Raw genomic sequence first — 72,089 nt, 5'->3', positions numbered from 1 at the left:
CAATTTGTTTTATAAACTAGTTTTTTTAAAGATGCATTTCCATATTATTCGCGTTGATGTAGAGAGGACGTGAAGGCAGATGTAGTTGTGTAGGTGAAATACTGTTCTTCACTCCACCTTTTCTAGTTTTATATAGCAAACAAAAAGGAAATGAAAAAAGGATTATGAATTATTAGAACTATTATTAATTTTAACTTGTGTTTTTTGCAGAATTGTAGGGATAAGTTTATTAAAGATTCTGGTGACTGAATTGAAGAAATCAACTGTGCCCTGTACTTTAGCAGCAAGCTTGTCTCAACACTCTAATGCATTCTAGATGTACAGTTGGTCTCTTTTTGTCGAGAGCTTACCTATTTTGTACATGGTAAATGTGATAGCAAAGAACTAAAATAATTGGAACAGAAGAATCATACAAAAATGTTGAAAAATATCAAGTAAATTCATACAGAACCACTTTCCTTTAAATGTTCCATCAGCTCCTACATTCCTCTTTGCCTAACAACTTACAACTAATAATCTACCTACAAATACAAAACCATCAACACCTAAAAAAACTGCACAAACAAGTAAAATCTATCATTTTAAATTTCTGAACCTTGTATCATCACGAAAAATCCCCACATTACACTCTTAATCCCAAATTTTCAAATTAGATAAACCTTTAATTCAAATAATGAATCATAAAATCAACATGAAATACTTTGATTGAACCAGACTTCTAGAAAATTTAAAGAACAAACAGTTCAAATTAATATCAAATAAACTTTTTAGAAACTATAAAGAGAGATGAGAAGAGATAAATATGTTATCAATTAGATTATATTCTACTCAATGCAAAGTTACAATTTATAGAAATTAAAATAACAAACTAAGCCTAAGACCTAGAGATAATGCCATGATCAGCTAACATAAAAATTGCCTACATACCCCCACTACTAACAACGTACTCTTAATTAGTTAAGCATCCTATGCTTTAATAATGACTAAGTAAACATAACAACTACTCCTTATGATTAGCCACTACTATTTTGAATCAGTCAACTAACATTCCCCCTTGATTCAAAATTACACACAATTGACAAACTTTAAATTTGCTGCTAACTTCATCGACTTGCAACAACGGACTTCGACTTGAAATAGACACACTTTTTAAATCATCTCAACACCAACACAACCTCACACTCGACTTTAGAAGAGCATGCAATCTTCTCTTCAAAATTCACAACATCTTGCTAGACGTTTAAATGTGTGATGCACATCTCATCACCTACACATGATTTGTTGATGCACATTATCACCAACACACTCGGAGCACTTCTCTCCGCACAACCAACGGGATGTTGTAAGTGACAATATCAGCCATAACAAAGTAATCGAGAAAATCAACAAACAAAAACATACCCCAGGGCAGTTTTTTTTTTACCAGTCGAAGGCAAACTCAGCAACTTCTAAATGCTACCCATTTACTCTTTCCCACTTCCAGGTAATAAGGCCCATACGGCCTCGGGTCCGGTTGATCACAATCAATCATATTCAATAATATTAAACAATCAATCATTCAATTTGAATAGAAATAAATACAATCAAATTGACGAACAACGTATGAATTGCATCAAACAATCAACCAATTTGACGAAGGAAGACTAAATCAATCAATTCAACCTAATAATCATACAATTCGAATTTTTTGTATATGGTAACCATGAAAAAGATAATAATTCACAACACAAAATACAAAATTAACACAAAATACCTTAAAAAAACATATAAATTCACAAATACAATTAAAAAAACCTAAAAAATGAAAAAATCGCTAAAAAAATACATAATTACCTGACCTTTAACCTTGAGACTGATGTAAGTAGATTTATCATAAGCAGCAACAACAAATGAAAAAGATGATGATGAAGACTCAAATTAGGGTACGAAAAATGAGCAACACCCTTGAGAAGATTCTGAGGCTTGAGAGCCCTTAAGAAGCTGAAAGAAAAAAAGCCCTGAACCTAAGTCGGAGGAAGAGGCAGAGGACATGGATTGGCTCCATTTCGATGGATTTCAGATCTGGTCAATCAAGAATGAGGGAAGAGAAGAACAAGAGGAGAGAGATCATGAAGTGCGGAGGAGAGAGACCGAGTGTGTATGTAGTAAAAGGAAAACACAGGGAAAAAAGAACCAGCCATGTGCCTAAATTAATTGGAGGGCAAAGTAGTCCGTCTACTGTAGATAAGAAAAACAAAGGCAAGTTTCAAGGGTAAAAGCACTGTTCATGCACATGCAAGATATTTGGAGGGTAAATCAGGGAACACATTATTCATAAGAAAAAGCAAGGTAAAATTTAGGGGTAAGGTAGATAGCGCACTATTCATAAGGAGTTACTCATTTTTAGGTTGAGGGATAAGCCTTGCTTATTAATTTCATGATTCCTTGATACTTGAAAATAAAACATACTTCCATGATTCATGCATAAATATTCTTGTGCACATACGTACCTTGAATATTGCATAAACTCGGCCACACTTGCTAGAAATCACCAAGCTCGAAGCTTCCTACAATTAGAAACACATAACTATAATTAATCCACTATTCTCACAAATTTCCAGCAACTATAATACTCTTTAAACCTTACTAATCAACCGAATTTATGACATAAAAGCCATAAAACCTTTTCTTTAAATGGGTACTCTAAGTCCTTTCAAAAAGACTTAGTTTTTATGACTTAAATAAAATTACAGCATACTTATTTAATATAAAACATCACTTTTAGACTAGGAAATCATATTTAAATCATTAAAACCTTTTTCCCTTTTCTGGGTAATCAAACCCTAACTCGATATTTAAAAATTAGTGTGCATAATTAAATTACAACATTAAATTGAGTGCTTTAAAGTCATTAAAAACATTAATGGGGTTTGATAATAAGAAACTAGTCCGAATCCCACAAGAACGAGATGCTACCATTAATGGGGTTTGGGATAGTGATGACGAGGATGTCTACCTCAAGGACGTCGAAGAAACTCCACTTTCGACAATATATCCAGTAGGAGACATTTGGGATGAACAGGATTCACCCATAGATGTCCTCAGAAGATCCGGGAGAATGCAACCTCCCATTACTACACAACCTATTCCCACTACTCAGCAAGTTCCCATACCAATCATAGAAAACAATGATGTTGTCAAACACTTAAAAAAGACTAAGGTCGAAATGAACGTATGGAAACTTCTAGCTACATCCTAAGAACATAGAGTTGCAGTCATGGATGCCTTAGCTAAAGTAGGGATAGAATCGGACACCACTCCTGAGGGGTTGGCTAACTTCCTCACGAGTGATCTCCCAAGTCCTACTAATTTGATCACTTTTTCCGACAAAGACCTACCGCCGGAAGGTGACAAGCACCACAAAGCTCTCAACCTCACAGTAATTTGCAAGAGAATGAACGTCCCTATGACTCTTGTAGATAATGGATCGGCAATTAACGTTTGCCCACTTAGAACTGCGAGGATGTTAGGGATAAGAGATGAAGATTTATCTCCATCAACACAAGGGATAAGAGCCTACGATAACTCACGTCGCCAAGCATTAGGCACAATTACTATGAACATAACGGTAGGAGTAATTGAACATGCAACCACATTCCAAGTGGTAGATATTAAGGCCTCGTTCAACTTACTGTTGGGACGCTCTTAGCTTCATGACCCAAAGGCCATCCCTTCATCTCTTCACCAACAAGTGAAAGCCATAGTTGGAGGAGTACTAATTACAATCGATGCTTCACCCATGAGGATCAAAACAGTAGAAAATCCACTAATTAATGTGGAGCACGATGAGAATGACGAAGATTTGTGGGGCTTTAATGAAGAGGTCTCCTTAATCGAGGAAGATGAAAGGACCCCTCTTCACTATGACCTCCACTCCAACATGATAACCAATGCTATCCTGAGAAAACAAGGACACTTCCCTGGAATGACTCTAGGAAAGAAGAAAGGAATAGAAAAACAGATGGGATTACCTGGCCTCCCTAAATTAGATACTTTCGGAATGGGTTTCGAACCGACTCTCGAAGATCTAAAGCGAGCCCGGGAAAGGTCAAAAGCACGTAGAAATGCTCGCGCACAAAAGAATGTAATCCCAATAGATCAATACCCTCTTACTTTAAATGGACAGTTCATAAGAGAGGGAGAAGATTATCCATGTTATGAATTTCTAGAACACTTTGTTGTAAACGGCATAAGACAACCTGGATTCGAAATATTTCTGGATTGTTGCTTTCTAGATGAAATCCCAACTCCTATCCATAAAGAAAAAGCACCCCCATGCTTTGACTTTAATGTCATGGGACTTCTCTTTGAGCAAGAAAAGAATGAGCCAAGATATATAGAGGATAACTCTTCACTCATTCAAACTGTCCTACAAAGCGAGAACTTTGATCCTTCCAAGCTCATCACTCTAGCAGAGAATTTTGTTTGAGGATAGCGCAAGATAGTGAAGGTGACTGCTGCAAACGGAAAGAAGATCTCAATAACCACAAGACAAGGGCCAATGTTCGAAGAATCGTCTGAGTTAGAGTCTGAGTCAGAGTCTTCCCCTATCGAGTCCTCTAAATCTCTAGTTTTAGCACCTCCCTCTAATTCTTCTATTTCAGCATCTACTCCTAGGATAGTTAGCAATCAAATCCCAACGGACATTTCTTTATTCGATGTAATGATCTCTGAGTTTAATAATATGTCTTCTTCCCCTTATTCCTCGTGTCTTTCTTTAACTAAAGATGACGAGTATTGCTTAACTAACGATGAAAATGACAAAGAAATTATTAAAGCAATGGAAACACTTGAAAATAAGACACCAATAATTGAGGACACTGAAACGGTTGATATCTCAAAAGATCCGACCATTAAAAGAGAAGTTAAAATCGGATTCACGCTAAACAAAGATGAAAGAACCGGTTTAATTAATCTACTTAAAGAATTCATCGATGTATTCGCCTGGTCATATGAAGATATGCCAGGAATTAATAGAGAAATAGCTCAGCACACTATACCACTAATCCCAGGAATGAAACCTGTAAAACAAAAGTTGCGTCAAATGAAACCCGACGTAGCTCTTAAAATAAAAGAAGTACAAAAACAAATAACTACAGGTTTTATCAGGATATCCAAATACCCCGAATGGGTTGCAAATGTAGTCCCAGTTCCAAAAAAGGATGGTAGGGTTCGAATGTGTGTCGACTATCGAGATCTAAATAAGGCAAGTCCAAAGGACGACTTCCCTTTACCACACATCGATATTTTGGTAGATAATACAGCGAATCACGCACTTCGCTCATTCATGGATGGATACGTAGGGTACAATCAGATTCTCATGGCCGAAGAAGACATGGAGAAAACAACATTCATAACACCTTAGGGTACTTACTGTTACACGGTAATGCCATTCGGGTTGAAAAATGCGGGTGCCACTTACCAACGAGCAGCAACTGCCCTACTCCATGACATGATGCACAAAGAAGTCGAAGTATATGTGGACGACACGATTGTGAAATCTAAAGACCGTCCAGGACATCAAGTGGCCTTAAGAAAATTCTTCGACAGGCTAAGAAAATACAACATGAGGTTGAATCCATCCAAGTGAGCTTTTGGAGTAACCTTAGGCAAACTCTTGGGATATGTCATAAGCTCTAGAGGAATAGAGATAGACCCAACTAAGATCAAAGCAATCATGTCAATGCTACCGCCCAAAACCTAGAAGAAAATTCGAGGATTTATTGGCCGGTTGGAATTTATAAGTAGGTTCATATCTAAGCTAACAACAATATGTGAACCGATATTCAAGAAGCTTAAGAAACGAGTGTCAAAAAGCCTTTGAGAAGATCAAAGCCTATCTCGCCAATCCTCCCGTATTAGCCCCAGCACTTCCAGGAATTCCTCTAAGGTTGTACTTAACAGTCACCAAAGAAACAAAGGGAGCTATGCTCGCACAAGAGGTAGAAGGGAAAGAAAATGCCATCTACTACCTAAGCAGAAAGATGCTCGAATATGAAGCACGCCATACACCACTTGAGAAATTATGCCTCGCATTGGTGTGGGCCACAACCAAGTTAAGACACTACATGCTTGTTCACACAGTCTTCGTAGTGTCACGAATGGATCATCTCAAGTACTTATTCGAGAAATCCACGCTTAACGGACGCATATCGAGGTGGATAGTCAACCTAGCCCAGTTTGATGTAAGATTCATGCCTCAAAAGGCTATTAAAGGATCTATAGTCTTGGACCTCTTAGCGGAATTTCCGATAGAAGATTCGACACCAATACACGACAATGAATTTCCAGATGAAGACTTGATGGTCACGGAAGATGATACTTGGACTTTATACTTCGATGGAGCCTCGAACCAAAAGGGTTGTGGCGTAGGAGTCCTATTAGTATCACCTAAAGAGGAGCATGTTCAAATTTCAATAAAGTTAGATTTTGACGTTACGAACAACGATGCAGAATATGAAGCATGCGTGGTAGGCCTCGAAACAGCTTTAGAATTGGGTGTAAAGAAACTTCGAATATTCGGAGATTCTTCCTTGATCATCAACCAAATCTCCAAAAGATGGAAAGTAAGGAGCGAAAGCTTAGCCCCTTACCAAACCTATCTGGAAACTCTCACCGATCAACTGGAAAAGATAGAATACACATATCTACCTAGAGAAGAAAACCAATTTTCCGATGCCTTGGAAAGACTAGCCTCAATGGTTAGGATTCCTAAGGAAATTGAGCAAATGCCTCTAACTATAGAGAAAAGACACAAACCAGCATATATTCAAGCTATAGAGGATGATGAAACAATCTAAGAAGAAGAAGAGGGAAAAGAAGAACCATGGTATACCGATATACTCAATTATGTCACCAAAGGAGAATACCCTCCTCATGCTGACAAAAGAGCAAAACGAGCTTTAAGACTTTTGGCTTCCCAATACGTACTCATAAATGATGAGTTACACAAAAGGGTACCTAAAGGTCGAGCCCTATTATGTGTAGGCAAGAAGGACGCTCAAAGAACTATGAGAATAGTCCACGAAGTAGTATGTGGAATGCACGTTAACGGAAAAATGCTAGTCCAAAAGATAATGCGAGAAGGATATTATTGGACTACCATGAATAGGGACTGTCATCAATATGTAAAAAGATGCCCTAAGTGCCAAATTTATGCAAACTTGCAACATATTTCTCCATCTCTTCTTTACACTTACACCTCACCATGGCCATTCTCAACATGGGGAATCGATATAATAGGAAAAATCACACCTCCTGGAACAGGAGGTCACGAGTACATCTTGGTATCAATCGATTACTTCACAAAGTGGGTTGAAGCACAATCATATGCTAAACTCACTACAAAACATGTAGCACTCTTTATCGAAAGGAACATAATTTGTCGATACGGAGTCCCACATGAGATGATAACTGACAATGGAACTCACTTTCAAGCCGAATGTGAAGAATTGTTACAAAAGTATGGTATTCAACATCACCATTCTTCCCCTTACAGACCTCAAGCAAATGGAATAGTTGAGGCAGCTAATAAAAATTTAAAAACTATCATCGAGAAAATGACAGAAAATTACAAGGATTGGCCTGACAAACTCCATTTTGCACTTTGGGGTTATCGCACGTCAACCGGAAACATGCCATTCGCCCTAGTCTATGGAATGGATGTCGAGCACCCTGTAGAGCTAGAAATACCTTCTCTACGCATTGAGTTAGAAAGTAAACTCGATGAAGTTGAATGGTCTAGAGCACGGTATGAAGAGTTAATTCTACTTGATGAAAAACGACTAGAAGCTCTACATCATACCCAATGCTACCAAACTCGTATGGCTAGACACTTCAACAAGAAGGTCAAGACAAGAAACATCAAGGTTGGAGACTTGGTACTAAAAGCACTAAGGAAAAATGTTTTGGATCCAAGAGGCAAATTCAGGCCCAATTGGTCCGGACCATACATTGTCAAAACAATCTTGTCAGGAGGTGCAGCTCAATTAACTGACATGGACGACAATGAATTCTCAAACATGACCAATCTTGACCAACTTAAGAAGTACTACCCATAATTACTTGAGTAGGACACTCAAGAGAGCTACGTTTGGCCTGATTCCTTAAGAAAGGATACGTAGGCAACCTTTAAAGGGTGCGGCCACTTTAATTATTAAGAATTTCACGTCCCAGCATCGAAAAAAGCAAAAAAAAAAAACAAAAAAAAAAAAGACCTTGTCGCCAAACGACAAGCGTGTCGCCAGGCGACAGCTGGAAAAGTCTGGCGACAAACTCGTATGAGCAGCACCAATTTTTTGCGGACATCTAGATAACTTTGGTGCATTCTGGAAGTTTTTTCTACTTCCGTACTTGAAGAAATTTTTTCAGAAAAAATATTTTAAGTTGTTTTCATTGTTTTAAATAATTTAATGTAAAGTTAATTTAATTAAAAAGCTGAAATTGCATTAATAAATAAAGATTTACATTATTAATGGAATTTAAATAAAGCTTAAAAAAATTAAAATTAACTTAAATTGTCTAATAAATTAAAGGAAAAGCAATGCTCTAATCTTTCTTTTCTTTCTTAATCCTTTTCCAATTCTTGTCAGAACCTTCCTTGCTCTTCATCCATCACTTTTGCTAACAGACATCCATTAAAGGATCTACATTCGATTTTAGTATGGATAGTCTCTCCCATAGCTAAAACTCCATGCTTTTTCTCTACCCAAACGTTCTTTTCTGTAGGGTCCACCTTTCTTTTCCCTTTGTCTTTATTAGCACTCTTCTTCTTAGGCATCACAGGAGTCTTAAACTCAACTCTTTCACCTAGGCGTTCCTTAGCAAGAAATTTCTTGTCACCAAGGCGAGTCTTCACATTGGTCTTCTCTACTTTGGTTCGCTCCTTTTGAGATCTACCAGTCAACCATTGCTTCACATCATTGAACAAAGAAGGTGGAACCTTTTGGGTAATCACTTCCCATAAAGGCCTAGCACACCAATACTTGTCAAATCGTTCAACTTCTTGTGAAACGGGGAATTCATAAGGGCGACGAAGATCTCCCGTAGGAATGGTTTTCGCAATCCCATATTGCCTCTTTACTCTACAGGGATAATAAAAGGTCAATTTTGACAAACTAGGAAGACGGCAAAAGGGTTGGGTATTACAACCAATCATCTTTTCAAGCTTCCACCAGGGAACGACCCATTTAATGGAGAAGTCACAACAGGCAAAAACTTTGCCCCACTCACGGCGACCCATCTTCAAGGAGAAACGTTTCTTTCGTCGAAAAAAGAAATTGGGGGTATATTTGTCAATATTATCAGGAGGACTAATCAATTCTAGTCTCTCCATGAGCCACATCTTTAAAAATCAATGCACATAATCAGTATTGCTATACAAAAATATGTTTTTAATTTCTGTAATTAAGAATATTATTTTTCTACCTGTAATAAAATTGGAGAGCCTCGAAGAGGTGCTTCTGGATTCTTTTTCAATTCATCAAGACTAAGCATAGTCTCTCCAACGATTAATGGCATTGGATTTCTCCCAGATTCGATTTGTTCTAGCACAGATATTATAATTGCTTGTCCATCATTATTTTTACCATTAGTAAGAAAATATTGGCTAAGCATGCAAAAGAGGAAAGCTCTTCTCCTATAAACATGAAAAGATTCATAGCGTGGTCTATCAAAATAAAAACGTGCAAATTCTTTTAAATCAACATTATTACCATGCACTATGTTTTTTAGATCTTTACCCCTAAGTTCAAGGAAACACTCATAATCTTTGTAATAATACTCACTTACCCTAGGCATTACCACAAGATTTAATGAAGGAAAGCCTAGAATGGCACCAAACTCTTCTGGTAAAAGGCAAATTTCATCATAGCCTAATCTAAAGCAATAAGTATTAGGATCCCAATATTCTAAGGCGGTATGAATGAATTCTATATCAAGATCTACCCCCTTTATGCCATAAATATCCCCCATATGGAAAAAGTCAAGTTCTTTTCTCTCCTTAGCAGTTAAAGAACGACACCACTCACGAGTGAAATCACAATAACTCTTCTTAATTAAAGCCTTGATTAATTTTTGAGTTAATCTGTTCGAAGTATACAGAAATCATCAGATTTGGGGGCTATCTATAAACAATTTTATGCAGATTCCGAATACTGAAAGGATTTGGAAAAATAAGTCTTTCGCCAAACGACTAGTTTTGTCTCGTGGCGACAACGAATGTCGCCTGGCGACAAAGTTTGTCGCGTGGCGACAACGCGTCTGTGCCAGCGACAATTACGCGTTATACAAACCGCGTTATTCTGACTTCGATTCGACTTTGATTTTGCACATTACACCCCGTTATTCAATACCCCTATATACAATTCCAATCCATATTGCTTTTTTCTTTTGATTAAATTAGGATTAGGCTTATTTTTAGTCAAAAGAATTTTTTTTTTCATTTTTATTTGAGGGAGAAAGTCGGATACCCTCCATTGATAATAAAAATGACGGAAATTTTTGCGCAAAAATTAAGTCACAATTGCGCACGTTCACATGCACATAAAATGAAAAATAAAATGCAAAGATAAAACAGGCTTAATATAAAAAGTTTGTATATACAATATGTCTAGTATGTGAGTCATATAATACAACGGACAAAGTCCTATGAAGTCAAATAAATAAATAAGCACGGGTACAAACTATGGTGCCGGAGGCCATAGATGATCAGGTACGCCCATCATATCAAAGAATGCTGTAGTCCGGGGTGTATGCCCCTCACCATCTCCTGACCCACCAGTCGGCGGAAACCTCAGCTCAAGGCCAGTCCACCCAGGCTCACCAATCGACAACGGCTGAGGCTGCAAGGGCTGCTGCGACGACGAGCCAACCTCGTACGTCCCACCACCCATCGAAGGAGCCGATGTCACGCCTCCTTGGCCCGTCGACCCATCAAAGACATCCTCAGGCAAAGAAACCGAGTCCTTAATTGGAGCAGCCTCACACCGGCCACCTCGACCGCCATCAAAAGTGCGGCGACGCCTTGAGCCAGATCTAGTCGGCTCTCTCCTAGCCTCAGGTCTCGACTCAGTGCATGGTGAAGGAATAGGCTGTCCCTGCAAAGGTAAATCAAGTCAGATACTGAGTAAAGAATATAATAAAATGTGACAAAAGAAAGACAAGAGAGATACCTCCTCAACGTCGTTCCTCCGACAGGTAGCTTGGTTCCGTAACCTCACGAGCTGGCTGCGAAAGGCGTTTATACACCTCGCCATGGCTAACACCACCTCGCGAGAAAACTGTCAAAAGAATAAAGTTAGTGATAATACAGAACAAATACAAAAGAAAGAAAATAGATAAGCTCATCCGAGTTTGGTGACGAGGAATGGAGCGCTCCACAAAACGTTGATCCTCGAGGGCTGGAGGAATCATCTCCTCGATCGGTCCGAACATACCCTGGTAATGGATAGACATCCTCGGAAGGACGAACTCCCTAGGCCTAGCCTGGTAAAACAAAATTTAAATGATCAGAATTCACTTGAGAGCTACCTAAAGAAAAATAAAAAGTAAAGCATACCGCTGCCTCCTCAGACAAAACAGGGGCCGACGCTAGCAAAGGCAGCAAGTCATCCTCGTAACTCTGCTCCAAATGGACATGAGACCGCTAGGGAGTGCCAGGAGACGACCAACTCGCGGAGTCACGCATCAACGCCTCATGAAACATGTGTTGAGGCGGGCGAGTGGGGACGACGAAAACATCCGAGGAGTGCTGAATAGCTACTCTCTCGCCAAGATACACTGTAGCGTCATACGTCCCCTGAAAATAACGACGCTCGGTAGTATACAGCACGGCCACCGCAGGTAGAGCCAAATCAGCCCATGGTAGGTATACCACGTCAGGCTCCTACAAAACAACTATGTAAGATAAAAGCTCTCAAAAGAGTAATATCAAAAAACAATTGTTCACGAGAATCTACCGAGAGGATCAGATCTCGAATACGTGCAGTCTCGATCTAGCCGGTACGACCTCCCCAACTGGCGCCAACGGGGAGCTCGCGAGGTGAAGGTCTCGTCGGCGAAAGCGAGGGGAAGTACTCGTAGAACCAAATCTACACAGATGAGAGAAAGTCAGCAAATATTTGCACAAGTCTAGAGCTAATTTCAAAAGGATAGAAATATACCTCTACGACCCTCCAGAAACTTTAAAGTGCGACCTCTCCAGACAAGGCCCTGTGACGGCAGGAACGTCGCAGGCCCAGAAGAAAGTCAGCATAGGCCAAGCTGGCCCAATCATACGTCCTGACTAGCTAAAGGTCGCGAACAGCTCTTAGGTAGTAGAGGAGCACTCGACTACCCTTGTTAAGAGAAAAGGTCCCTGACAGCAAAATAAGAACAAAGATGCGCACCCGCTACTCGCGAGTGGTCGCATCATCCTCAAAAGCCGCAGCTAAGGTGGAACGGTGGATGCACCGGGAACTAAGCTGTCCCGGCTGAGCCTCACCACGGGCCCGAATTGCAATCGGACCCAATAACTCCAAAACCATCGGTGAGTAGACAGTAATATCACTGTCAAATGGCAGTGGAGAAGAACAAAACTTCAAACCTGTGATGAGACTGAAGTCAGCAGGAGTGACCGTCATCTCACCCCAAGGAAAGTGAAAGGTGTTGGTGGTGTCCCAAAAGAACTCCACCAAAGCTCGGACGACGAGGTTACTCCCATCATAGGAGTACATGGCCTGAGTAGCCCGAAAAAGGGGAGTCAACCCAAAGGACTCCCACAACTGTCGCAAGTCCTCATCTCTGCTGAAGTACGCCTTATGTAGCGTACCGATGACGTTGTTGCCAGAACCATAACTGCGAGTCCTCCCGCTGATGAGCCCGCGTCGTACCCGCTCAGAAATATGGTGCTCAGGAGAAAAGAAAAGAGTGTGCTCATCCCACTCTGGAAGAGGTCCAAGTCTAGTAGAGGGGTCCTCACCCTCGCCGACAGGCTCATCCTTTCGGCGTGTGTCCCACGACTGGGAACCAGAGTCGCGTTGCCTAACCATGCTATATTATGCAAATAATAACGATTAAGGTTCTATTGTATCTAAGGTTTGCCTATTGATCGTAAAGAAATGGAGTACGTAGTACTAAAACAGAAAACAAATTCAATATAAGCATAATTAGCATTTTCGAGCAACCAAACAATTTCTTGCAATACTATGAAAAATATTGTGACAAATTGTACAAGAAGAACTAGTAAAAACACAAAGAACGGATAACATTGTTCTTCATGGCCTCAAGAGGTCCAACAATGGTGAATCGTTCATTTCTTCACCAAATTGAGTCAAACAAGTCTCGAAACACTCCCAAGGCAATGTTTAAGCATAATCAAGAAAGTTCAAGGCATAAAATTCAACAAAAGAAGCAAATTAAGCAAGAACATATTCAGATTTTCGGAAAAGTCGCGAACAAAGAATGCATAATTCAACAAAAACCGAGTTGAGTTTGAGTAAAACTTACATGGATCGGGAAAATAAATGAAATAAGCTTTGATTTGCAACAAGTTTGAGAAAATTCGGTTGAGAATTGAGCGAGAACGAGAAGATCGAAGTTTTGAGCAAATGCGAAAAAACAGAACAGCAGCAGCGGAAAATGAAGAACAAAGGGAGGGTATTTAAAAAACCCGACCCTGTCGCCAAACGACAAGTTTATCGCGTGGCGATAAAGCCTGTCACTTGGCGACAAGCAGAAATAGCGGCGACAAGAAGTTCCGGCTAGCGCTAGAGCGGCGACAGAGTACAGGGCTCCGTAATATGGTTATGTGAACCTCGTGCAGCGGTTTGGGTTCCTTGGTACGCCAGTTAGTCCCTCTAAGCAACTTGACATGATGATTGGCTCAATTACGATTAAATCAACTGATCGACCTGGTAAAAAGATCGTCTCACTTCGCTTAAAGCGCCTGAACATTGGCTTACTACAAAGGCACCGACATAATGATTCATGAACAGCAAAGGCACCGACGTAATGGTTCACAAGCAAGCAAAAGTGCCGACGTACTGGCATAGCGGAAGCAAAGTTCAAGCGAACTTTAAAAGATTGACAAGCGTTGGTCTTTGATAATTTTCTTCGGAGTATTATCGCAACAAATGAAGGTGATTTCAAGCGGGGTTATCTTCGATCGTGTTCCCTAAGATGTGGAAAATGGTCACAAAGCGGAAGAGGATCGTTTCAAGAGAAGCAGTTTTCGATAGTGTTCCCTGGCTTGCGGAAGATTATCACATCGGAAATTGGAGGCAGTTACAAGCGTAGCGGTCTTCAGGCGGGATGGCGTTCTCTAGCTTGTGGAAGGTCGTCAAAACAAAATGCAACAAATCGGTTACCTTCAGAGACGTGTGCTCGACGGTGCAAGATACACGTTTCTTAACTCTTTTATCTGTTTAACTAACGCTAGTTTGCAGGTATCGGCGTTACAAGAATGATTTAAGATCGCAGAACGTTCTGAATCATTCTCCGTCCCTATCGATACTTTGACTTTCGTTTTCGAAACATGCGTTTCTCCAAACTCGGTCAAAGTGGGGGCTTCTATAGACACCCAAATGTGTCTCCCCAAAACTAAACCCAGTGATGAATACCTTTTGCGTCGAATGATAATCGAACGAGGTGAAAGTGTGAAAGGTCCGGTGTTGTGGTTGGTTATTATTAAAAATTCTTTCTTTCTGTTTTCGAAAAACAACTCTATTTTATGAAAATAGTCAATCCAGTTTAGTTTGGTCCACGACAAGGGTCCAATAATAGTGTAGTTGGATGGGGCTTGCAAAGAGTTTTCCAATGATATATTGTAAGCCCAATTCCGATGAATAATGAGGAAGTTATGGCCAAAATACTAAACTGGACCCGGTTGATCTTTACATGCGGCCCGATGATCTAGAGGAGGGTCCAATGTTAATTATTATTCCTAAAAGTTATTAGAGTTAATTATAGTCTTCTAGAATTCCGTGTTTGAAAGCGTGTAGGAATCCAGGCTGTCGCCAAACGACAGGCCTATCGCTACGCGACAAGCCTTGTCGTCACGCGACAGAGCTTGTTGCCAAGCGACAAGTTTGGTTTTGCGGCGACAGCGTGGAGTTTTATTCCTTATCAAATTCTACCTATTTCCGGACTGTTTTATTATAAATAGGGTCCTGAACCTCCGTTTTTATCCACAATCATCTACAATCATCAACGATCGATTCTCATTCTACAATCAGTTAATTCTCTCTAAATGCTTTCATCTCTCTAGCTTTTCACAAACAAAATTCCGCATACTCGAGTTCTAGACACACCTAGCCGAGTTCGAAGTTGCCTTCGCCCTAGACGTGAAAGGTTATAATTTCCAAGGGTTTGGTCCCAAATCTCTATTTCAATTATTTGATTTAATTGTTTTGTTTAATATTTTCCTTGAAATTACTAACGCGTGTATTTTGTTATTAGAAAGAGTTACGAGGCATCAAAGTATGTAGTCTTATTGCTCTATTCTTGTAGAAAGCATGTTTAAATTTGTTTAATTCCTAGTATCATGTTAGGATGTCATTATTGCTTTCTAGTATCATGTTTAGGGTGCCTTTTACTCTTTTCTAATATCATGTTAGTATCATGCTAGGGCTAAAGCTTTGATTTTTATTGTTTAGCGACATGCTAGGGTTTGTTATTAATCTTGTTAGTATCATGCCTAGGATCTTGCTATTATTATGCTTTAGCGTTGATATGATTATTTTAATTATAATTGTTATTATTATTATGATTGTTATTATGATTATTATGTTGCTTGATATTTATTATTATTGTTATTGCTAGATCACGCCTTTTATGCATGTTTAAAGGGAATTTGTACTTGTAATCACGCTTAATAAAATAATTAATAACCTTGTTTAGGGCTAATTTGATTATAATTCAAGTGATCGCCAATAATAGTTTTGCTTGTGCATTATATTCAATTAACATAGATAAACAGGTTTAGGGTTAATCTATTGATTGCATGTTAGTCAGAAAGCGCACATGAATACGAGAAAAATAAAGTAGAGGCCTATTTTTAGGGCATGTTCAATCTCTTTTTAGGTTGGATTTGTACTTTCATCCCCGAACCCTAGTTGGTTCAAGACCTTTTGGAGTTGACGATCTCCTGGATCGTTAAGGGGTGTAATCTTCACCATGTGAACGGTTTACAAGTTCCTAAAACTTGTTGGCGACTCTTTTGCTCTAGCTTCCTTCCCTTTGGACACCACCATGATTAAGTGTATGATCACAGTGGGGTTCAAGTTTGGGATAATGCTTGAAATATTCCCTACAATATTATTTAAATAATTAATTTTCTTTAAAATGAAATGAATCATTTTAATTTATAAAATAAATAATTTATACATACAAAAATATTATAAAAATACAAAGTATTACACAATCGGTGTATAAGTGATTATTATTTGATTGACAATAAATTTGGTAATTAGGATGTTAAGGTTTGATTGGTTTAGTTCGAGTCAAATCGAATCTTAAGTTACATTCAAGTAAGTCAATCTAGCCTCGTGTTCAATCGATTCCGGCGCGGTTTGGAGTGGTTTTACAGAAGACAGATTCCACTTCAAGACTTCGAATCAAATAATTATCAAGTTAGATATATAAACTTTAGATCAAATTATTTTAGGGTTAGAATTGGATTAATATTGGATCAGATCGAGTCGTGCTTATATAATTAAAATTTCCAAGATTCAACCAAAATTTATTAACATGTTGTTGAAGCAAAATTAAAAATTATACCATTAAAACAATCCTACTAATAATATTAAATTAATTTTTTTTGATGATTTTTAAATCACACTCAAATTAAATATTTATTATTGAACTTGTTTCACTTTCCTTGTTTCTAGGTACAAAAATTCATGTCTACACCTTATTATTATCTGTTAGTTTTAATTTCGGTTAACTACACGAATAGGATAATCTTAATTAGTTCATAAGTCACAAGTTCACAGCAAGTCAAGTCATTTACAGGTTCTATCAACTTACAAATTGATTTTGAATTTCAACCTAGTTGGGTGCTAATTCAAGTTCAAATTAGTACCAAGCTGGATCAAATAGATAATTATTAAAAATAGGGCGGTTGAAGATTTAAGTTCTGTTCATAGATGAGAAGATATTATATGAGATCAGATTTACCATAGTCCTTTTATAGCTTTAACGAACATTAGATTGTAACTTTTCTTACATTAGATTTTTTACTCTTTTTTACATCTTATTTAAAAAATTTTATAAGAAAAATTGATTCTAATAATCCCACCTTTGATCAGTTCGCAAATAATAATCCCACCTATTGATTATTATTTAATAATCCCACCTTTGGGGTACATCTTCTTTTACTGGTCCCTGACCTGTTGGTAACCAGTTAGATAGGTTAACATGACATGTGTCCTTTCGTGATTCGTCCAAATATATATTTTTAATATTTTAAAAAAAATTAAAAAATAATTCTTTTCCCTTTTCTCTTTCCTTTCTTTTTCCCCATCCCCTTCATTGATTTCGGTAACCTTCCTCAAAAATAAAAAAATCCAGCAACCCAAACCTAGCCACCTCCTTTACTAAATTCGGGTACCCCCACTCCCACGATTGGTTGTCCCTACCCACGAAAAACTCCACGCACGAAACCCTCTCCCCTCTAGGACTCACCCACTGCACAAAAAGCCCCGTTAATTTAAACGACCGGCCACCCCCATCTGTGAACTAGAGTGCCCTAACAACGAAATCCCCACCCGTGGCTGACAACCTTACCCACAAAACTCCCACCAAAGACTGGCCACCCCATCTGTGAAACCCTCAGCCCCCGAACCTTTTCCCCCACCATGAAACTAACATCCAACCTGACATTACCGCTTACAACTCGATGTCGACAAGGATATTAGAATAATGAGTGTGTACCAGCCATTATTATAGCTTAGGAAAAAAAGAGAAATTGAGGTGGGAAGGGAAGGAGAGGAGAGAGAATTAGGGCTGGCTTGCAATGAATGATGAGGGAGAATAGAGGAATTAAAAAAATTACCCATTCTTCAAGTTACGGGTCATTAGGGATTAATAGAAGAAGATGACCCCCAAAGCTGGGATTATTAAATAATAATCGATAGATGGGATTATTATTTGCAAACCGGCAAAAGGTGGGATTATTAAAATCAATTTTTCCAATTTTATATCCATTTTTGACATTTATATATTTTTTTGACATTTTTATATTAGATTTTGATATTTCCTTGTCAGATTTTGACATTGTGATATCAACTTTTTAAATTTTAATATCAGATTTTGATTCCATTTCAAATTTTGACTCTTTTACTTAAGATTTTGACGTTTTTGTTAGATTTTGGCATTCTAATATAAAATTTTGACATGTTTAATATCAGTTTTTTCTCTCCTCTTTTGTTTGCTTCACTTTTCCTTCCTACCTTGCTAAATCTCCAATTTCCTTCTGCTCAAACCCAACCATAACCCTAGATCTCTCTTAGCTTAGGGAAAATTACCATGAACAATTTCATCCCACCGACCTTACATCAATGTTAACATTGCGAGTTTAAAGATTACCCACAAAAGCACTTACAGGGCTCTTTAAAGAAGCAAGCAATTGCACGAAAACTAACTTAAACTTTAAGATGTAACACCCTAGCAGTTCCCTAATTTTTAAAATATCACCTTTACCTCTTAATTAACCTAATTATGGAAATAATTACAGCAAGACTGCCATCATGATAGCTATTAAGAAATTTTATCAAACACATAAAGCAAAAGTCAAAGCTAAACCTTTTCAAAAGTAAAAAAAAAAAAAAAAAGCCACAAGTCAAAGTAAGTTAAACATCAAACAAAATGAAATACAACTTGGAAAATAAGGCCCAATAAAACCAATTTAAAAACAACCATTCAAAAATCGTGGGTGAGTTTAGTGGTGGTGAGAATGGTTTGGAGAGAAAAATATAAAATTCCATTGTTATTGCAGAAGTTGAAGAAAAGATGATGAAAATCATATTTGTGTGATCGAACTCACAATGAGTAGTCCGACTTATGCAATACTTTTCTTTATAGTTTTTTAGGCCTACTCAATCATCAGATCAATAAATATCAAGTTGAGTTCAATTTGAGTTTGATAAGAATATGGATCAATTTCGGATCATTAACAACTTAAGTTGGTTTTTTAAATTGAGTCAATAATAGCTATAACTAATATTTAATTAAGTTGTTTAATTGACTTTATTATAAAAAAAAAAAAAAAAAAAAAAAAAAAAAAAAAAACTAAAATTGCAGATTTAGGGCTATTAAAAATTGTAAAAATATTAGTTATTTAAAGTAGTTTATCAATTATTGTTAAAAAAAAGTAGTGTATCAATCATTGTCAAAAAAAAAAAAAAAAAAAAAAAAATTCTTCATTATTTTCTCTCTTCTCTTTCTTCCTCCTTCCAAACCCTAAATTATTTTTGTTTTCTAGGGGCTGGCACCAAACTTGATGGTAAGCCCCTAATTCCTTGTTTTTTTTTTTTACTAGATTTTGTTTTATGCTCATAATAAATATCCATTCTCCCTCTATTATAGAGTTATTATACCCAACTTTTGGGTTATATTTACCCGTGTATTGTGTTTTATTTCTCTACTTTTGAGAGTTTTGGGCTATTATTTTTTAATTTTGCAAGAAAATTGATTTTTTTGTTGAGTATTTGTGCAATGTGCAGCAAAGTTCAGTTTTCATCTACAATCAATTGCATCAATTTTGTTCGATTTCAAAACTACAGTCGATCGAAAGACCCCCTCGTGGAAGAGTGTATTAAACAACGATATGAAAAGGGGTTCAACAATGTCAAATCTCATCTCCAAGAATCGTGGTTTTGTCCAATTAGAAAATTATTTGATCCAATTTATATTGTATTTGCTAGTTTTAATCTTTATTTTAGATGCCGTATGCGTTTTCTTCAATGAATTCTTTTGATGGGAGATTCGATGTAATGACCCTCTACTATTGCGTTTTCTAAGTTGTGCCCTATGAGGGTGCCACGTGGCAGCGCCTCATTAGTGGTTTGATTGTGTAGGTGGCCGGCTATTAGGGAGGTGCTTGGGGATCAAGTTTGGTCCCCTCCCTTCCTTATGGTCCTTACCTAACCCTTCTCCTAAATGTGCCACTTGTTGATTAATTAGTTGTTGGATATTTAATTTTATTTTTGATTTATAAATAAAGAAAGAATATTTATTTTGCCAACTCTCCCACATTGATGGGAGAGAGGATTTCACTCATGACTTTCCTTATAAATACCCAAGTTGGGGTATGGGAGAAATCACTTGAGTAAGGTGTTAGAAAAGGCATCTCCATTGAGAAAACCTTTAAACACATATAATTACTCGAGTATTTGGTCGGGCTTGGCTAACCTCTAAGTAATAGACCTAGTCGGGGTCGAGTTGCGGGTGGATACCTTAGGAGGTTTTCGCCCGTGCGAGCCTTAAAGCTTTCTTAAGTAAGAGCTCGGGGTACGAGCGAAGCACGCGTCGAAGGTAATTAAGTATTTCCTTAATTCTTGTTAATTATGTTAATTATGTCTTTTGATTATATTAATTGTGAGTGTGATCTTGGCTCGGGTTTTATTCCGCGATGAGTCGGACTCATTAAAACCCAACAGCGGTATCGGAGCCTTGCTCATTTAGTTTTTAATCATAATTTTCGAGGTGTTTTAATGGCTTTATTTTTCTGGTTTTACGTTGCTAATTAGATTAGTAGCTCGGTTTTATTAATTTTAAACCCATTTTAAAGCTCATTATGGCCCCGAACCCAGATTTTCGCCTAAAAATAGTGAATTTTGGGTGGAAAAGGTGTTCTGGAAATGTTTTATGCCCTTTTGGGGCTGTGTTTTAGGCCAAAATCTGACCAGAAATGCCTTTTTCGAGGGATTTTTGGTTTTGACGAAAATTTTTAAGTCTTTTTAACCTTGAATCTTAATGGCATATTTATGGTGATTATGTATATGGTTCTTTCCTTAATGTTTCTGCAATTTTGAACCTCTTTAAGCATGGTAACTTGGTGGTAATTAGTACTTGAAAGATTGGTTTATATTTTCACAAAATTGTAAATCCATTACAATTAAGTGTGAAATTTTTTTTCTTTGAGGCTTCTAAGTACTAAAGATTCAATCTTTAATTATTTTAAGTGATTGAAACTTTGAGTTACTAAATTCCATGAATTTTTGGTTGAACTTTTGATTTAATCATGTATTAAGTTGATTGGAATCATAAAGTTTGAATCTTGTGATAGAAATTTCATTTATCTTCATATTAGAAGATATAATTTTTCAAGGATTCACAAGTTAAAGTTGGAATCTTTATTTGAATATTTGTGTTCAAAATTCCAACTCCCCTTTATTTTGTCAAATCTCATGATTAATTTAAATTAATTAAATTAATAGTGAGTTATTACCCTTGTTCATTTTGTTGCACCAAGTTGAACTAAATTTATTAAAGAATGGTCTTGATGATTTTTTATTTAAGTTGGACTTGTAATAATTTTTTCATTTTTGGCTCATTTTATTAATTCTAAAATTAATTTGGAATTAATTATTTAGTCACGCAAAATTTGGGTAAAAACCCGAGGAATATGGCACGTAAATCGAGGTAAAAGCCTCTCTTAGCGAGCCGGGCTGCATAGCAGCCCGCATGTGGCTGCCAAGGGGCTGCCTCGAGGTGGTGCATCCCTTGCGTGGCTGCTGCTTGCGGCCAGCAGCACGGTGTGCTAGCCAGCAAGCAGCAGCAGCGTGGCGCGCAGCAGCCTCGAGCTGTGCGCGCCATGCGTGCTGCTGCGCGTGGCTCGGCTGCGCGTGGCTTAGCTTGCGCAATCTCGAGCCTTGTGGTGCGGGGTTTGCTATATATGTATATATGCATCTTGGTGCTTGATAGGGGTTAGTATGCGTAGACATTGCTTGCGGAGCAATGTGGAGCAATGATCTCGCACGACATGGCCATCATGGGATACGATTTGGTGTGTGAAAGTTCGTTGATGTGGTCGGTGTTATGCGTAAGCGGCATCGTAAGTCACTCCCACGTTCATTGAGCATCAATTGGTTGTGCAAGTAGTGAGCACTCCAAGTCTTGGTACTAGGCACTTAGACATTTTGGACTACGCAATTTTGTATTCTTTTGTCGTTTTAATTATTTTAATTAATTATTTTGGTTTTAATTATTTGAATTAAATTTTGAGGCTAGGCCTCGGTTTTGAGCGGCATTGGCAAAATTTTATTTTGGCAAAATTTTGGGTTTACCGACTTAAATAATTGGATTAATTAAGATAGATGCGGAATTTAGTGGGAGCTTCAACTTTAATTGTGCTAGATTACATAATCGGTTAAACAACTTTGACTAGTTTTAATTAGGCGTGTTAATTGGATTAACGACCTAAATTAGTTCCTAGTTTACGCGTGTTTGTGCATTGTTGCTTGTTTATCGTTGTAAAATGCATGGGCCATTCACAAATAGTGAATGGATGAATGAAATGTATATTCTCCCGCAGGCTTTATACAAATGGCAACTAGTGGGGCCCGATTAGGATAGAAAATACGGACTGCGTTCCGTGATGTATTTTTGTAAATCTAAATACGGTCTATGAACCATTGAGTATTTTTGTACCTTAATATTTAGATTCGTCCTAATCATAGATACTAGCATTTGTATAATTATGGTCATGTCTTGAAGACGGAGTTTCTTGGAAGACGAAGTAATGAAGTTGCAAAAGACATCCATTGAAGACTTGAAGACTCAAGGGGTCATGCTAGTTGCCAAATGCATCGTTATTTATGTTTTCGACATATATTTATGATTATATATATGTGAATTATATGTTAGATGCATGTTTAGGATTTTGAATGTTGCGAGGATTAATTAAGTTCACTTAAATCAACCAACATAGAAACCCTAGGTCCCTAAAATATTGAGTAATATTTCCATTCAAAAACAACACTTATCGACCTATTGAGAGTAGTGATGGGCTATGCCAAAGCGAGGCATCACTATTACTCCCTAGGATACGTAAGGCACATCGGGTATGCAAGTTGGTTTTGGTTATACTCAACGATATGAGTGATGGAGTCCTAACATATTGTGGCAAAGTGGATAAGTTATTGAGAGAGCATTAGATGCGACGATTTATCCAACCAAGAGTGGCTTGTAGCCATTAGCAAAGAGTTGCTTACCTTAGAAGATTGAGTGTTAAGACAAGCCAAAGCTTGCTTAACCACTCATTATTTCTTTGGATCTTGGAATCTACTTATTCTCACCAAATGGGGACAATTTAATGTGTGAATAAGTTGTTTAAATAAGTTTGATTAAAATGCATGATTTCAATCTTATTTAAGTATTATGAATGGTTTTTCATTTAAATTCTTTCAATTGTAGAATCATGTCTGTAAATAACTCAAACAACCAATTCTCGTTGCGCTCAATTCTCGACAAGGAGAAGTTGAGTGGGCCAAATTTTCTTGATTGGCAAAGGAACTTGCGTATAGTTCTCATGCAAGAGATAAAGGAATATGTCCTTGATGAGGAAATTCCCGAGACTCCCAATGAGGAGGTGACTCAAGCTACCCTAAACCGATGGCAAGTTGCCAATCGGGATGTCAAATGCATTATGTTGGCCACAATGTCTCCCGAGCATCAAAAGACTTTCTTTGAAAAGGAGACAGCTTTTGAGATCATTTCTGAGCTGCAGAACATGTTCCAAGAGCAGGCCCGAACTGAAAGGTTTGAAACCCACAAACAGATCCTTGAGAGCAAGCTCAAGAAAGCAGAGCCAGTCACCCCACATGTACTCAAAATGATAGGACTATTTGAGAACATGGGAAGGCTTGATTGGGGGTATTCAACCGAGATGGCAATTGACATCATTCTCCACTCGCTGCACAAAGGCTATGATCAGTTCAAGATGAACTATTTTATGCATAACATGGAGAAAACCCTCATTGAGCTTCATGGTATGTTGAAGCAAGTTGAGAAAAATCTCAAGGATGAGGGGAAGCATGATATTCTCATGATCAAAAAGGGCAAGTCGTTCAAATTCTCAGGCAAGAAGAAGAAAGGCTTTAAAGGGAAGGGTAAGAAGAAGACCTTTCCGCCTAACTCTAAGGCTACCAAAGGATAACAAAGAGAAAAAGGTAGCATCTTCTAAATCTGATTCCGAATGCTTCTATTGCAAGAAGAAGGGACATTGGAAGAGACATTGCCTCAAATTCAAGGAAGATAAGAAGAACGGAATTGTTGCTTCTGGATCAGGTATATTCGTTATTGACTTAAACTTCACTAGCTCAACATCATGGGTATTAGATACCGGATGTGGCTCACACCTTTGTTCCAATTCTCAGGGACTAAGGAACATTAGGAAGCTAGCGAAGGGAGAGGATGAACTCCGGGTCGGCAATGGAGCCAGAATTGCAGTTGTATCCGTAGGAACTCTCAGTTTGTCTTTGCCCTCGGGGCTTGTTTTGGAACTTAAAAACTGTTTTTATGTTCCCAACATTACCAAAAACATTATTTCAATTTCGGCGTTGGACGCCAAAGGTTTTGAATTTCGAGTAAAGGATAATGAATGTTCGTTTTATCTCGATAATGTTTTATTTGGTATTGCACATTCTGAAAATGGTCTTTATGTGCTTTTTTTAGACAAACAAGTTTATAATGTGAATAATACCGCCAAGAAGACTAAGACCATGGAGTCAAATCAAACGTACTTGTGGCATTGTCGTCTTGGCCACATTAACGTCAAACACATCAAGAAACTTGTACAGGAAGGTGTTCTTGACGCATTCGATTTGCAATCGTTTGAGAATTGCGAAGGATGTTTATTGGGCAAGATGATTAAGCAGCCATTCTCCAAGTTGGGAGAAAGGACAGGAGACTTGTTGGGTCTAATACACACCGAAGTATGTGGACCAATGAGCTCAACCACAAGAAACGGACATCGATATTTTATCACCTTCACAGACGACTATAGTAGATATGGCTATATCTACCTTATGTCGTATAAATCTGAATCATTTGAAAAGTTCAAAGAATTCAGAGTGAAGTTGAAATCAAGTTGGTAAGAAAATCAAGCCTTTCGATCGGATCGAGGTGGTGAATACTTGAGCCAAGAATTCAATGACCATATGAAAGAAAAAGATATACTTTCACAATTGACACCTCCAAGAACTCCACAATGGAACGGAGTGTCCGAAAGGAGAAATCGAACCTTGTTGGACATGGTACGATCAACAATGGGTCTTAGTGATCTTCTATCTCTTTCTGGGTACACGCACTTCTAACTGCGGCACTAACACTGAACCGTGCTCCATCAAAAGCTGTAGAAAAGACTCCATATGAATTATGGACGAAGAAACCTCCTAGGTTGTCTTTTCTAAAGATATGGGGATGCGAAGCATATGTCAAGAAATTGATTTCTAATAAACTTCATCCCAAATCTAACAAGGTTTACTTTGTGGGCTACCCAAAAGAAACCAAAGGGTATTACTTCTACAATAAATTCGAGAACAAAGTGTTTGTTGCTCGCGATGGTGTCTTTTTGGAGAAGGAGCACCTTTCCAAAATGACAAGTGGGAAGAAAATCGAACTCGATAAAGTTCGAGAGGCGAGCAACAAAATCAAATTGACAGTCAAGGTACTTAAACAACATCTTTTGACGCTGGTCAAAATGTGCAAAGTCAAACCGACAATGCAAATGCTCAGTCCGTTACCCTGCGTTGGTCTCAGAGGCCGATATCTCAACCTGATAGATATCTTGGTATTGTATTAACCGAGAATCAGGACATCCAGGTGATGGATGGAGATGAACCGACAACCTACAAGCAAGCGATGGCAAGCACTGACTCTGCTAAATGGAAAGAGGCCATGAGATCTGAAATGGATTCCATGTTTGAAAATCAAGTCTGGGACTTGGTTAACTTACCCGAGGGTTACACACCTATTGGATGTAAGTGGATTTTCAAATTGAAAACCGATAAAGATGGAAATGTATTCATTTACAAAGCTAGATTGGTAGCAAAAGGTTACAGGTAAATTCATGGTATTGATTACGATGAAACCTTTTCTCCAGTCGCAATGCTTAAATCCGTTCGAATCCTCCTTGAGATTGATGCATATTACAACTATGAAATATGGTAGATGGACGTCAAAACCGCCTTCCTCAATGGGATTTGGGAAGAAACTGTTTACATGACACACCATGAAGGTTTTGTTGACCAAAAAAATGCTAGGAAAGTGTGTAAGCTTAAATAGTCCATCTACGGGCTAAAGCAAGCTAGCACAAGTTGGAATCAGCGATTTGATGAAGCCATTAGTAAGTTTGGCTTTATCAAGAATCCAGATGAATCTTGTGTTTACAAGAAGGTCAATGGGAATGACATCGCCTTCCTAGTCTTATATGTCGATGACATATTGCTCATTGGAAACAACATTCCGATGTTAGAGTTTGTAAAGGCCTGGTTTGGAAAGTGTTTTTCAATGAAAGACTTGGAGAGGCTCAGTACATATTGGGTATCAAGATCTATAGGGATAGATCGAAAAGGATGATTGGATTGAGCCAAAGTACTTATATTGACAAGGTACTGGCACGATTCAACATGCAGGAGGCCAAGAGAGGTCACCTACCCATGTCACATGGCATAATCCTAAGCAAGAAGCAGTGTCCAGAAACACCTGATGAGCGGGAAAGGATGAATCAGATTCCATATGCTTCGCTAATTGGATCGATCATGTATACCATGATATGTACTAGGCCAGATGTATCGTATTCCTTGAGTGCTACGAGCCGATACCAATCAGACCCAAGAGAGGCGCATTGGACTGATGCCAAGAATATCCTAAAGGACCTGAAAAGGAACAAAGATAAATTCCTAGTGTATGGTGGCTCAAAAGAATTAGTTGTTGAAGGTTATACCGACGCAAGCTTCCAGACAGACAGAGACGATTTCAAATCGCAATCAGGATATGTGTTCTGTCTAAATGGAGGAGCGTTTAGTTGGAAGAGTGCCAAGCAGAGCACAACTGCAGTATCTACAAATGAAGCCGAATACTTGGCAGCTGCTGAAGCGGCTAAGGAGGCTGTTTAGATTCGTAAGTTCGTTGGTGAACTTGATGTTGTACCCTCTATCAAGGGCCCAATAGCCCTCTATTGTGACAACAATGGAGCTATTGCTCAGGCCAGAGAGCCAAGGGAACATCTGAAGATCAAACATGTCAAGTAGCGATTTCAGATGATAAGAGAATGGAAATCAGAGGGTGAAATCAGAATTTGTAAAGTTGGAACGGATGACAATGTAGCCGATCCACTTACTAAACCTTGCCTCAAGTGAAGCACAACAAGCACGTTGAGGCAATGGGAATCAGGCACGTTGGAGATTGGCTTTGATTTCCTTGTTTAGTGTTTTAATTAATTTTTTGAACATTTTAATGTAAGACACTAAGAAAAACCATTCAAGTTTTAGAGTAATTTAAATTTCATGCAATTTTATCACTCTGTTAGCTATTTAATTGTGGATTAGGATTAAATAATGAGTCCATTCGATTCTGAGAATATTCAATAGGGTATCAAGACCAGTCTTGATAAGGAAACACCTATTTAGTGAACATTGAATATTATAATCGAAAATTATCCCTAATCGAGGTCATTTAAACGATGGACGATTAATGACCACTTGAGATCAGTGTGTAGTTTGATTTATAGCACCGTTTCTTGTGCTACAAGGACATGATTGTCATAAATCATTTGCACAGGTATTGATTTAGAACCATACTGGATCGACCTATGAGAATACTTTAAGAGATTTAAAAATCGTCATAAGTATACTTCTCATTATGGCTATCGGAACCTATTTCCTCGACCATGAGTATTGTGAGTTCTCTTGTTTGAGTACTAGTCCGTTTTGATGTTAGTCAAACGTCTGCCGTAAAAGGGGATTATAACAGCAACACTCGGGCGGCTAGGTCCTCTCGGTAAGAGAAGCTACATTACAAGACTGGGAGTGTCCCCCTACTAAAAATAGGGAAGATGTCTTTGTTGTTTATAAGGCCTCTCGAAGAGCAAGACTGTGAAAATGCATGGTCGTGCTCGAATGGATTTCAGAAATCATCTGCTTATTGACAGTCGGACTCGAATATCGAGAAACACTTCTGGACGTAATAAGGACGACGAATAAATCATACCTTCTAGTTCATGAAGAGACATTAAGCGACATAGGAAAAAGGCTATACACTAAAAGCACACTTGTCCGGAAAAACAAGTGGGAGATTGATAGGAATGGTGTCCTTCAAATAAGTGTATTATTCCGATAGAGGGTTCAGAATTATTAAAACGCTAATTATTCAATGAGGTCAAGTGATCAGAATGCCTAGGTGGAGGCCGCTTCCGATCAGTAATATTAATGAGTAATTAATATTACAGCTTAATCTTGACTGAACCCTTCGGGTCACACCCAAGCAACTAACGAACCGACACGGAGATTTAATTCGGAAAGAATTAATGAGTCGCTCGAGTAATTAATATTTAGACGTCGGAAATTCGAGCTTGGAGCGTCGAAACCGAACGTCTGAAGGCGAGTCGAAATAATAAAAGACGAGACGGTAAAATCACTAATTAATCAATCATTTACCGAAATACCCCTAGGATCGGAATGCCTCGAGCAAACCGAAGCCTAGGGGCATTTGGTATAGCCAAGGTGGCTAGCAAGCGCACCAAGCCGAGCCTAGGTGGGCCGTAAGCCTCGAGCATAGTGCTAGCTGCGCCAGTTGGGCCGAGGCAGCAGCCGTAAGCCAAGGCCAGCAGCTAGTTGGGCCGAGGCAGCAGCCGCAAGCCGCAAGCCGCGCCAAGGCCAGCAGCCCACCCCAGCTGCTTTGGTGCCCTATGAGGTGCCACGTGGCAACGCCTCATTGGTGGTTTGATTATGTAAGTGGCCGGCTATTAGGGAGGTGCTTGGGGATCAAGTTTGGTCCTCTCCCTTCCTTGTGGTCCTTACCTAATCCTTCTCCTAAATGTGCCACTTGTTGATTAATTAGTTGTTGGATATTTAATTTTATTTTTGATTTAAAAATAAAGAAAGAATATTGATTTTACCAACTCTCCCACATTGATGGGAGAAGGATTTCACTCATGATTTTCCTTATAAATACCTGTAGACACCCAAATGTGTCTCCCCAAAACCAAACCCAGTGATAAATACCTTTCATGTCATTTGATTATCGAACGAAGCGAAAGTTTGAAAAGTCTAGTGATGAGGATGTTTTTATTAAAATATCTCTTCTTTCTGTTTTTGAAAATATTTCTTTTCTCACCCTGTTTTATGAAAACGTGCATTCCATTTTAGTTTGCTCCATGATATGGGTCCAATAAATGGTGTAGTTGGACGGGGCTTGAAAAGATCTTTCCAACGATATATTATAAGACAATTCCGATGAATAATGAGGAAGTTATGGCCAAAATACTAAACTGGGCTCGAACCGGATTTTACCTACGACCCAATGATCATGTAGAGGGTCCAAAGGTTTAATTCTATTCCTACACTAATTAGGATTTAATTAGAAGCTTTTATGATTTTCTAAAAGATCTTAATTATCCTTTTTGAAAAGATAAAATCAAAGAGTTTGAAATAGAATAAAACTTTCCTTTTTTAAGTCCTAATTCTATTCGAATTTAAAGATGTTCAAAGACAGTCAGATATTATTTTTGTGCCTCATAATATTTATCTAATTCTTATATGGTTGGACAGATCTTGAAATTATCTTTCCAATGATATATTATAATATTAATTCCGAGCTATAACGAAAAAGATATGAAAGGATTACGAAACTCTATCCAAAACTGATACCGTCCCACTATTTCGGCCATATCTTTTTATCTACAAAAGATTTTAATCCGATTCTAATTTGGTTCGAAAATAGACTTCACGATATTTCCAACGACATATTATATGACTTATTTGGACTTTTAGATCAAAAGTTATGATAAAAATAAAATTCGCAAAAACTGCTGACCGACGAGTTTTATTTCGATTCGAATTCGGATTCTTTTCTTATTCTTCGACCCTCTTTTTTCCAATAAATAGAGGTCATATCTCCCTTTTTTTAATCATCTACAATCAACAATATTCTCTCTTTTTCTCTCTCTCTCTATTCTTTTTCTAAACCTTCTCTCACAAAATTCCTCAACATTAGTTCTAGACACACCTAGCCAAGTTCGAAGTTGCCTTTGCCCTAGACGTGAAAGGTTTAATATTTCTGAGGGTTTGGTCCCAAATCTCTATTTCAATTATTTAATTTGATTGTTTGTTTTTATTATTTTCCTTGACTTTACTAACATGTGTATTTTGTTATTAGAATGAGATACGAGGCATCCAAGTAAGTACTTTAATTGTTTAATTGATCTTATGATATAGAAATCATGTTAAGATTGTTATTTTGGTTCCTAGTATCATGTTAGGATGCTTTCCTTAGTATGATATTTAGGGTGATTTGCTTATATCAATTATGATTTCTAGGATGCTTCCTATTTTCTTTCCTAATAGCATGTTAGTATCATGTTAGGGCTAAAGCTTTGATTTTTATTGTTTAGTGACATGCTAGGGTTTGTTATTAATCTTGTTAGTATCATGCCTAGGATCTTGCTATTAATATTATGCTTTAACATGATTATGATAATTATGATTATCATGATTGTTATAATGATTATTATTATGATTATTATTATTTTTATTATTATTATGTTGCTTGATATATTTTATTAATGTTATTGCTTGATCACTCCCTCTCTTGCAGGTTTAAAGGGAATTTATATTGTAATCGCGCTTAATAAGATAATTAATAATCTTGTTTAGGGCTAATATGAACATAATTCAAGTGATCGCCAATAATAGTTTTCTTGTGCATTAAATTCAACCAACATAGATAAACAGGTTTAAGGTTAACTTAATGATTGCATGTTAGTCAGAAAGCGCACATGAATACGAGAAGAATAAAGTAGAGGCCTATTTAGGGCAGGTTCAATCTCTTTTAGGTTGGATTTGTACCTCCATCCCCGAACTTCCAGTCTTGGTTTCAGACCTATTGGAGTTGACGATCTCATGGATCGTTAAGGGGTGTAACCTTCACCCTATGAACGGTTTACAAGTTCCTAAAACTTGTTGGCGACTCTTTTGCTCTACCTTCCTTCCCTTTGGACGCCACCATGCTTAAGTGTATGATCACAGTGGGGCTCAAGTGTGGGATGCTTGAAATATTCCTTACAATACCCAAGTTGGGGTATGGGAGAAATCACTTGAGTAAGGTGTTAAAAAAGGCATCTCCATTGAGAAAACCTTTAAATACATATAATTACTCGAGTATTTGGTCGGGCTTGGCTAACCTCTAAGCAATAGACCTAGTCGGGGTCGAGTTGCGGGTGGATACAGTAGGAGGTTTTCGCCTGTGCGAGACTTAAAGCTTTCTCAAGTAAGAGCTCGGGGTACGAGCGAAGCACGCGTTAAAGGTAATTAAGTCTTTCCTTAATTCTTGTTAATTATGTCTTTTGATTATATTAATTGTGAGTGTGATCTTGGCTCGGGTTTTATTCTGCGATGAGTCAAACTCATCAAAACCCAACATGTCTGGGCCAACCGGGAGATCGAGGGGGGGCCAGCTCAAACTGCAGGAGGAGGAGAGAAAGAGCAGGGACTATAATGAGCTCAAGTAAACTCTACTTTACCTCCGCCTGAGCAGACAGGAGAGGAGGACCCGGCTGCTCTGCAAGTTTAAGTTCATTATCTTTTATTCGGCTTGTAAGCCGTTTGCATTTCCAGCCTATGGGCCGAGTATTTGAGTGTGATGAAGCAACAATTTTTAATTCTTTGTTTTGACCCAGATGGTTATCCGGTCAACATTTCCTCCCGGCTCTTGTGGCCGGGTTTTATTTATGAACATACCGACTGAGTCAGTTTTTCTTCAAATTTTGTTTCAGTTTCTGCGTTTGAATTTTGCATACATATATACACTTGAATTTTTGCCTAACTCTTTGAGAGCATGCGGCCGATGATAACCCGGCTGCACTAACCTACCGGTTTGAACTTTGCTTATACATGAGTATTTGCCTAACTCTTTAAGAGCATGCGGTAAATAATAAACCGGCTGTACTTGCCCCTGGGCGGCTATGTGGTTGGTTTCCAAGCTTGATGGTTGATTGACTTGGGAACTTTTGATACTTTAAGGAGTATGAGATGTTCCTAAGTTAATCAATCACAGTAGTGATTGCCCCAAACCAAGTACACAGCCGTCCAAGCACACAAGAGAGTAGCCGTCAGCCCAGGCAACGAAATTGTTAAAACTTCCTTTTCTCCGCCTGGGGTATTTGCTTTCCAATTATTCCTAATGTCCTTTTTCCCCATTGGGAGGACTTGCATAATTTCGAAGGATAACCTAAGTTAGAACTTCGTCGGTAACCGGCTAACATCCTTGGACATCCGGTCTTGGTAAACTTAGTCGTTCTTCAGATTATACTGGTCAGACGGCTATGAGTTGACCAATTAGGTCGTTCAATCTTTGTCGTCTGTGCGTTTGTAGAGCACTGTGTCACCCTGATGGGAGATACCCTCTGCGACGATTCCACCCGGATGGGCGTCGCCGGAAGCCATACTCATATTGGAGCAAACGAATTTATAAAATAAGTATCATCCGGCCATTGGCCTCGTGTCTTTTGGACATTGATTGAGCTCTAAGTTTTTAACTTAGTTTAATTTTAATATATGAGTGGGTCCAATGCTAGCCGGATGGCCTCCCAGTTTGCCTTTTCATTGTATAGCATGACTCGTAGAGTCGGCTCATAATGCTCGATGGGAAAGACGGTTTCAGCACCCTATACCATGAGAAATGGGGTTTCACCGGTTGCCCCTTTTTTAGTTGTCCAGATGGCCCATAGGACGTGAATTAACTCTTCAGCCCATAAACCACCGGCTCTTTCTATTTTCTTTTTTATGTCGTCTGAGATGAGTTTGTTGAAGGCTTCAACTTGGTTGTTTTCTTAGGGTCGGCCGACTGATACAAAACAATGTGAGATCCCTTGATCTTCCAACCAAGTCTTGAGCTGAGGCGTTTCAAACTGAGGGCCATTATCAAACACTATAGACATAGGTACCCCAAACCGGGTGATGATGTTCTTCCAAATGAAAGAGATGACATCCTTTGTCTTGATGTTCTTGACCGCCTCTGCCTCCACCCACTTGGTGAAGTAATCCACAACCACCAAAATATATCGCTTTCCGCCTGCCTGGTGTAGGTGTATAAGGACCCAGAATGTCCATGCCCCATTTAGCAAACGAAACTGGGCTGTGGATTGCCGTCAGGTCAGAAGCTGGACAATGGATTAGCTTGCCAAATCTTTGGCACTTGTCGTATTTTTTAACCATCTCCATGGCGTCTAACTTAAGAGTGGGCCAGAAGTAACCCTGCCGACTGGTCTTGACAGCTAGGGATCTGCCACCTATATGAGAGGCGCAGTATCCCGCATGCAGTTCTTCGAGAGCCCCTTTTCTTGGGTAACACACTTCAACAGAGGCTTTAAGAAACCTGCCTTGAAGAGCTCTCCATTTCTTATCTTGAAGTTTGCAGCTCGCTTTTTTAGGGTAGCCGCTTCTTGTGGTGAGTCAGGTAGTGTGCCATCTTGAAGATATGCCCGGATGTCATCCATCCAGGTAAAGCCTCGGTCAAGTACTCCAATGGAATCTTCTTCCGTAATACTTCGTTTTTCCATAACTTCCCAGAAGACAGAGCGAGGCGTATCACAGGAGGTGGACGATGCCAGTTTTGACAGTGCATCCGCCTGATTGTTTTCAGATCTGGGCACTTAACTTAGATAAAATTCTTCAAGTGTCCCAGCTTCAGCTTTGACCGCATGAAGATATTTGATCATTGCCGGATGGGTGGCTTCATAGTTACCATGGTATTGGCTAAAGACCAACTGTGAATCAGAGCAGGCGTCAATTTTTGTTTCCCCTGCTACCTTACACATGCGGATACCGGCTAGTAGGGCTTCATATTCTGCCTTGTTGTTTGAGACCTGGAACCGTAATGCATACTCATATTTTTCCCCCTTAGGAGACTGACAGATTATGCCTGCACCACAGCCGTTCATAGTGGAGCTCCTATTTACATACACTTTCCAAACCTGACCAGGATTGTTCGGAGCAACTGACCTTGTCATTTCGATAATGAAGTTGGCAAATGTCTGATCCTTCACTGCCTTTCTTGGTTCGTGAGTGATTTCAAGACTTTGCATTTCAATAGCCTACTTGAGCATTCTACCGGATGACTCCAAAGTTGTCATTGGCCGCTTGAGAGGTTGGTTTGTGTAGACCACAACCGGATGTGCCAAGAAGTAAGGTTTCAACTTCTTGACAGCCATGTAAAGAGCAAGGCTAAATTTTTCAACCATGGGATACCATAGTTCAGCATTTCTAAGTACATGGCTAATGAAATAGACCGGGAGTTGAATGTCGTCTCTCTTAGCAAGGAGAACAGCACTGAAGGCATGGTCCAAGACGGCTAAGTACATGTAAAGCGTCTCTTTGGGCAGAGGGCTAACAAGCCTTGGCAAAGAGTGTAAATGTTCTTTCAGTTTATGAAAGGCCACCTCAGCATCATCCCCCCATTCAAACCTTAGCTTATCTTTTTTCTGATCGCCTGGAAGAAATAGAGGCACTTGTCATCTGACCGGCTGAGGAACCTTCCCAAAGCCGCCAGACAACCGGCAAGTTTCTGAACTTCCCTTACTGTATGGGGTGACTTCATGTCTATCACCGCATGTATCTTCTCCGGGTTGGCCTCTATCCCCCTTTGATCGATCAGGAATCCGAGAAACTTCCCAAACTCAACACCAAAGACACACTTTTTAGGATTGAGCATGACCTTGTGCCGCCTGAGTGTGGTGAAGGTTTCTCGGAGGTCAGCAAGATGATCCATCTGTTGTTTTTATTTGACTATCATGTCATCAATGTATGCCTCTACATTTCTCCTAATCTGATTAATGAAGACTGTATTAATCATCCGTTGGAAAGTAGCAGGCGCATTTTTCAAGCCAAATGGCATCACAGTATAGCATAATAACCCCTGATCAGTGACGAATGATGTCTTCTCTTGATCTTTTTTCCACAGGGGTATCTAGTGGAAGCCTGAGTAGGCATCCATAAAACTCATCAAGGCATGCCCGGCTATAGAGTCGACCAGGCTGTCGATATTTGGAAGCGGGTAACTGTCCTTTGGACATGCCTTGTTCAAGTCAGTGTAATCTACACACATGCGCCAGGTACCATTCGGCTTCTTTACAAGCACGACGTTTGCAACCTAGTCAGGGAAGTTACATGGCCGAATGAACCCAACGTCTAACAGATTTTTGAGCTCGGCAGCTGCCGCCTAACTTCTCTCCTTGCCGTGATTTCTTTTCTTTTCCCGGATGGGCTTCTTTTTAGAATCCACGGCAAGTTTGTGAACAGCGAGTTCCGGACTGATACCTGACATTTCTTCCACTTCAAAGGCAAAGATGACTTTGAATTCCATCAGCAGAAGGTGTAAGTCTACACCTAACCTTTCAAAGGCAGCCGTCCCCACCTCAACAGTTCGCCCTGGACGGTTGTCGTCTAGAGGAATATCAATATAATCGCCAGCCGGCTGGGGAGACGGAGCTCATCTAACCGTTCCCTGGTCAATGATTGTTATTTCTTCTCTTTCTTCACCTCCACCAGCTGATCAGCTTTTCTTTTCTTTCCGACTGCTGGTGGGGCTGGGTTAGAGTCCTTGACATCATCAAGGTCTATTGGCTCCTTCACATGACCTGCTGCGGCAGCCGTTGGTTTGAAGTCTGAGATGTAACACTCCCTTGCCGTCTTCTGATCCCCGTTCAGGGAGCCAATAGAGCCAACATCCTTTCCATATTTTAACAACATGAGAGCTGGGATGATGACGGCCTTGCACTCATTTAGAATGGGACGGCCTAGTATAATGTTATAAGCGGTCAGCTCCTTAACCACCAAAAACCGGACGATCATATGCCGCCCTTTTCCCTTCTGCCCCAGTCGGATGGGTAAGTCAATTTGTTCGACTGGGTGCACAACCCCTCCCTCGAAACCAACAAGAGGGTGGGAGACGTCTCACAGGTTGTGTAGCTTGTAATCCAGCTTGGACAGACACTTGTAGCTGATGAGGTCAGAGGAGCTACCGGTTTCTATAAGGATCCGACCAACCAGTTGGTTGGTGACCTTACATTCAATGACGACCGGGTCGTCATTCAATCGGCGGTCTTTGCCCCGATCCTTCTCAGTGATGAGGACGTCTGGGAAAGTACCGCTAGCAGATTCCTGTCCATCATCAACAGAATGGATCATCTTCTTCAGATGATCCTTGGTACCCCGGATAGTCAGCGACCACTTGCGAATCCGCCTGCTATGGTGTAGACCGGCTCCTTGTCAGTGTCTGAACTACTAGAAGGTTGGACAGTCTTGGACGACTGCCCTATATTCGTCTTGACAGTCGCTTTGGACTTCAAGACATAAGATTTCAGCACCCCCTTGTCAGCTAGATGGTCCAACGACCGCTTAAGACTATATCAGTCATTGGTGTCATGGCCGACTTCCTCATGAATGTGGAAGTATTTATTTTTGTTCCGTGACTGGACGGAACTCTTCATCGGATTCGGATTCTTAATGGTCAACCGGTCCTTTATCTCCATGAAGATAGAGTAGCAGCCTTTATTAAACTCGTACCTCGGGACGTACGGTTTGAATTCTTTCTTTTTCTTTTTGGACGACTGATTAGATTCATCAACCGCCTAGACTTCTTTTCTCTTTTTTCTCTCTTGAGCTTTCTGAGCCGGTTGAGCGGACCGACTCTGTTTTTATTTGTCAGACATTTTGGAGTCTGACTGATGGTAGGACGAGCATTGGTTGGTGACTTGAATAAAGCTCTCCGCCTCTATCAATGCCTCTTGGAGCGTGAAGACCCTCTTCCGGACAAGGTCAAACTTAAAGTTTGACCCATCCTTTAAACTCTTGAAAAAGTCTGTATAAGCTGCCTCGTTAGATAGCCCTTGTATCTGGATTCTCACCAGATTGAACCGCCTGAAGTAGGAGCGCAATCCTTCTCTCTCTCCCTGCCGTATGGTGCTCAAGTCGAGACTTGTTTTCTTGGCATGGATGTTCATCGAGAAGTTGGAGGCAAACAGGAAGGCAAGCCTCCTAAAGTTATCGAGACATCTAGCTGGCAGGTTGCCAAACCATTGTTAGGCTATGCCCTTCAAGGTAGCCGTGAAGCATCGGCACCACATAGCATCCTCCAACCCCTGCATGTGCATAAGGTTAGTATAGGCCATGAGGTGATCCTCAGGGTTGGTGGTGCCATCATAGGATCCAACCAAGACATTCTTAACCTTAGCCAGTTGTGCCGCCTAGTTTATTTCTTGGTGAACGCAGAGGTTTGTTCACTGAGTCTGAGTAGACGGAGCTACCAGTCCAGGGGCTAGACATTGTGTGCCGCTTGATCTCCGAAGAGGGTCGGCTGCATGAATGGTGGGACATATTGCCCATATGGCATCTGAGGCACATACGGGACTGCCCCAATCATCTAAGGGCTAGTATGGACTGACTTGCCGCCTGTATGGCTCTCATGTAAGGATTTAGAAATCCTTGCGGATGTATTTTTAAAGCTGTCCGGAAAGCTTGATGTAGAGGCTGACTCAGACAGCTGCTGGCTCTGGTTGTGCTCGATGATGTGTCGAGCATCGGAGAAGGTTTTCTTGCTATCATCCGGATGGACAGCTTGGATGACCTTCCTTTGGCCCGTCTAGGGCTGAAGGATCTTAGACCAGTCAATGGCAGGGCTGGCCGCCTTCTCCGTTGGATGTGGAGTAGGCTGCCTGTCTCTGACTGACTTTCTCCTTTCAGCTTGAGGAGTCTTCTTGGCCGACTGACCCTTGCTAGAGCCAGCTATCCTCTTGTTGATCAGGTCCTTGATTTCACCCTTGAAACTTGTCATGAATTTCATGAGTTCATCTCGGGTGACTGGAGCCTAACCCCTTGCCGCCTAGTTGTTCCCAAGCGGTGGTCCAGCAGACTTGTTGGTACCAGCTTCATTGTTGCCCCGTTCTAGCTTATCTCTGGGACGGAGGCGCTTTGAGATGAGTGACCCATCAGGGGCCACATAAGTTTCGACCTCGCAGTCGTTATCTGAATCGTTTTCCGTATGGACCTCCCCATCGACAATAGGCCGGTTGGGTTCAAGTGGCAGTACAGACTCTTGAACCATTTTAGAGGTACTCTCCCCACAGACGGGGCCAAATGTTTTGGGTGTTTTTGTCCCTCGGGAGAATTACAGCTTGAAGACTGGTCCGACGCGCTCTGTACTTGTAAAACACGGAGAATCCGGTTGGTAGGAGCTCCGCCTCCGACGATCAAGTTAGAACGTGTTGGAGAATGTAAAATGTGCGGAAAGGTAAAAGTGAAATCTTCTTGAATTCCGAGATCAGGTGTTTTCTCTAATGTGAGATAATGTAGGGTAGGTTGTAATAAATGAATTATAGATGTCCCCAAAATAGGGGGAATCTCCCTATTTATAGGGTCATTGGTAAATGCGCCCCTGATTAGGTCACTCTAACCTAATTTTGATGGGCTGCGGCGAATGACGGCTTTCTCGGGATTTGGGCCCTGAAGGCCGTCTTTTCTCCTGGGAACGCCACATGTCAAATAGGGATAGGTCCAGTTTGGACTAATCCTGGGCTGACACGTGTCGCTGTCTGGTTAGTCCACGTGGTTTGGGTAAAAATTACCCAAAACATGACATATATCATATGATTTTAAAAAACAAAAACCCAAAAAATAGAAAACCACAATGATGCCAAACGAACCCTAATAATTGAATAATATTCCTAATCCCATTTTATAATTTTAAGCTACAAATCTATAAATATAACTAAACTAATTACCGCTGATGTCATTACTTTCCACATGTCAACTTCTTATAAAAAGTTTTCCCGCCAAAACTAATAATGACACCTGTAGACACAGAAATTTTATAAGTGTCATACATTAAATTAAATAAATTAATTTGGGTTAAATCATGTTAATGATCAATTTTGATTATTTTTGGCCCACCCAAATAATTAATCCGAATTAATCAAACACAATTCGGGTTATAAAATAAATCAAATGGACCAGGTTAAAAGACTTCCAAGTCATTAAATGGGCCAAGCCCAAACCTACTAAGTCCACTCAAGGGGTTCTCATCTTCTATAAATACACCATTCCTCATCAGTTGAGAGGATCTAGAAATCATTATTCCAAGAGCTCATAAAACTCAAACGAAATTCTCTCCGAAGTAAGTCAACAAGCACATCAAACTCGTGCCGACTTGTTCAGATACACTCAAACACATTTGAACGGGATTAAGCTTCATAAGCCCTCGTTCAGGTGTATTCAAACAAAACCCTTGAATACAGGTTGACATCATCAAACGTTACCCTGCGTTCAAAATCAAGTCGATGTCATCAAACGTCAACCTACAGGTGTCACATACGTGTCATCGTCAAGCTACGGAACAGAATCAAAGGACTTAGTTTATTTTGTTATAAACTTTTATACAAAGATTGTACCAAAATTCATACATTAATATAAACTCATTTGTTACTTTATTTCCCGTCTTTATTTATTTACACTCAAAATTTGTGTAAACAAATTTTGGCACGCTCGATGGGACTATCTATGCCTCTCATCTCTGTTTCCGTACGTTCAAAAAAAAAAAAAAAAAAAAACTTGAAATGGCCTCAAAGACCCCCGTCGCCGAAAGGATCTTTGCTACAGCTTAACAAAGGGCTGCTGAGTTGGCTAAAATGCTTAATAGCCAAACTGATGAGGGCGTCGTTACTAGAGGGATGAAGAAAGCTATTGTTGACTCCGCCGCAAGAAGCTTGCATGCCGCGTCAGTCCCAACCAAAGAACGAAAAAGTCAAGCTCGTCTTGCTGCTTATGTGAGGTCTCTCACGTCCTCCACTCACGAATCACATGAGAGTCTTGTGTTTAGTTCATTCAAGCCTGTCATCCACACAAAATCATCTTTAGATCTCTTTTATGAAGGACATGACAATGAGTTTAGTGTGAGCTCACCTGAGCCTACTTTTGTTGCTGTTATGGTGATGCATACTAAGACGGTCGAACAACAAATGGCTGAAATGAGTAGTATCCTTGAATAGCTGAAGAAAGATGGGGAGGAAAAAGATGCTCAAATTAAACAGCAAAATGAACAAATTATTGCTTTGACAAAAAAGCTTGAGAAACAACCTATTGAGACTGAAAGCGATGACAGCTCAAATGGTAGTATTAAATCAACGAAATTAAAGCCAAAGGGGCCACAAAATTCAATCACTGCTGAACAAGTTCAAGCTATGATAGCCAATGCTGTCAAGAGCCAACTTGGAGGGGGAGGTTCGTACAATAGCCGACGTTATGTGAAGCCTTACACTAGGAGAATAGATGAGCTAAAAATGTCATTTAGATACCAACCTCCAAAGTTTCAACTCTTTAATGGAAAGGGTAATCCAAAACAACATGTTGCGCACTTCATAGAGACATGCAACAATGGTGGTACCAGGGGTGACTTGCTGGTTAAACAATTCGTTCGTTCTCTTAAGGGAATCGCTTTTAACTGGTACACCAACTTACAGGGTGAGTCCATTGACAATTGGGATCAAATAGAAATGGAGTTTTTGGGTCAATTCTTTAGCACTGAGCGTATCGTTAACATGACTGGGCTAACCCAAATCGCGCAATAAGAGGAAGAGCCAGTCATTGATTACATCAACCGTTGGCGAGCTCTAAGTTTGGAATGTAAAGATCACCTGACTGAAACCTCTGCCATTGAGATGTGTATTAATGGGATGAGTTGGGAACTACATTACATCCTAGAGGGCATCAAGCCAGGATCGTTTCAAGAGTTGGCGACGAGAACTTATGATATGGAACTCTCGATCGCCTACAACAACAAGAAGAAGGGGCTTTCTTCGGAAGCCAAGAAAGAAAAGGAGTGTTATAAAAACGACAAGTCCTCCAAAAGTTCAACTAAGGAGACGTTATCTGTGACTACCTCTTTTGCACCCATCAAGATTTCAGGGAAGAAGAAAGAATAAAGTAAGGGTTCATCTTCAAGATTTGTCAAGAAAGATAAGCCTACTTTAAAAGAGCTTCAAGCTAAGAAGTACCCTTTTCCAGACTCTGACTTGTCTGGCATGTTAGACAAATTGCTTGAAAACAAAATCATTGAGTTGCCTGAGTCAAAGCACCCTGAGCAGATGAACAAGACATCCGATCCCAATTATTGTCCGTATCATAGGTTGATTAGTCATCCTATTGAAAAGTGTATAACACTTAAGGAGAAAATTATGCAATTGGCGAAGGATGGGACAATCGAATTAGATGTCGACGAGCCAGTGACATTCAATCATGCCACAGTAGCTATTGCACATCATTTCAAGCTCAAACTTTGCAATTCAAAAGTTTGGAGCCAGTGATCATACTTGTGGAGAGTCAACCCATTCGACATGACGTCTCATTCCAGGTTGAACACCATACACATGTTAACTACAAGATGAAGATGATGACGAAGGGTGGACATTAGTGACAAGGAGAAGGCCAAGGAAACAAGTGCATACTCCTAAACCATAGCCTTCATATCGCGATAACTTGTTTGAACTACACTGGCTTGATCTTACGCGATAACTTGTTTATTTAGCAAGTACATAGGCAGCTTGAAAAAAAAAATCGAGTGCAGCCACATAAAAAAAAAATCATCATCATTGTACTATTCCTGGCCCGCAAGAGTATAAACTGTGCACGGCTAAAAAAAACAAATAAAAAAAAAATCTTTACTCCTGGCCCACAAGAGTATAAACTGTGTATGGCAAAACAAAACAAAAAAATTTACTCCTAGCTCACAAGAGTATAAACTGTGAACGACAAAGCAAAATAAGCAACAAAAAAAAGGGTGAAGTGTTTGACATGGCACATGTGTAATGAGTATGCATCAATCTCGTATTGGAATTTTGAGTAAGCCAGTCTTAAGATGTGAAGTTCATAACGACTGGCATACATGATTGACATCTCCGATGGGTTCATAACAAAGAGTCCTGACCCATCGCAACATGGGCGACTCAAGTCTTCAAGTTATCAGACCTGTCTTAAAGACGCCAAGTTCATAATGACTGGCATACATGACTTGACGTCTCCGATGAGTTCATAACAAAGGGTCCTGACTCATCGCGACAAAGGCGACTTCAAATCTTCAAGTCATCCGGCTAGTCTTAAGATGTTAAGTTCATAACGATTGGCATACATGACTTAACATCCCCGATGGGTTCATAACAAAGAGTCCTGACCCATCGCGACATGAGCGGCAACGTATGGCTACCTTGCGAATCTGTCATAAGCACAACATCACAAAGAACAAATATACCATACATGCAAAAAAAAAAAAAAAGTACATATATGATATATACAGGCAGTGTTGCAAGTGACATGAAATTAATACAGTACAACTATTCTAAAGATAGTCGACAATTGCTACATTAAAATAATTGCATCAAATTGCAACTGGGCTTAATGAGCGATTAGTGAATATGCGGTTACGGAAGTATATCAAGATTAATGATCTGCGACAGTACCGCAATACGAGACAAAATTGCAATTTAAAAAAAAGTAAGCAAACAAACTTATTGGACGTGAGTATGTTTGGGTTTCTTGAAGAGGGCGCCCCGGTTTCTCTTCTTGAGAAACAAGTAGCGTTTCTCTAATGGCAAATTTGGAATTTTTGCGCTTTGAGAATTGTAAACTACTACTATTTTTTGCTAACTGTAAATACCACTCAACTTGCTTATGTGGGCCCTGATAAACGGTGTTAACTTCTTGAAAAATTGTCGTTAAATCTCATTTCTGAACATCAATCCAAGCATTGTAATTTGAGGGGTTATCCAGTAGCAAAATCCAAGGACCCGTTAGAAAACTTGAACGAAAGTGAAGTTCAGTTCGTCCCAGATCTCGTTGCTCCCTACCTTCTTCAACCTCCTTAGCCTTTCCGGCGGCTTCGCCGCCAAATAAAACCCTAATAAATAATGGAGAATAGGGCTTGGTTAACCCTTAAGGACAAGGTTTAACTTCCACCTCCATTAAAGATGTGCGTGTATTTTGATTTCCCACTGAAGGTTTTTTATTCCATTGATGGAGGTGAAAGACTGGAGAATGGATAGAGGAAGGGGGTAACTTCGTTAACAGTAGACTTAATGCTTGGCAATTTACAAATTGACATAAACTAGAAAAAGTCGCTCTTACCCTTAACTGTGCGTGGGATAATTCCAAATTTAACCCCGTGAGATACAAACTTTGTTTCTCAATAAGAGAAACTTGGAATTACCCTTTCTTGAAGATTTCTTGAAAACCCAATTACTCCAAAGTCAGGAAACTCCAAATCCTTGTGTTTTTATTGCTGCAAATTCATGGAGTATTAATCATGGTTGACTCATGTTGAATGAGAATTGATTAATTACAATAAGAAAAGCAGAAGTTAGGTATTAATTGCCTATTGTTGTTGACGATTAACTTGCTGCAACAATACTCTAAAATTATCAAGTCCCTTGCGACGACGACGATCGAAAGTGGGAATGTTAGGGAAAATTCTTAAAGACTGTAAAAGCAATGCAATATGTAATTGTAATTAAGTCTTAGATAATTAGTTGGGAAAAATAGAAATTACAAGTTCGGTGTTGACTACCTTCGCGGTCGCAGATAGAAGAAGAGCAATAACCATCGGTAGCAGAGAGGAGTCGCTAGTCTTTCAGGGTCTACGTCTACCACAATAAGAAAAAAAGGGCTAAATTTCTAATTTAAAAGTTAGGGTGGACAATGATCTTTTTAGGAGATCAAAACCTAGTATGACTAGGACTCTTATCTTGAGGCTTAAGAGTTCCCATAAATCAAACCCAGTACTTAAAAAAAAAAAAAAAAAAAAAAATTATTAGTGACTTCCATGTCAAGCAAAAGGATCGAGACCTTGTCACGTCAAACACTTCAAATCGTGTATGTGACATAATCTCGAGGGGGCAATTTGTAGACACAGAAATTTTATAAGTGTCATACATTAAATTAAATAAATTAATTTGGGTTAAATCATGTTAATGATCCATTTTAATTATTTTTGGCCCACCCAAATAATTCATCCGAATTAATCAAATACAATTCGGGTTATAAAATAAATCAAATGGACCAGGTTAAAAGACTTCCAAGTCATTAAATGGGCTAAGCCCAAACCTACTAAGTCCACTCAAGGGGTTTTTATCTCCTATAAATATACCAATCCTCCATCAGGTTAGGGAATCTGGAAATCATTATTCCAAGAGCTTATAAAACTCAAACGGAATTCTTTCTGAAGTAAGTCAACAAGCACATCAAACTCGTGCCGACTTGTTCAGATACACACATTTGAACGGGATTAAGTTTCATAAGTCCTCATTCAGGTGTATTCAAACAAAATCCTTGAATACAAATTGACATCATCAAACGTTACCCTGTGTTCAAAATCAAGTCGACGTCATCAAACGTCAACCTATAGGTGTCACATACGTGTCATCGTCAAGCTACGGAACAAAATCAGAGGATTTAGTTTATTTTGTTATGAATTTTATATAGAGATTGTACCAAAATTCATATATTAATATAAACTCATTTGTTACTTTATTTCCCGTATTTATTTATTTAGACTCGAAATTTGTGTAAACAACATCATTATTTTTTTCAACATAAATATTTTTTTTTTTTGAGGAAAAATAAAAATTTGAAAATGCTTAATATTTTTCTAATAGATTTTATAAATTAAAGAAAGGTCAGACTATTTCATTTTCTTATAAACATTATCTTTTTCTCCTACTCTGTATATTTTATACAGATTATATGAATTGGGGTGTCTATTCTTTATTAATTTATTAGTTTATTAGATTTTTCTTAAATTATTTCTACTACATACATGTTACACACAAATAAGCTAAAAATTATAGTTAAAATCGTAAATTATTGTTAAATCGTGCTTTACACAACCTTAATCTAGTAAAATAACAAAATCATCACAAATCAGCATTATCATTTTCGACAATAATCCTAATCCCATTTTCACGAAGCGTATTAATAATACCCCAAACAATCTTAGCATTAGCAGTATCATCTTCTACCCCTTTCTTCTGAACTTGTTTACAAACATTGGTGTGAATCCCATCCTCCAAACCTCGGTGGTTGCGATTAAGGGCCTCCAATTTGATCCGCCTTGATAAAACTTCTCCGACAACAGCGGCAGCGTGAGGATTCTTAGTGGTGCGGCCGAGCTCAAAGGCTCGTTTGATAGCGTGCTCTATCGATGACACTTGAGCTACTAAACTTCCGTCAGTTTTATCCAAAACATTGGCTGTTATGTACTTGAGTGATATATGTAATCGCAACTCGTACGCCGCCTTTTGAACCATTGTCATGGTTTCTGGGATTGTAGTGAGAAATGGTGGAGTTGTGGATCTATTGAAAATGGTGGGCTTTTAGGGGTTTTGATTTTGTGTGGGTTTAGTAGCCATATATATAACATGTTGGATGTTGACCCAACAATTTGATTGCAAGGGTCGAATATGGATCGAGTTTTGGTATTGGGCTGTGTCAATTTCACCTCATTTTTGTTTAATTGATATATATATATATATATATATATATATATATATATATATATATATATATATATATATGTATATATATATATATATATATATATATATATATATATATATATATATATATATATATATATATATATATATATATATATATATATATTTGACGAGAATTTGATATTACTTTTATTGAATAGAACTTATTTTTACTTAACTTTGATAAATTACATTTAATTAAAATTAATTTTACTGAACTTATTATTATTTTTTAAAAAAAATTTATATTCTCTATTATATTTGTTTTTTAAATCTACCGATTTTTAGTGAGTAAAAATTATTTTATTGAACATAAATTAGTTATAATAGGTTTTAGAAAAATAGTTTTAATAAAATGAACTTATTTTCACTGAAATGAAATCATTATTTTTTTTTTCCTGAAATTAACTTATTTTTAATAAAGTTTATATAGGAAATTTTGTAAACCGCCCTAAACCCCACTTGTTGAATTCATAAACCGTTTTTTTACGTAATTAAAAAATATCATTCCAAAAACGCAAAATCATTAAGTATCACCGCCCTTCTCCTATTTCGTCCAGTTTTCTGATTTAGGGTTTTATAATAAAAAAAATAAAAAAAAATAAAAAATAAAAAAAAACAAACCCATACCTGCTACTTCAGATAGGCGAGCAGCTCTACCATCTTTGGCACCCCCTCCCTCCCCCTCCTCCGTTTCTACCACCTCCTCCCTGTCCTGTCCCTGTTTTCGACCCCTTCCTTTCCCCCTTAACAATTTCGGCCCCTCCTCCTTGGTGGTTCAGGGTAGTTTTGGGGTGGGGAGGGGGTTTGGCTTGGTGGTTGGTGTAGAGGCTGGTTGGGATGGGGGAGGTCCGACTAGTGGTTTTTTTGGGTGGGAGTTGGCAGTTTCCGGTGGCAAGAGACCTTAATATATACTTTTTAAATATTAACTTTTAATAGTTTCACTAGTTTAATCAAAGATATTGATGGTCCTATTGAAAAACAAAGATATTGATAAAATTGTGCATTGACAAACATTCAAAATTTTGCGAGTAATTTAAGACAAAGTGAATACTTGTTTCATTTTTATGGTAAAAATTATAAACTATGGCGAACAAGTCTGATCTCACATGTGTGATCTATTATATTCATAATGTTAGTTTACAATTTATATCAATTTCTTATCATTTTTGTTTATAAATAGTTAAGGATATTGATAGGTAAATAAGGTACATCTTACATACTTTTTTTTTTTAAAATAAAGGTACATCTTACTTAAATTATATTATGGTACGGAAGAAATACAGTACACAATGCAGGGGCGGACCTACATGTGTGCCTGCTAGGTCACGTGACTTAGTAGGGAAAACAAAATTAAGTTTATCAAGGCAAAGCGCGTGAAAAGCGAAGAGCGACAACGGAACAGAACCAAACGAAACTCAAAGTCTCAAATGACACAACCTTAACTCCCTCTCTGACTCTCTCACATCATTCCGATCGCCGACGCCGCAGCCGGACGAGCCACCAGCCCACCGTACCATTACCGCAGTACGCACCAGCCACCAAGCCTTGGATGTACGGCGACCACTAGCGCACCTTTTTGCTGTAGTCTGTAGATCTATGACCACCAAACCACCAGTCCTCACTCTCCTGCCGGCCGCGCTGCCACACCGTCTGCCGCCACCGACCGGAGTGACCGAGTAAGTGAGTGACCACCGATTGAAGCAGAGCAACTGAGCAGAGGTATTATTGTATTAAATTTTAAATAATGAACTATTTAATTTGTTATTTAGTTTTAATTTTAATTATGTATAATTTCAATCATTTTATTGATTAAATTGAACTGAATTGTTGATTTGTTGTTCATTATTGTGTTAATTACTTAATTAATTATAATTTCAATCTTTTATAATTTCATAGTCTTGACACTTTGACAGGTTGTTCAATATGCTCATTGTGGTGTTGAAATGTTGAATTGAATTGAACTTTATTTGGTAAAATTGGTACTTTGTAGTCTTGCTTAATTGGTTATTGACCTTATTATTTCATACTTTGATAGTTTGGTTTGTTTCAGATTTGATTGATATTTGGTTGTATTATTTGTATTCAAATGAACTTAAAATCTATATATTTGATTGTATATTTGAAATGCTGAATTTTTATTTATTAAATGATTTTCAGAATGAAGCGGAAACGTACTCCAAATAAAATGCATAATATCGCTAGTTACTTCACTAAATGTAATCCTCCTAGTCAACAAAACTCTTCTCCAAATGAACAAATTTCCACTCCACATCATGCTAGTGAACAACATACCTCTCGCTCCCATACACAATTCACCTCAAATTTCCCCTCAAAGATCACCTCAAATTTCCACTCATAGCTCACCTTAAAATTCTACTCATAAATCCCCTCAAAATGAAGTGGAAGAATCTTGTTCTCTTAATGCTTTGGGAGATGGTGTTAGATTAAGTGAGGAGAAAGATGAGTGATTTCCATCACGATGATAGAGCCTTAGTGAGGAGAACTTACATTCAAAAAGAGCCTTGCCAACCTAAAAAACATGTATTTCCTCAAAGACTCATTGCCCCTAAAAAACGTCGATTTTGTGTGAAGTGGTTTGAAACTTGGGGTTCTTAGCTTGGCTTGAATATAGTGTGGAAAAGGATGCTACCTATTGTTTCATTTGTTACTTGTTCAAGGATGAAAATGCATTTGGAGGTGATGCATTTTGTCACCGGTGGTTTTCGATCTTGGAATAGATTAGACATACTAAAAAATCATGTTGGTAAGCACATGAGTCATCACAACAATGCCATGTTAGCTATGGATTTGTTCAAAAAACAAAAGTCAAGCATCACCATTGCATTATAAAAACAAAGCAAGGAGTCTATGAGTAACTATAGGAAGCGATTGGAACCATCAATTATTTTTGTACAATGGCTTTTAGCTGGAGCATTGCCTTTTCGAGCTCACGATGAAAAAGAAACTTCTTCAAATAGAGGTAATTTTCTTATACTTTTGACTCTTGTTTCAGTTTTACATCCTGACTATTCAAAAGTTTGTTTGAAAAAAATGCTCCTAGTAATTGTCAACTTACTTCTCCGGTTGTTCAAAAAGACATCATAAATGCATGGGCAAAAGAAACTACTAAAGCAATACTTGAAGATCTTAATGGTGGTTTCTTTGCTATTCTTGCTGATGAGTCGGCTGATATTTTTGATAAGGAACAAATGGCTATTTGTTTGAGATATGTAAATAAAGAAGGAGAAGTGTGTGAGCGTTTACTTGGTATTGTGCATGTGGGGGATACAACTTCTTTAACTCTTAAGGTTGCTATTGAGTCATTATTAATTCAGTATTCTTTGTCTTTCTCTCAAGTAAGGGGTCAGGGTTATGACGGAGCAAGTAATATACAAGGTTCAATTAATGGCCTTAGAACGTTAATAGAGAAAGAATGTAAACAAGCATACTTTGTTCATTGCTTTCTCACCAACTTCAATTGACCCAAGTTGCACATGCTAGAAAGAATCTTGATTGTGCTTCGCTCTTTGGTGACAAGCTGATCGCGGGATTAAGTAGTGTCGTTAAGCTACTAACCCTAATCAAATTAGAAATTTATATAACCTAAACTACCCTAATACGAGTATAGGGGTAAGTAAAGGGTCGAACCAAAAAGGACTAAGTGTATCAATTTGTGCTAATTAGATTACTAGGGAAGCTTGTGAGGTAAAGAGAGGTTCAACTAAACACAACTAAGAAAAAATAACTAAAACTAGGGAAAATGGAATCCAATTACATCAATGCATTCAACAAAATCATACAATTAGATAAAATGCCCTCGATTAGGAACAATCAACACATTTAACTCACTCTCGCACAATTAAGCATGTTAATTATCCTACTAAACTAATTCACTCTCGTGCAACTAACCTAGCAAAGGTATGGAAGAATTTAGACCCTCAACCAACTCACTCTCGCACAATTGATTGAAAGCACAATTAACAACATAGAATCAATTAGCTAGAAAGATTCTAATCCATAAAAGCATCATCCATACACAATAATCAAGAAACAATTTCATACTAACCACAATCAATCATTAAATTAATTAACATAACCTTCATCCATTTCCCTAGAACAAAATCTAAGCTAACATAATGAACAAAAACATGGAAAACAAGGTAAAATAATAATAAAAGCAAGAATCAAATAACTAAACTAATTAATGTACTCAAATAAACAAATAAATAAGCAAAATCAATAATAAATGAAAGCAATAAAGGTGAGAGAAAGTTAGGAAAACTCATTGGATAATTGAGAAGAAAAATCCACAAAATTGCTTCTTCAAAATCCCAAAAACTCCATGAAAAATCCAAGCTTTCTCTCTCTAAACTACTCCTAAACTAGAGAGAGAAAATCCTAATCTAACCCTAAGAGAGAGAAAATAAAGGAACTAAACTAATCTAATCTAGGGTAAAATAATGTTGATTGAAAGTTGTTAGAGAATAACCCCAAAGGGGGTATTTATAATACAAGGACTAAAAATACAATAAAAATAAAAGAGAAAATAAAATAGAAAATAAACTAAATAAAAAGAAAAATAAAAATAACAAAACTAAAAATAAAAAGAAAAAGAAAAATAAAAAGGAAACCTATCACTGCCATCAGACCCACGAAATACCCCTTGTCTTCTTCCTTCAATTCACTGCTTTGATTTCATCATCAACATCTCCACCATTCAACCGCCATTCACCATCATCAATCATCACCGTCGATCAACTTCAATCAACAACACCATCAACAGCATCTTCAAATCATGGCCGTTGGATTTTCATTAAAATCACGTGCAAAGCTCGTGATGTGGTTCAAATTGAACCCCGATCTACGCGCCCGCGAAGACACCGCGCATAGGTCGCGCAAAGCTACTGCCTACAATCTGTATTTCGACTCCAATTGTTCGCCTTCTGACAGGGCTGCGCAGCCGCGAATAGCTCCTATCGAATTGGGGATAAATTTGGGTAATTAATTGCCAATTGCGAGGCTGCAAATTCCGATTGATGGGCGATTGTTGCGAGGTGAGAACAGGGTGTGTGCGCGGCGGTAGCTGATGCTGCTGATTTGCGTGGTGAAGGGGGCAGCAATGGTGGAGTGCGTGGTTGTTGTTGATGTTGCTGTTGGCGTTGGTGGTGTGTGGGGTGAGATGCGTGGCTGCTCTGTTTGGTTGAAACAGGGGAGTTGCGAAGAGTGTGTGGGTGAGTGGTTTGGTGGTGATTGATGGTGGTTTCGGCGGTGGCTGGTGTATTGGTGTGATGGTGTGTTGCTGGTGTAGCTGTTGTTGTTGTTGTTGTTGTGGCTGATTGGAGTGTGGTGGTAAGGGAGCTTCGTGGGTGGTGTTTTGGGAGGCGCAGCAGGGGTTGGCAGCAGCTTGTGCCTCGGACCTTGGACCTCGGACCTTGAACCCGACGTTAAAACCCGAAACACCAAACTCGTCCTACAACGAAAACACGAGGGTATTAGCAAAAGACAAAATAAAATAAAATAAAATAAAATAAACTTAAAAATAAAATCAAAAGAAAATTAATCAAATAAAGTAAAACAAATATGAAAATAAAATAAAATAAGAAAATAAAAGAAACTAGGAACTTATTAAATAACAAGAACTAAAAACTTAAAATAAAATCAAAGAAAATAAGATAGTTTAAATAAATTAAGAAAATAAACTAAAAACTATTAAAAACTACTAAAATACTCGAAATAAAGATAAAAGACGAGAATAAGTAAATAAAAGAAATAAAGGACAAAAAGGGTTAAATTATTTGAAAAATAAGCCGAGAAACGACTCGATAAACACCCTAAAAGTGACATAAAAGTCACTTATCAAACTCCCCCAAGCTTACCTTTTGCTCGTCCTCGAGCAAATTAACATGAAACACGGGAGAAGGAGAATGATTTATTCAAGCAAAGCTAAAACACTAAAGGAGACAAGAATGTACACTAACTCACTTTCGTAGGAATTACGGTCACTTTTAGCAACTAATGACAAGCCCTTTAAACCCCTAGATCGCCCTAGAGGACGAGTGTGCTCTCGTGAGGGTGTCCTAAGAGTTTAACCCACAACTCTAGACAAAAACCAAGGCACGACAATAAAAAGAAAAGAAAAAAGAAACATAAAAAGAGAAAGAAAACACATATTCATATATGGACAAGTGATAGGAACAAGCACCAATGAATGCAAACCTTTCTAAATAGACAAATGTATGCACGTTCCAAGATGTCAATGGTTGATTGAAACATAACATATGCTAAGCATAGAGAACTAATGAGGACTCAATCCACCCTAGCCCCAACCAATCGGGTCGCGTTCTCTCCACTAGCTTCAAATCAACCCTTAAGCTAGCTTCTCATGATTCCTCGAAGGAACCGGAAAAAGATAAAGAAATGAAAAACTTTGAGAAGGTAATCCCGACATCTCAACTATGCAAACTTTCTCCATAGGTTTGAAGTCTATCTCCCTCCACCGTTCTTTGACCTAACCCCACTAAAGTCTAAGGGTCTTTTATTGGGTTGTAACGTAAGGCTAAGGGTTAAGGCGGGGTAAAAATTTGAAAATTTTGGTGATATTTCCTAAGTGAAGCAAAAGAGTGGCCTACTCTCAAAAACAAACTCAAGAATTCACAAAATATCAAACAAAAATACCAATAATGCCATCTCCCCCAAGCTTACTCAACACTAACACATACACAATATATACAAAATAAGAAGGAACGTTCCCCCCCAAGCTTGAACGAAGCATTGTCCTCAATGCTTAAACTAGGGTAGAAAACGAAACCAAACTAAAATATATTTGTGTTTTTTTTTATTATTTATTTATTTATTTTAATTTTTTTTTTTTTGTCCTTGCCTTTTTCTAACCATGGACGGCTTTTTCTTGAAACTTCATTTGATTATCTTGAATTGCATATTTCTTCTCAAACTTTTTTGCATATTCTTTTCAAGCTCAATTTTCAAGACCTTACTTAAACCAATTCACAAAATTTTCTTGCTCATATTCAACACTCTAAACTCAAACCTCACATGCCAATGCTTCACTTACTAAGAGGGTTGGTAAACATAGGCCATTGGGTTTGTAATGTGGTTAAGACAAGAAAGGGAAACATTAGGCTCAAATTGGTTAATAAGTAGGTTGATGCAAAATAGAAAATCAAATTTGTAAAAAAATAAAAAGAAGATAAATAAAAATGAGAAAATGTGCCCTTTTCCTTCCTTAGAGTGGCTCGGTCACGATCTTGGGAGCTAGAGGTCAAAACAAGGATTAAGACATACATAGTCGAGGATCCTAAATTGCCGCTCAACAAGGTGATGAAGGCTAGAACAAATGAAGCTCACAAGGGATTATAACCAAACAAATACCAACCAAGGGTTTCAAATCCACTATAGAGAGCAACTCCATCTTACCACATTCCCGGGAACTAAGGCTTCATGGACCCCTAAAAGTTCTTAACCCGACTACCTTAGCATATAGTATCCTAGAGTCAACCAATGACACTCTCAAACCGTGCATACATTTACCACTTAGGAAGAAAAACATTCAAGAATGCAATTCCAAAACAAAATGTCCAAAATAAGAACAAACAAAACACATTTTGCCAAAATTACCTTGAAAGTAAACAAAAATCTTTTTGGATTTTTCAAAATAAAAGAAAAGACATGGAAATGCATATACTCAAGTGCATGGCATATACGAATCAACATTCTACCCAAGCAAGCATGATAGAATACCCTCCCCCAAGCTTGAATGAGACAATATACTCAAACATAAACCAAATAAACCATGGGAGGGGAAAAGAAAGAAATTAACCCAACAAACTAACACATGTCCAACGAGTCACCATCCATTAGAGAAAGAGCTAAGAAAGATATTACGGGATATAGGTGGGTGTAAATACCCGCAAATGAACCAATTTAACCTTTCAAAGCCGATTTCCTCTTGAATTGAACCTCGGTTTCCATGTGCTAGCAAAAATAGGCATTAAACTTCCTTGTTTCTTGATCCAAACCAATGCATAAGTGTATATCAAGTTATGTACCTAGAAAAAGGCACACAAACATTTCCATGAGAGAAAATCTAATCTAAAAAGAAAAGAAAATGAAAACAATAAAAACCTCGGGTTACTTCCCGAGAAAGGCTTGTTTAACGTCCAAGCGAGACCGCTCTAGTAAATAATATTGCAACGAACGCAAGAGCTTATCAAATGCACTACTACACATTTCATAGGATAACAAGTAGGCAATTGAAGGAAGGAGAACGTGCAACAAGATTATTGCACGTAAGTGAGGAGGAAGATGCCAAAAGAAAGAAGAAAAATCAAAAGAAAAATCAAGAAAATAAGAAGAAAAAGAAGAAGAAGAATAAGAAAAAGAATAAAAAGGCAAAACCTCCTCAAAATCTTTTTGGGTGGCACAATCACCCATTTCCTCAATAATGGGAGGATGAGAAGGAAGAGTCTCATCAAACAAGAGAGGGTCCTCAATAGGCTTTAAGACAAAAGAGGGGAAGAACATAGGATAGTAGGGGATGTGGTCGAATTTCTTTGAAAAAGGGACATGAGGAATGGAAGGAGAAGCAATGGTCTCACAAAGCCTCACATCACCAATGAGGGCATGAAAATCAATCATAGAATCCTCAAAAGAACACTCATGACTCACATCGTCCTCAAACAAAAACTCTCCAAGAAAAACAACCTCATCGTCCTCTCTATCACAACGATGCACAACAACTCCCTCAAGATCCTCAAAGCCTAGAGTCTCTAAACCATGCATGAAAGGATATAGGTTTCTCTCAAACTCATCCCTTTCCCATGAAGCATTGCCGATGAACTCTCTCAAAAGGCTATAATGCTTGGTTACTCCTTCAATGAATATACTAGACATAGCCTCAAAAGAATCCAAAGACTCATGGATAGAAGGGTCACAAACATGTAAAGTAGACTCATCAAGATGGGGAAGGGGGTTGGAATCCTCAAAATCGACATTTTCTTCATTCTCAACTCTTCCACCATCACTCAAGGGACTCTCAATCTCTCTTGGTAGCTCAAACTCATCATCATCATTCTCATGAAATCCCTCATTCAAAATTGAAGATGGCTCACTCACATCCTCACCATGGGAAGCTCTCAAAGGGGGTGAATAAGGGGAAGGATGGCACTCAAGCTCAAGAGGGGAATGAAAAGGAGCAAAATCCTCAAAAATCCTCTCATCACTAGAAAATCTCTCCTCACCTTCACACCCTTGGCCCACATCATCCTCAAAAACACTCTCACACTCCAAATGAGGTGCCTCACATCCATTTGCATCAACCATAACACTCATCACTTGGGCAAGCCTCACTTCTCTCAATTTTTGTTCCTCTTGAAGCTCTTGGAGTTGTTGGGTGAGATATTGCATTTGAGAAAGAATTTGGGGAGTAATGTTATCGGGTTGAGGTTCATGATCAAAATCAAATTGCACATCATCAAAATTAGCACAAACCTTATCACAATGAGCATAAGAGGGGAGGGGTCAACATGCATACTTGGATAATCACAAGGCACATTAGAAGTATCAAGAGAATTCATGCAAAAATTAGAAGAATCTTGACATTGAGAATCAAAACAAGAAACATGACTTTCTCTATCATAAGAATCTCTAGCAAGCCATGTGAAGAAATTCCAAGCATCATGCATAGACAAATGACGGAATATACCATTGTGCATATTCTCAACCATACCCCTAGTATACTCATTCATGCCCCAATAAGCTATACCACAAGCATCACTAAGAAAACACCCATGGTAACTAAGGAAACCATCTAATCTATCAAAGTATGCATAAAAGGGTTCATCATCAAATTGAGGAAAGGATAAACATGCCATTTTTATACAAAAAAAACAAAGAAAAGCAAACAAAAATCAAATAATATACAAGAACCTAGCTAATCTAATCAACACAAACTAATGAACGCTTTAGTCCCCGGCAATGGCGCCAAAATTTGATCGCGGGATTAAGTAGTGTCGTTAACCTACTAACCCTAATCAAATTAGAAATTTATATAACCTAAACTACCCTACTACGAGTATAGGGGTAAGTAAAGGGTCGAACCCAAAAGGACTAAGTGTATCAATTTGTGCTAATTAGACTACTAGGGAAGCTTGTGAGGTAAAGAGAGGTTCAACTAAACACAACTAAGAACAAATAACCAAAACTAGGGAAAGTGGAATCCAATTACATCAATGCATTCAACAAAATAATACAATTAGATAAAATGCCCTCGATTAGGAACAATCAACACATTTAACTCACTCTCGCACAATTAAGCATGTTAATTATCCTACTAAACTAATTCACTCTCGTGAAACTAACCTAGCAAAGGTATGGAAGAATTTAGACCCTCAACCAACTCACTCTCGCACAATTGATTGAAAGCACAATTAACAACATAGAATCAATTAGCTAGAAAGATTCTAATCCATAAAAGCATCATCCATACACAATAATCAAGAAACAATTTCATACTAACCACAATCAATCATTAAATTAATTAACATAACCTTCATCCATTTCCCTAGAACAAAATCTAAGCTAACATAATGAACAAAAACATGGAAAACAAGGTAAAATAATAATAAAAGCAAGAATCAAATAACTAAACTAATTAATCTACTCAAATAAACAAATAAATAAGCAAAATCAATAATAAATGAAAGCAATAAAGGTGAGAGAAAGTTAGGAAAACTCATTGAATAATTGAGAAGAAAAATCCACAAAATTGCTTCTTCAAAATCCCAAAAACTCCATGAAAAATCCAAGCTTTCTCTCTCTAAACTACTCCTAAACTAGAGAGAGAAAATCCTAATCTAACCCTAAGAGAGAGAAAATAAAGGAACTAAACTAATCTAATCTAGGGTAAAATAATGTTGATTGAAAGTTGTTAGAGAATAACCCCAAAGGGGGTATTTATAATACAAGGACTAAAAATACAATAAAAATAAAAGAGAAAATAAAATAGAAAATAAACTAAATAAAAAGAAAAATAAAAATAACAAAACTAAAAATAAAAAGAAAAAGAAAAATAAAAAGGAAACCCATCACTGCCATCAGACCCACGAAATACCCCTTATCTTCTTCCTTCAATTCACTGCTTTGATTTCATCATCAACATCTCCACCATTCAACCTCCATTCACCATCATCAATCATCACCGTCGATCAACTTCAATCAACAACACCATCAACAACATCTTCAAATCATGGCCGTTGGATTTTCATTAAAATCACGTGCAAAGCTCGTGATGTGGTTCAAATTGAACCCCGATCTACGTGCCCGCGAAGACACCGCGCATTATATAACCTAAACTACCCTAATACGAGTATAGGGGTAAGTAAAGGGTCGAACCAAAAAGGACTAAGTGTATCAATTTGTGCTAATTAGACTACTAGGGAAGCTTGTGAGTTAAAGAGAGGTTCAACTAAACACAACTAAGAACAAATAACTAAAACTAGGGAAAGTGGAATCCAATTACATCAATGCATTCAACAAAATCATACAATTAGATAAAATGCCCTCGAGTAGGAACAATCAACACATTTAACTCACTCTCGCACAATTAAGCATGTTAATTATCCTACTAAACTAATTCACTCTCGTGCAACTAACCTAGCAAAGGTATGGAAGAATTTAGACCCTCAACCAACTCACTCTCGCACAATTGATTGAATGCACAATTAACAACATAGAATCAATTAGCTAGAAAGATTCTAATCCATAAAAGCATCATCCATACACAATAATCAAGAAACAATTTCATACTAACCACAATCAATCATTAAATTAATTAACATAACCTTCATCCATTTCCCTAGAACAAAATCTAAGCTAACATAATGAACAAAAACATGGAAAACAAGGTAAAATAATAATAAAAGCAAGAATCAAATAACTAAACTAATTAGTCTACTCAAATAAACAAATAAATAAGCAAAATCAATAATAAATGAAAGCAATAAAGGTGAGAGAAAGTTAGGAAAACTCATTGAATAATTGAGAAGAAAAATCCACAAAATTACTTCTTCAAAATCCCAAAAATTCCATGAAAAATCCAAGCTTTCTCTCTCTAAACTACTCCTAAACTAGAGAGAGAAAATCCTAATCTAACCCTAAGAGAGAGAAAATTAAGGAACTAAACTAATCTAATCTAGGGTAAAATAATGTTGATTGAAAGTTGTTAGAGAATAACCCCAAAGGGGGTATTTATAATACAAGGACTAAAATAAAATAAAAATAAATGAGAAAATAAAATAGAAAATAAACTAAATAAAAAGAAAAATAAAAATAACAAAACTAAAAATAAAAAGAAAAAGAAAAATAAAAAGGAAACCCATCACTGCCATCAGACCCACGAAATACCCCTTGTCTTCTTCCTTCAATTCACTGCTTTGATTTCATCATCAACATCTCCACCATTCAACCGCCATTCACCATCATCAATCATCACCGTCGATCAACTTCAATCAACAACACCATCAACAGCATCTTCAAATCATGGCCGTTGGATTTTCATTAAAATCACGTGCAAAGCTCGTGATGTGGTTCAAATTGAACCCCGATCTACGCGCCCGCGAAGACACCGCGCATAGGTCGCGCAAAGCTACTGCCTACAATCTGTATTTCGACTCCAATTGTGCGCCTTCTGACAGGGATGCGCGGCCGCGAATAGCTCCTATCGAATTGGGGATAAATTTGGGTAATTAATTGCCAATTGCGAGGCTGCAAATTCCAATTGATGGGCGATTGTTGCGAGGTGAGAACAGGGTGTGTGCGCGGTGGTGGCTGATGCTGCTGATTTGCATGGTGAAGGGGGCAGCAATGGTGGAGTGCGTGGTTGTTGTTGATGTTGCTGTTGGCGTTGGTGGTGTGTGGGGTGAGATGCGTGGCTGCTCTGTTTAGTTGAAACAGGGGAGTTGCGAAGAGTGTGTGGGTGAGTGGTTTGGTGGTGATTGATGATGGTTTTGGCGGTGGCTGGTGTATTGGTGTGATGGTGTGTTGCTGGTGTAGCTGTTGTTGTTGTTGTTGTGGCTGATTGGAGTGTGGTGGTAAGGGAGCTTTGTGGGTGGTGTTTTGGGAGGCGCAGCAGGGGTTGGCAGCAGCTTGTGCCTCGGACCTTGGACCTCGGACCTTTAATCCGACGTTAAAACCCGAAACACCAAACTCGTCCTACAACGAAAACACGAGGGTATTAACAAAATACAAAATAAAATAAAATAAAAATAAAATAAAATAAATAAACTTAAAAATAAAAGCAAAAGAAAATTAATAAAATAAAGTAAAACAAATATGAAAATAAAAAACAAATAAGAAAATAAAAGAAACTAGGAACTTATTAAATAACAAGAACTAAAAACTTAAAATAAAATCAAAGAAAATAAGATAGTTTAAATAAATTAAGAAAATAAACTAAAAACTATTAAAAACTACTAAAATACTCGAAATAAAGATAAAAGACGAGAATAAGTAAATAAAAGAAATAAAGGACAAAAAGGGTTAAATTATTGGAAAAATAAGCCGAGAAACGACTCGACAAACACCCTAAAAGTGACATAATAGTCACTTATCATATGCTTGCACCTCTCTTGAATTTTGTGGGATGCTCACCAAAGAGGAAAGAATTTCTTCGTGAAAAACAAGCTCAAGCAGTTGTTAATGCATTATCCCTAGGTGAACTTGAAGCGGGTTCGGGTTTAAATTAAGAACTGGGATTAGAAAGACCTTGTGATCTGACACTCGTTGGGGTTCCCACTTTAAAACAATTGTAAATGTGCTTGATATATTTCCTGCGATCCTTGGCTCACTTGATGAGATTGCTAAAGTTGCCGAAGCAAAATCTATGGTAGATGATTTTAACAGAGCGCAAAGTATTATTGGTTGGTTAATGACTTTTGATTTTGTGTTTGTGGCTTACTTAATGGTTGCTATATTTGCAATTACAAATGAGTTGAATGTTTCTTTACAAAAACATGATCAAGATATTGTTAATGTAATGGCCATGGTTAACGTACCCAAGACTAATTTGCAAGAGTTGAGAGATGAGGGATGGGATTCCCTTATGGAGAAGATCTTGTCTTTCACAACCAAATATGAGATTGAGGTTCCAGATATGGATGCGACATATGTTGTTCCCGGAAGAAGGATGTTTAGAGGTAAGCGTCCGGGGGTGTCCAATCTTCATTATTTTCGAGTTGAGGTGTTTATAAGTGTCATTGATCTTCAATTACAAGAGCTTGGAAATCGATTTCCCAAGATAATAAAAGAACTTCTTGTGTGTATGTCCTGTTTTAGTCCAGCTAATCGGTTCTCTTCTTTTGACAAAGTCAAATTGACCAAGCTAGCAACATTCTATACAAATGAATTTTCAAGCTCGGAATTGATTTACTTTGAACACATACTTCAAAATTTCATTGTCGCCGTTAGAGAAGATGAAAGGTTTTGGAATTTGAAGAGTCTTACTGAGTTGTCAAAGAAACTCGTTGAGACGGAATTGTCCGAAACACATAGTAGAGTATACTTGCTTTTGAAGTTGTTGTTGATTCTTCCCGTTGCAACAACAAGTGTTGAAAGAGTATTTTCTGGTATGACAATCGTGAAAGATAAATTGCGTAATAGCATGGGAGATCAAATGTTGAATGATTGTTTGTACTTTTCTAGAAAGTGATTTGTTTTCCAATAATGTTGAAATAGATCACATTATAGATCGTTATCAAAATATGAAAACTCGTCATGAACAATTTTAATAGTTTATTGTACTATGTGCTTGTAATATATTATTTGTAGTACTTTCGGTTTGTAACTTGAAAGATGAATTTTTTAAGTACTATTTGGTGGTATTATGGATTTTTATGTCCTTATTTGTTTGATTGAAATCAAGTTGGTTGTCATATATATTTTTTATATTTGGATTCAAAATATTTTTGATACTTTTACAGGTCATCAGTAATTCAGGGTGACTCACAAGCTCCGAAACCCTGGATCCGCCACAGACACAATACATTCCATAATTATCCCTTTCCAACCTTACAAAATAAGGTAACCATTTTTCTATAGCGCAATTATAAAAAATTCGATAACTATCCCTTTTCAACCTTACAAAATAACGTAACCATTTTTCTATAGCTTAATTATAATAAGTGATAATTAAGGAATATAGATAACAAGTCGATGATTGTGGTACTTTCCACAAATCCAAAATCGATTGGTAATACAATAGAATTAGTTACTACGTATATAGTCGATGATATTGCTAGTTTAAATCACACGTTCAAGGTGATTATTCAATTCAAAAGGAGAGTAAAAATTAAAAAACCCTTATACTTAACTATTCAAACTACTTAAAACATGTTACAAGTATCTAAAGATGGAAACGCTACCCTTTGATATGTTTGAGAATGGCGTAGCAACCGGAAAAGACGAACGCGGTCCAAAGAAAACAGAGCGACATGAAGTTGAAGACGAAGATGAAGACTCAAAGTTGGTCTCTTTCTCATCTTCAGGGATTGTATCCAATGATAGAGTATAAAACATATTCCTGGGCCTCAACCATCAGTTTAAGCTTTTGGTTGAGTTGGTCCACTAACATGGTATCAAGAGCCAGCGTGACACAAAGGTCACGGGTTCGAATCTCATCCACCCCCCACTTTCAAGTGGAATATTAAGCGCTGGGTATGAGGGAGGCCCATGCTGCATCCACACTTCTAGCCCAAACGGGCTCTCGTGTGAGGGGGCGTGATAGAGTATAAAACATATTCCTGGGCCTCAACCATCAGTTTAAGCTTTTGGTTGAGTTGGTCCACTAACATCCAATACATGATTCACTCGAACTCTCAAAACACTCACATATTGTGGGGGTGCTACTGCTTGACTAGCAAATCTGCTTAATTTTGAGCTTGACATTTTATAATTGTGTGTTGAATTGAAGTTGGAAAAGCAGGGTTATTTGATGAATGTAAAGAAAGAAATGAATTTGTGCATAACTAGTTCAAGTTACGAATGTGCTTATATAGGGGCCATTGGGGGTTTGAGCCAAAATAATTTCGTCATGTTCGGAACTTCGGATCATCTAAAATAAGGTGTTAAGGTCTATTTTTTTTTCACTTTTTTTTTTTATCTTTTTATTTATTTGTTTTTCTTAAAAGGTTTGATGTTTAATGGTCTATGACTGTATTTGTACGGTAATACAAAAGGAAAAAAAAAAATTATCAAATGAGATATTGTAAATTAGACTTCTTTAACATGTAGGTTATAAAAATAAAAATAGATTTTGGCTTGTGATGTTATATGTATATTAAAAATAATCTTTTAAAATAAAAATAGGTGAAACATATAAATATATACTTTTTTTTTTCTTTTTTTTTTTGGTCAAGAAGAAAAATATTATCATTAATAAATAGCAATACGACATCTACAATAATAATAAAGATTTGTAAACCACAGATCTAGAGTAAATAACATAACTTTTATAATCAAATCATCTATTTTGCATATCAGGCATATCTCATACTCTACCGCTTTAAACTTAACACGAGCAATGATATTCGATATCTTTGCATCTTTTCAAGTAGAGACCTTCGCAAAATGCGCTGATGTTTTAATCGTAAACACTTATGTTATTCTTTTGCTAATTTCGAGCTCAATTTGGATCCTTAAGAACAAAAACGGCCCCCTATTACCTTAACCGAATATTTTTCGACACGTAAACTGATGAAAAAGTTAAATCAGGTTGCAATTTACAATTTATAAGAAGTTTTGGGCTTCAATTTGCAATTTTTTTTTAAATCCCTGCAATTTGCAAAATACAAACTTAAAATGATTGCAATTGACAAATTTTCCATTAATACTTTAAAAGTAAGTTCGCAGGAATATGACTAGAGGTAGTAAGTTCTCTTGTAGAAATTAATCACTTTTTAGGGTATTAATTATCAACTTACTTAAGGGGTGGTTATTGACAAGGTGCCCTTTTTTGGGTAGTACTCATATATAATTGACTAATTTTTTATTTCTAAATATCCAAATATTAGGAATGTTCAACAATCTAGACACAGACTAGAGTGAACCAAAACTAATTGTGTTTAAGCAATGCTGCAAAAGTTATCGATTTTTCAAATGCAATTAAACAATTTAGATAAAAACCATCCTCACAACTACAAAGAATCTTTAGGTTTTTTTTTTTTATTTTTATTTTTTTTTTTTTGAAAAAAAAACCGTCGGAGCTAATTATATTAAAGCTAAAGTGTCCATCAAAACATACGGGGCAATTTCACAAGGACTATGATTGACCCAAACATTTTCGACTCCAAACGGAATAAACTTGGCAAGGTGATGAGCAACCGTGTTGCCATCCCTTTTAAATGAGACCAAGAAACATAGTCAAAGAAAAGAGAAAGAGAAAGAATGTCCTCCAGAATTGCATCAAGCTCTGTCAAATGAATTGTTGCTTTGGTGAGACGAGAAACGATTGTCAGATTGTTGGACTCAAAGATTGCTTTTTTGTAACCAAACTTTCGTGCTAGTCTGACTGCCAATACAAGTGCTTTCCCTTCAGCCATGATCGGATCCCAGAATGCCTTCATTCTCCTCGAAGTTGAGAACAGGACAGTACCCTCAGAGTCTCTAGCTACTACTCCCATTCCTACCTAACCATCCTCACTAATTGATGCGTCAGAATTTAGCTTAATCAAGCCTGAAGGGGGGCCTTCCATGCCTTGGAGCTGTTACACACAGCAGCTCTTCGAATCCCTCCATAAATTTTCTCTGAGTACAACTTCAAATCTGCAGTAAGTCTTCTTGTTCTTTCAATCACAGCGTGGTGCGCAACCTCAACATTGTTGAAGATTTTTTCGTTTCTTCTACTCCAAATCTGCCAAAGCAAAACAGCTCTAACTATAAGTTTGCTCTACGACTTCTCCTTCCACTCAACAATCAAATCAGCAAATGACTCCTTCTCCTTCCAAACAAGATCTTCGCATTCCATCTCTGTCCACAGATCAATCACAACAGGACAATCGAAAAGAGAATGTCGCACTGATTTTGCCACATTCGGACACAAGGGACAATGATCAATCTCTGACATGTGCCTGTAAGAGAGGTACTCACAAACAACAAGAGTACCCGTGCAAACTCTCCAAAGAAAGTGCCGCACTTTGGGAATGGCTTCCATGCTCCAAATTATAACCCAAGCCTTGTGAAAATCATCAAGGTTGCATGATTTACCCAGAAAATAAGCGGTCTTCACAGAATATTCGCCATTCTTAGAGAACGCCCATATAATTTCATCTTTTGGAGCTCGTAAGCTAAGAGGGATTGAAAGAATGCACCTTGTATCCTTCTCATTGAAGTGGGCTTAAATGAGGTCAGCTCTCCATTCCATGTTTTCCGTATCAATGAGGTCAGCTCTCCATTCCATGTTTTCCGTATCAATGAGGTCACACACCTCCCCAAACTCCGGAATTCTATCTGATAGAATATGACTCCCCAGCTCATCAGCAACCCACGCATCCTCCCATATGTTGATGCTCCTACCATCCCCGACCCTCCAAATGAGCTCGATCCTAAGAAGAGCTTTAGAAGTCCAAATGATCGACCAGGAGTAACTCCCTGCCAAGCCCAGATAAGAATCCAAGAAAACAAAAATTCGAATAATACTACGCACATTACTTTCCCTAAAGGGAATTTGGGAATTTCAAAAGTCGCCACGCTTGTTTCCTGAGAAGAGCAAGGTAAAACACCCCCATATCACGGAATCCCATCCCTCTAAGGCATTTCGGGGCACACAAAGCATCCCAGTTAATGCAGTGTACCTTTCTTTTTTGGTCCGATTGTCCCCACCAAAATCTGGCAGTCATAAAGCGGATATCATCAATTACCGAGCTCGGGAGCTTATACACTACCATTAGATAATACGGGATAGATTGAATCACAACTTTAATAAGAACCTTTTTCCCCGCTCTCGAGAGAAGTTTCTCCTTCCATCCTTGCATCATCTTCCAAAGCCTATCTTTAAGGGCATTAAAAATAACCCTTTTCGATCTCCCAATCAGAGTTGGGATCCCTAAATACTTCACATGCATCTCCACCTTCTTCATACCCAATAATGCTAAAAGTTCTTCTTGCTTTGACTCACACACGCCTTTGCTAAAGAGATCAAGAAGACTGCTTACTTTGCAATATACGCATGAGATGTTTCATAGTACAATATGTTATGTTTAAATTCAAATTTGTTTTATAAATTTTGTATGATTTTTTATTAATGAACTATTTCATTTTAAAAAAAAAAAATTAGTTTACATCATAGCGTATTAGAATAATCCTTATAATCATAAGGCATTTAGAAAAATCAGAAGCTATTCCCTGTTTTATAATGTAACTAGTCTTAATTGTATTGTAATTTTTTATTTTTAAACATAAACATTAATAAAATAATATGGACTAGACTCTCAACATTATACATAATGGGTGAATATATATATGTATATGAATGAAACGTTGTTGGGGATGGGGAGGAATAATAGGATAAACCTTGAGAAAAAAATGGTGACACGGCTCTCTAGATTTTGTTTACAATATATATACATATAAGGGCTACAAATTTATTTGTGAGGGTTTTCTATAATACAATATATATACATATAAGGGCCACAAATTTATTTTTCTAATTCATTGTTTTGCAATATATGTAAAATAGAAGAAACATGCTTACCAAAACAGAATTTGTAGCCCAATTTGAACTTCAGTCACTATTAGTCATTTGATCTACAATGACCTTTCTGCAAATCAAACATAGCTATTCTTTTAAACGTGGAAAATAAATTTTGATCACACATAAGCGAAATTTTAAATATGAATGCATAGTGAATTGGAATCAGAAAGGAATATACTATTTTCAGTGATGGGTTTATGAACAATTAACTTCCTTTGACATAAAACACTAAATTTGTTTTAATAATTATTTTTTTGATGAAAAAAATTACAATATGAATAGGCATGATTGAAATGCAGAAGATGAAAGATTTTTTTTAAAAAAAATTAATTTTTTGAATAGGCAAAATTAGGGGATTGGGAATTTGGGATGGAAGAGATGTATGATTTTCTAAAAAAAATTATTTTCAATGAAAGAGATGTATGACTTTTTTTTTTTTTTTTTTTTTGTAATTAACAAAAAAATTCTTTTAAAACAGGCAGGATGAGGGACAAGTGTCCTTCCAACTTCCCGTTTTGAAATAATAGTATTGATATTGTTTTTTATTTTATTTTTTTTGTTTTTTTTGTTTTAAGATACAATAAAAGTTTAATAATAATCCTAAACATGTATTTAGAACAAACATGATTAGTAAATATGTAAATTCGGTCATCAGAGATGTTGTATTGAATTTCTTTTTTTTTTAAAAAAAAAGAAAAATAAAGAAAACCCTCACAAATATTTTCAATACTCTAAAAATTGTCCAATTTCTTAAGAGAAGGACAAGTGTCCCTCCAACTTCTTGTTTTAAAATAATAGTATTGATGTTTGTATTCTTTTTATGTCAAATTATATGAAGAAACACCATTTTAAAACAGAAAAAAGTGTAACACAACCCTTATCATAACTGCATTTATTTCACAAATGAACACAAATAAATATTGTGAGACTACTTTTTAACCTTTGTGGTGTAACCTCTAATCCATTGCATTAATACACCAAGAAGATTTGCAACTTTGTAGTTTAGTGCTCCTGAAAAGTCGTTTTTTGTTACTTTGTGCACAATCTCCACATATGCATTGTTGATGTTGCTATAGCTTATAAGTTTGATCACTACAGTCAAACAGTGGCACATGATATTGCTTATTTTAAACTTGTTTCCAGGATATGCACCTTTAATATTATTATTATTATTATTGGAAATTTTACAAAAAAAACCAGCTTTTAAATCTTGATTTTTGCATATAACTACTGTTTAGGGTAATTTTACCCCGCCATGTGGACCAACCAGAGGGTGACACGTGTCAGCCCCAGGGTGGTCCAAAGTGGACCTATCCCTGCTTGACACGTGTCATCCCAGATATTTGGAGGATGACGGCCTTTAGGCCCAAATCCCGAGAAGCCGTAAAACGGCGCAGCCCACCACTGATTAGGGTTCTGTGACCTAATCAGGGGCACAATTCCCAAGGACCCTATAAATAGGGAGATTCCCCTCTTTTGGAGGGCGCGTTCTACCATTTATTACAAACTGTCCCTTTGATAGAGACAACTGAGCTTGGAACCCGAGCAGATCCCCACCTAAATTTCCGCACCTTTTTCTCTCCTTTCAAGTTACTAACTTGATCGTCGGAGGCGGAGCACCTACCAACTGGTGTCTCCGTTTGTCTTGCAGGTACAGGCCGCACCGAACCAGTCTTCGAGCTGTAACTCTCCCGAGGGACAAAAACACCCAAAACATTTGGCGCCGTCTGTGGGGAGAGTACCTCAAAGATGGTTGGAGAGTCTGTACCCATTCCTGATCTTACAAACTTACAACCGGTTATACAACCGAAGAACCAAGAAAACCCTCAACCGGCATCTCAGCCGGGAGGTTCTGGAATCCCTCAGTCGTTCCCTCGGCCTCCGCCTGAGGTCGTCACTGAGGATGAAGCTGATGATGAAGATGATGATGACGTGGAGACATACATCACAAAGGATGGGTCCTTCGTGTCTATGTACAAGCGTTCCAAAGATAAATTGGAGCGCAATCTTGACCAGGCAGGCCCAAGCAGGCGCCCCTCTGAGAGGCCAGAAGGGGAAACCCAGAAGGCCAGAGGTCAAGCCCCAGTCACCCGGGATGAGCTCATGAAATTCATGAACTCTTTCAAGGGTGAAATCAAGTCCATGATCAACAAAAACAAGGCAGGCTCTAGCAAGAGTCCGCCGGCTAAGAAGTCTCCCAATCCTGGGAAGAAAAAGCCCGTCAAGGACAGGCGTCCAACTCCCCATCCCAAAGACAAAGAAAGGGAGAAGGAGAGGATGGCCTCCAGACTTGACTGGTCGAAAATTCTACTGCCTACTGGTCCTCAGAGGCAGCATCGGCATGAACAGCCGGGGACCAGCAAGAAAACAGCCTCCGACGCTCGACACATTACCGAGCGGAGGAGAAACCAGCAGCTGTCTGAGTCAGCCTCTACTTCGAGCTTTCCAGACAGCTTCAAAGAAACTTCTGTAGGGAACTCACAGTCCTTACTTGAGAGTCGGACAGGCGGTAAAACCGTCAATACCGAGCTTCAACTGATGATTGGGTATGTCCCATATGCGCCTCAGGCGCAGAATGGGCAATATGGCCTACAGTTCATGCAGCCTCCTCCTTTGGAGGACAGGCGACATACAACTCCGTCCAGCCTTTGGACTGGTAGCTCCGGCTGCTTAAGCTTGGTGAACAACCCTCTGCGTTTGCCAAGAATATAACCGAGGCGGCTCAGCCGTCCAAGGTTAAGAATGTGTTGGTGGGCACCTATGATGGTACCACCAACCCAGAAGACCACCTGATGGCATATACCAACCTCATGTGCTTACAGGGTTAGGACGATGCCACCTGGTGTCGATGTTTCCCGGCTACACTGAAGGGCATTGCCCAACAGTGGTTTGGCAACTTGCCAGCCGACTCAATTGATTGCTTCAAGAAGCTAGCCTTCTTGTTTCCCACCAAATTCTCAATGAATATACCTGCTAAGAAAACGAGCCTTGATTTGAGCACTGTTATGCAGGGTGAGAAGGAAGGGCTACGCTCATATGTCAGGCGGTTCAACCTGGTCAGAATCCAGATCCAGGGACTGTTTGACGAGGTAGCTTTTACAGACTTTTTCAAGGGTCTGAGAGACGGGTCGACTTTTAAGTTCGACCTTGTCAGAAAGGGGGCATTTACGCTACAGGCGGCCCTGAGGGAGGCGTAGAGCTACATTCAAGCTACCGACCTCTGCACGCCTAGTAGTCAGTCAGACTCCAAGAAGTCTGACAAACAAAAAGAAAGCCGGTCTTCTCAGCCGGGTAACAAGAAAGAAGAGAGCAAAAAGAGAAAAGAAGTCTGGGCGGTTAGTGATTCTGACCAGCCGTCCCAGAAGAAAAAGAGAGAGTTTAAACCGTACGTCCCCAAGTACGAGTTTAACAAAGACTGCAACTCCATCCTCATGGAGGTAAAGGACCGGTTGTCCATTGAGAAGCTGAATCCAATGAAGAGTTCTGCCCAGTCACGGAACAAAAATAAATTTTGCCAGTTCCATGAGGAGGTTGGCCATGACACCAACGACTGCTTCAGTCTACAGCGGACGTTGGACCGTCTGGCTGACAAAGGGCTTCTAAAGTCCTACATTTCTAAGTCCCCAGCTGGGGCAAAGAAGAAAAACAAGGGTCAGTCCCACAAGACTACCCATCAGCCTACTAGTAGCTCGGATACCGACAAGGATCCGGTCTACACTATAGCAGGCGGATTTTCATGTGGTGGCCCTACCATCCGGGGCACCAGGAGCCATCTTCGAAAGATGGACAAGGATGATGATGATGAGAAGGCGTCTTCCAGTTCCACCTTCCCAGACGTCCTCATAACTGAGAAGGACAGGGGCAGCGTCCCCCGTCCGCATGACGACCCGGTCGTCATTGAATGTAAGGTTGCCAACCAGCTGGTTGGACGGATCCTTATTGACACCGGCAGCTCGTCGGACATTATCAGTCTCCGGTGCCTGCAGAAGCTGAAATACAATGTTAGCTGCATGCATCCGGTCACCCACCCCTTGGTTGGTTTTGGGGGTGGGATGGTCTACCCAGCCGGAAGAATTGACTTGCCCATCCGGCTGGGAGAAAAAGGCAAGGGACGACACATTGTCGTCAAATTCTTGGTCGTTGAGGAGTTGACCGCCTACAATATCATCCTTGGTAGGCCAACCCTCAACGAAGCTAAGGCGGTAATCATCCCGTCTCTCATGCTCATCAAGTATGAGCGGGATGATGGCTTTGTTGGTTCCCTGAACGAGGATCAGAAGACGGCTCGGGAGTGCTACCTCTCAGCCGTTAAAGACACTGTGGCCTCAGACGGCCAAGAGAAGGAACCAATAGACCTTGACGATGTCAAGGATGCCAATCCTGCCCCACCAGCCTTTGGTAAGAAAAGAAAAGCGCCTCTGCTGGTGGAGGTGAAAAAAGAGAAAAAATAGCAATCATTGACCGGGGAACGGTCACACGAGCTCCGTCCCCAACCAGCCGGTGAAAACATTGATCTCGCTCTGGATGACAGCCGTCCAGAGCGTACTGTGAAGGTTGGGACGATTGCTTATGCTACTCTAGGTGCAAGCTTGCAACTTCTGCTGAAAGAATTCAAAGACATCTTTGCCTTTGAAGTGGAAGAGATGCCAGGCGTCAGCCCGGATCTCGCTATCCACAAACTCGCCGTGGATCCTAAAAAGAAGCCCATCCGGCAAAAGAAAAGAAACCATGACGAGGAAAGAAGTCAGGCGGCAGCTGCCGAAGTCAAAAAGATGCTAGACGCCAGGTTCATTCGGCCTTGTAATTTCCCCGACTGGGTGGCCAATGTGGTCCTTGTTAAGAAACCGAATGGGACCTGGCGCATGTGTGTTGATTACACAGACCTCAACAAGGCGTGTCCAAAGGACAGTTACCCGCTTCCAAAGATCGACAGTCTGGTCGATTCTACAGCCGGGCACGCCTTGATGAGCTTTATGGATGCCTACTCCGGCTTCCATCAGATACCCCTCTGGAAAAAAGATCAAGAGAAGACGGCCTTCGTCACTGATTTGGGGTTATTCTGCTATACTGTGATGCCGTTTGGCTTGAAGAATGCGCCTGCCACCTTCAACGGATGATTAATACGGTCTTCATTAATCAAATTGGGAGGAATGTGGAGGCGTACATCGATGACATGATAGTCAAATCCAAGCAATAGATGGATCATCTGGCTGATCTCCGAGAAACGTTCATCACCCTCAGGCGGCATAAGGTCATGTTAAACCCCAATAAATGCGTCTTTGGTGTTGAGTTTGGGAAGTTTCTCGGATTCCTGATTGATCAGAGGGGGATAGAGGCTAACCCCGAAAAGATACAGGCGGTAATTGACATGAAGTCACCCCGTTCTGTCAAGGAAGTTCTGAGACTAACTGGTTGCCTAGCCGCCTTGGGAAGGTTCCTGAGCTGGTCAGGCGACAAATGCCTTTACTTCTTCCAAGCAATCAGGAAGAAGACCAGGTTTGAATGGGGAGACGATGCTGAGACGGCATTTCAGAAGCTAAAAGAGCACTTGCATTCTCTGCCTAGGCTGGTCAGTCCTCTGCCTAGGGAGACGTTGTACATGTATTTGGCCGTCTCAGATCATGCTCTCAGTGCCGTTCTCCTTGCTGAGCGAGACGGCGTTCAGCTCCCGGTTTACTTCATTAGCCATGTTCTAAAAAATGCTGAACTCCGGTACCCCACGGTTGAAAATTTTGGCCTTGCTTTGTACATGGCATTCAAAAAATTGAAGCCTTACTTTCTGGCTCATCCGGTGGTGATTTACACCGACCAGCCACTCAAGCGGCCAATGTCTACTTTGGAGTCAGCCGGCAGAATGTTGAAATGGGCTATTGAAATGTAAAGTCTTGAAATCACTTACGAACCAAGGAAGGTAGTGAAAGGTCAGGCGTTTGCCGACTTCATTGTTGAAATGACCCGTCCGGTGGCTCTGGATAATCTTGATCAGGTTTGGAAAGTGTATGTAGACGGGAGCTCTACAAAGAATGGTTGTGGTGTAGGCGTAATCTACGAGTCTCCTGAGGGGAACAGATATGAGTATGCACTACGGTTCAAGTTTCAGGCCTCAAACAATGAGGCGGAATATGAAGCCCTACTAGCCGGAATCCGCATGTGTAAGGCAGCAGGGGCAACAAAAATTGACTCCTACTCTGATTCACAGCTGGTCGTTAGCCAGTATGAGGGCAAATTTGAGGCAACTCACCCGGCTATGATCAAATATCTTCAGGCGGTCAAAGAGGAGGCTGGGTCACTTGAGGAGTTTCATTTGAATCAAGTGCCCAGGTCTGATAACAACCAGGCGGATGCACAGTCAAAACTTGCATCTTCCGCCTGCCATGATACGCCTCGGTCAGTCTTTTGGGAAGTTCTTGAAAAAAGAAGCATCTATGAAGATCCCATTAGAGTCCTGGACCGAAGCTCTACCTGGATGGATGGCATCCGGGCATACCTCTCAGATGGTACACTTCCTGATTCGCCACA

The 72,089-nt window shown here is 38.7% G+C and overlaps 2 protein-coding genes across 2 annotated transcripts; one reads left to right on the top strand and one right to left on the bottom strand.

The window, feature by feature from the left end:
- Positions 1 to 45,187: 45,187 nt before the first annotated feature.
- LOC145571230 (uncharacterized) lies at positions 45,188 to 45,586 on the bottom strand. Its single transcript, XM_081630297.1, has one exon. It carries the CDS (start codon positions 45,584 to 45,586, stop codon positions 45,188 to 45,190), a length of 399 nt encoding a protein of 132 aa, XP_081486423.1.
- Positions 45,587 to 59,708: 14,122 nt separating this feature from the next.
- LOC145571229 (uncharacterized) lies at positions 59,709 to 60,533 on the top strand. Its single transcript, XM_081630296.1, has one exon. It carries the CDS (start codon positions 59,709 to 59,711, stop codon positions 60,531 to 60,533), a length of 825 nt encoding a protein of 274 aa, XP_081486422.1.
- The last annotated feature ends 11,556 nt before the right edge of the window (positions 60,534 to 72,089 follow it).

The sequence above is a fragment of the Chenopodium album genome, chromosome 12 (genome assembly GCF_948465745.1).
Source record: "Chenopodium album chromosome 12, dcCheAlbu1.1, whole genome shotgun sequence".
NCBI lineage: Eukaryota > Viridiplantae > Streptophyta > Magnoliopsida > Caryophyllales > Amaranthaceae > Chenopodium > Chenopodium album.
This window is presented reverse-complemented; position numbering and strand designations above follow the sequence as displayed.

What these genes read in the sequence shown, in the direction of transcription:
- LOC145571229 (XM_081630296.1), top strand. Translation starts at nt 59,709, where the DNA reads ATGGTAGATGATTTTAACAGAGCGCAAAGTATTATTGGTTGGTTAATG.
- LOC145571230 (XM_081630297.1), bottom strand. Translation starts at nt 45,586, where the DNA reads ATGACAATGGTTCAAAAGGCGGCGTACGAGTTGCGATTACATATATCA.